This window comes from Aplidium turbinatum, chromosome 1 (assembly GCF_918807975.1).
Source record: "Aplidium turbinatum chromosome 1, kaAplTurb1.1, whole genome shotgun sequence".
Lineage (NCBI taxonomy): Eukaryota > Metazoa > Chordata > Ascidiacea > Aplousobranchia > Polyclinidae > Aplidium > Aplidium turbinatum.
Genome location: NC_137472.1, coordinates 46,386,224 through 46,447,171, shown reverse-complemented (window position 1 = coordinate 46,447,171; position 60,948 = coordinate 46,386,224). Strand labels below are relative to the sequence as shown.

At 38.7% G+C, this 60,948-nt stretch overlaps 2 protein-coding genes across 5 annotated transcripts; one reads left to right on the top strand and one right to left on the bottom strand.

Annotated features, from left to right (window-relative positions):
* Positions 1-4,392: 4,392 nt before the first annotated feature.
* LOC145781142 (glycerol kinase 5-like) lies at positions 4,393-14,137 on the top strand. 3 transcript variants are annotated; one of them, XM_082592916.1, is made up of 6 exons: positions 4,393-4,551; positions 6,761-6,875; positions 9,498-9,591; positions 10,111-10,239; positions 10,358-10,501; positions 11,128-14,137. In XM_082592916.1, exons 2-6 carry the CDS (start codon positions 6,769-6,771, stop codon positions 12,217-12,219), a joined length of 1,566 nt encoding a protein of 521 aa, XP_082449042.1. In that variant the 5' UTR covers positions 4,393-4,551; positions 6,761-6,768; the 3' UTR covers positions 12,220-14,137. The 3 variants fall into 3 exon arrangements, with proteins under 3 accessions (XP_082449042.1, XP_082449034.1, XP_082449050.1); XM_082592908.1 differs by lacking the exon at positions 4,393-4,551 and adding an exon at positions 4,620-6,470; XM_082592924.1 differs by lacking the exons at positions 4,393-4,551; positions 10,111-10,239 and adding an exon at positions 4,620-6,470.
* A 4,749-nt stretch (positions 14,138-18,886) lies between these two features.
* LOC145772616 (VWFA and cache domain-containing protein 1-like) lies at positions 18,887-54,073 on the bottom strand. Of its 2 annotated transcripts, none has more exons than XM_082584484.1 (25): positions 53,540-54,073; positions 52,106-52,168; positions 49,221-49,382; positions 48,687-48,898; positions 47,922-48,081; positions 43,485-43,629; positions 42,989-43,057; positions 41,634-41,804; positions 40,290-40,360; positions 36,825-36,963; positions 35,819-35,968; positions 35,021-35,138; positions 33,890-34,001; positions 33,512-33,674; positions 32,959-33,095; positions 32,221-32,402; positions 30,923-31,036; positions 30,048-30,176; positions 28,662-28,875; positions 28,234-28,401; positions 27,816-27,913; positions 25,543-25,652; positions 23,853-24,007; positions 20,363-20,450; positions 18,887-20,043 (listed from the first exon to the last, which is right to left on the bottom strand). In XM_082584484.1, exons 1-25 carry the CDS (start codon positions 53,684-53,686, stop codon positions 18,932-18,934), a joined length of 4,389 nt encoding a protein of 1,462 aa, XP_082440610.1. In that variant the 5' UTR covers positions 53,687-54,073; the 3' UTR covers positions 18,887-18,931. The 2 variants fall into 2 exon arrangements, with proteins under 2 accessions (XP_082440610.1, XP_082440618.1); XM_082584492.1 differs by having other exon boundaries at positions 40,290-40,339.
* Between the last annotated feature and the right edge of the window lie 6,875 nt (positions 54,074-60,948).

Below are 60,948 nucleotides of genomic sequence, written 5' to 3'. Positions count from 1 at the left end.
ACACATACTCATCAAGTGGGTGGTTTGATGAGCTGGCTTTTGAGGACTGGTTCTTCAGTATCTGCTTTCCCTTTCTTCGTAGGAAGAGTGGGCAGAAAAGCATAATTGGGGACAATTTGTCATCACATCTCAGTGAGAGAGTTATCAAAGCGTGCAACGAGAACAATATCCGCTTCATTTGCTTGCCCCCCAACTCAACCCACCTTACATAACCTTTAGATGTGGCATTCTTCGGGCCACTGAAAAAGAAATGGAGAGCCATTACTTCTGCGTGGAAGCAGACAAATGCTGGTAAAAAGTTCAACACTTTACCAAAAGACTATTTTCCATCAAAGCTAAAAGCTTTGGTGGAAGATTTGAATCTCGACAATTTGGTTGCAGGCTTCAGAGCTTGTGGCCTTGTACCTCTAAACAGGGAAGAGGTATTGAAAAAAAAAGCTTCCAAAAAAGCCAGTTTCAGCAGACGATTCGAACACTGCGATTGACAGTGTCATAATTGAGCATCTGGAGGTCCTCAGAGGGTCCAAAGATTCTGCTGGACCTTCAAGACAGCGGCGCAAAAAACTTAACGTTGTACCTGGGAGATCAGTAGGGGGGAGTGATGATGTAGAGTATGGACCTCCACCTGAGAAGGTGAGAAAAAATGAAGTCATGGGAGAATCTTCCAGAACCTCTGAATCAGATCAAGAGAGCGAACACTTACCCAGTGACTCAGATGGAGAGACAGACAGACACAAAGACAGCAACACAAAACCATCTCATGACTGTTCAAACTTTACACAAAGAGACTTCACCCTTGAGGAAATGGTTATTGTACGCTATGAAGGCTCTAATTTTCCTGGAAGAGTTATGGAAATTAAAGATGGTGGCATAGTTGTCAATGCTATGCAAAAGTGTAAATCAACTGGCTGGAAATGGCCGACATCGCCAGATAGTCTTTTGTATCCTTATGATGATGTTATGGAGAAGGTCTCAAGCGAATGTGTCATACCGTACAATGATAGGGGAGTGTTTGAAATTAAGTCTGAAATGCTGTCGATGTGGTGATTAGGTCTTCCTTAAGTACAGAGGTGGGCAGTAGCGCGCTACTGTTGTAGCGGCGCTACTAGCGGCGCTACTTTTTTGGTGAAAGTAGCGGTAGCGGCGCTACTTTTTAGTTGGAGTAGCGGCTGCAGTAGCGGCGCTATTTTTATTCCAAAGTAGCGGGAGAGGCGCTACTTTTTTTCAGTCGCACTCCCGCTACCGCTACTTTTTAATTTAAATTAAAAAAAAAAAATGCTTGTTTTTTTTGCAATACTAGCGTGGTTAAGCAGCTATATAGCCTAATCGGCTTGGTTGCAAAGTTTCGGTGTTTTCTAGCTGACGTCAACTTCTTCGGCGAATATCTCCGCGTGATGAAGCCTATCTGCCAGGCTTTAGACATTCTACAGGGCGAGTCCAAGGCATATTAGGCTACGGAGTCTTGCTTCCAACCATCACAATTTGCGGGAAGAAGTTGACCGAGATCATTGATCTTTGTGACCTGTGAGGAGTTGAAAGTGAAACTCCTTGAAGGGGTGAAGAAACGATTCAAAAAGTGCTTCAACAACATGAAATGCGTTATGGCATCATGTCTTCATCTCTCCTTCAAGACGTCGTGGCTACAATTTCTGCACTACGTTTCCACGGATGATGCTGACGCACTGCGAGAAAAAGTCAAGACAGATGTAATTCGACTGTTGCGGGAGACATCAAGCCTGGTTGATACCGAGAAGAATGACACCAACACCAGTCATGACTCCGAGGATGTAGGCTATTTTTTGGAGTGTTTGCGCCATCCCGTGAAACGTCGGTGCAGAAGGAAGCAACAATTGTGGACGCCTTTTTTTCGGACAAGAGCAAGTCCTTGAGCTTTTCGAATACCGAGTTAAAACATCTGTTCATTAAATACAACACCCCATTCCTTCCAGTGCTGCGATAGAGAGACTTTTCTCTGTTGGAAGAGATGTGCTTAAGCGAAAGCGGGCAGGACTTAGTGACTCTCATTTTAAAATGCTCGTGTTTTTGAAAGATGCGTAACAATAAATTTCCCTTAGAATGTTTTTCTATAACGATGTCAACATGACAGCGTAAACGAACATTCGTTTTCAAGGTCATTTTTGCGTCCATATAGGGACTTGAGTGTTTCCTAGTGTCATTTTAGACAAAAGTAGCGGAAAAAGTAGCGGTAGCGCGCGCTACTTTGGCCCGAGTAGCGGTAGCGGGTAGCGCGCTACTTTTGTAAATTGGTAGCGGGTAGCGGTAGCGCGCGCTACTTTGGCCCAAGTAGCGGCAGCGGGTAGCGCGCTACTTTAAAAGTAGCGGGTGCCCACCTCTGCTTAAGTACTTACACAAACTGTTGATTGATTTTCTGTCTGTTGTTCGTTGGTTTTCAGTACATTCACAAACTGTGATTCATTTTCTGTGTTTCTGCTGTTTTCTTTCTGCGATTTTTATCGATTTTTTTCTCAACTTTTTACCCCTTTGCATACGTTAAGTGTTTTTGTAGTTTTTACATAAATTCTCATGCACAAACTGTTGACTGATTTTCTGTCTGTTGTTCGTTGGTTTTCAGTGTATTCACAAACCGTGATTGATTTTATGTGTTTCTGCTGTAAACTTTGATTAAAAAGTGTTTTTTACCCCCCCCCCTCCCGCCCCCCTTGCTTATATGCAAAAAAAACAGCTAAAGTGTCAGTAGCAATCGTGTTTCATGTTTTTTAAAACTTTCCTGGTGGCTAAAGTTAAAGATAGTAGCCATAAATGGCTAGTTCAAGCAGCTTAATTTATGCGGCTAAAGTTAGAATTTCGTTCCTAACTTTAGCCACACAAGGTTTTTTAAAAAAAAAGTGACCTAGAAAACTATGATCAGTCTTAAAATAGCAAAATTGTGAAGAATAAACCAGTCTCATGTTTTTATCACATATTTTATGTTTATTCAAATACTATTGTTGAAATAATTGATAAAGCAGTTAAAAAAACGGCTAAAGTTAGGGCGTTTTACGGTAGTGGCTCTGATAATGTCTTCAAAATCAAGTTTTTGAACGTAGTCTCTTTCTATAGAAAGAATTGATAGAGCTGATCATCATTTATGGTAGAACGTAAATGAGGCATTCCATTATAATTCAACAAATCCAAATAACCACTAAGTCTTCAATTTTGATGACTAAAGCATATGTCATAGTATGTGAAAAATGCATCTCGGCAAAAAAAAATTTGAAAATCGGACAAGCGGTTTTCGAGATATCGCGTTCTGAAGTTTTGTGGCGCTGTTGATGTTCCCAATGTTTTTTGATTTTAGGGTTATATTTGAGGTAGAAAGTCGGTTGAAGTGTCTATTTAACCATTTTTCATGATGCAGAATTCAAAAATGATGTCAATTTTAGTCTACAAAAATTAGCTAAGGAGTTGTGTGGCATTTAAAAAAAATTGGGGGACCAAATGCCAACCCCCAAATTTCCATGTGGGTAACAAGATATCCCAAAATTTTTTTTTGTTCTTTAAAGTTTTTTGCGTATACTTCATGATAATATACTGTTTATTTATGAGACTTTTCTCCTTTTTGCACAATGCAACCTTTTATCAAAGACTTGCATGAGAAGTTATATGATCTATTAATGCAATATTTGAATGATGCGTGCTTATGATGTCACAATAACAAATTACAGATTTTCCCAAAAAACTTTTTTCATTGTGAAAATTGCTCAGGAAAACCAGCCCTTGTTTCAAAATTGCAGTCAAATTTTGTTTTCCCGGGCAATTTTCACAATGAAAAATAGTTTTTTGGGGAAATCTGTAAATTTGTTATTGTGACCTCATAAGCAAGCATCATTCAAATACTGCATTAATAGATCTTTGATATAAGGTTGCATTAAGCAAAAAGGACAAAAGTCTCATAAAAAAATATTATACTATCATGAAGTATATGTATGCAAGAAACTTTCAAGAACAGAATTTTTTTTTCGGGATATCTCGTTACCCACATGACAATTTGAGGGTTGGCATTTGGTCCCCCAAATTTTTTAAAACTCCCCATAACTCCTTAGCTAATGCTTTTAGACTAAAATTGAGACCATTTTTGCATTCTGCATTATGAAAAATGGTGGAATAGATACTTCAACCAACTTTCTACCCCAAATATAACCCTAAAATCAAAAAACATTAAGAACATCAACAGCGCTACCTAGTGACAGCAACAAAATTTCAAAACGCAATATCTCAAAAACCACTTGTCCGATTTTCAAATTTTTTTTTTGCCCAAGTTCAAATTTTGAAAACAACAAAATATATCAAAACCAACACCTTTTGAAACCTATTGGTTACATTTCTTTCTAAAATTTGTTGAATTATAATGGAATGCCTCAAATACGACTTTATCATTTTGAGCTTTGAGAAACTCGTCTAGATTTATGATGTAGGCTAATAAATGTTACTAAGAATTGAACAACAGACGGAGTAGGCTACAGCTATCCAACATCACGCAAGAAGCAACTCGAGCTTTTTAGATTTTGTTCTATCCTTAAATTTTTTAAGGTGTGCTAGCTGTCTCTTTTTAAATCATTTTCTTGTTTTACTTTTTATTTATTTTTGCATTACTTCATTTCACGTGCTGTGTGCACTGTGTAGCCTCGTTTTGCCGCCCCCTTGCAGTCTGCCGCCCCTGGCGCAGAGCCAGAACCGCCAGGTGGCTGCTACGCCACTGGTTCGGTGGTGAGTTGTTGTTAAAAATCGCATTACCGCCTTTTTCCTGTTTAACTAAATTCCTTTCAATTTTCGAAATTTACTCCAATAACTGTGGAATTAAAACAGTCAAAGTATTTAATGACCCTACAATTGCTTCTAAACAATATCTTTCAATGATATTTCAACATAAAAGTAGGTTCGGTTGTGAGTTGTTGTTAAAAATCGCATTTCCGCGTTTTTCCATGTTGCAACATTTGATTCTTTCATGATAAAGTTATCGCTATGTTAAACAATTTGGACGCCAAGATCGTATTTCCGCGTTTTCTACATTGGCATTAATTCTGCGGACAATACGCCATTTCACCATTCACGCCCAGCTTATTTCCACGTTCCGCATTTCCACGTTCCGCATTTCCGCCTTTTAGTGTTGCCCTAAAATATTTTGGTTCTGTGATTTTCATAGCTCCAGTAATTAGCGATCAATTAGCACCGGGCTAAGATAGCCAGTGACGTACTTTCCGCGTACGAAAACAGCTCGTACTAAGATAGGGTTAAGTCGCATATGTATGTCTGCATGCCTTATTTTAAATATTTATACAGTTCTTTTCCATAATTCCAAAAAGATTTGCGGCACACTCGAGAATCTGTGGCGGTACACTAGTGTTCCGCAGTACACAGTTGGGGAATCACTGCTTTCAAGTTTCATCTTTGCTCAAGTGCTGAGCTGGGTTCTGCAATCAGTTGTCACTTGTTAAAGTTTGTGCTGCTAGATCGCCAGCCAAGTCAGCAGAAGGCCACATAAACTTGTATTTCTTCTGGTACTAACATTCAGGCTTCAGCTATAATGTGTTGTGTTTTAGGGTCATTTTTCCGTTTTCTTTGTAGTGTTTTGCGCAGGGCTGGGGAGCCGGAGCGTTGGAGCCAAGCATTTTCGCCGGAGCTGAAGCCTTTTTAAACATTTCTTGTGGAGCCGGAGCTGGAGCTACAAAATATTTATCAGCTCCAGTATTGAATACAGACGAAATCGGTTAATAGTATACTGCTTAAACGTATCGATCGTTTATTTGAATCAAAACCTGAAATCCCAAACCAAATCCAATCCAAGCTGATGTTAAGTAAAAACATCGGTTAAGCGCATACCGCTTAAAAGAATAAGTCGGATAAAGTATGGTGCCTGAGCCGCTGTTTAAAAGTTTATAGCGCTGGAGCTAGTGGATGAATGCTTGATAGCTCCGGAGCTGGAGCCGGAGCCTATGCAATTTTGCAGTGGCTCCCCAGCCCTGGTTTTGCGACTAAAGTGTGATCTGTAGTAATTTGTAATGTTGTTAAAAAAAATTACCTTAATGGAGTTTAATTGGCATTTTGTATCAGACTAACAATGGTCCACATCACAATTAGACAAACGTAAGAAATAGAAACAAACCAGCTGCTTAACTTCACATATTAAATAGGCTACAAAGATTGTAAGTGGAGGTAAAGGGATGTAATTTGACAATTTTAAGTCATGCTCTAATCTTCCTTCAGAAGTAGATTGCTGCTAATTTGCATTCACCGAATGCTGGAATTTGCACAGCAGTCTAATTGTTTGTTTTAATATTTTTAAATTGATTTTGTTATGAGAATAGCCAGTACATGATCTAATGCTGCCATCTGAATGTTTTGAAGTTGAATCACGCAAGACCATAACGTTGCAAGATATGCATGATACAACACCTGAATGCTGTGAGACACAAATAATGCAAAACGTTTTTGCAACCTGTTTCACTGGGGTAATAGGACGTTTCTTAAAATTGAGGTCAATGTTTAAAAATGACTGCAGGAACAGATTCTATATATATATAGAAAATTTTTATCACAATGGTAACTTACGTACCTACCTCATATGTTGATTTTGGGCAAAAGGTTACTGAAATGGGCTATTTACGTATTAAATTGCATATTAACACCTTAAGGATTAACACATACAGTAAAAAGGAGACTGTCAGTAAAATTTGAAATATCACCCTGGAACCATCTCTTACTTTATTGTGAATAACAGTTAGCTGCTTCATTTCCTCAGATCTAAAGATGTCTTCAGATGCTGAATCACTGGAAAAGTATATCCTTTCACTGGATGTAGGAACAACTGTGGCCAGGAGTTTCGTATATGGAAAATCAGCTAATATCATCGGAAAGTATGTAGTCTAGGTTAATTCATTAAAGTTTAATTGAAGCTCATTATGCTTGATTGTAGTTTTACATTCCACGCTCCTCTTATGTTATTAATTTTAAATGGAAAAACACAATAAGGACACGCCATAGACTGTAACCTGTAAGTAGGGGTGTTCAATTTCGATTTTCGATTCGATTTCGATTATGGTGATATTCGAAATTCGTTATTCGTGTCGGACATATTCGAAATTATAGCCGCCCTTTCGGCTGAACGCGGTTGAAAGTAACGCGAGTGGCGCGAAATCTGTCTTGTCTCATTTTGCAAGCGAAAAAAGACTTCGACGCATGCGCATCGTCGATCACGTGACTATCACACGCTCTCGCGGGTCCAACGGCCAGTCCTGCACCAGGGATGCCAGGTTGGCATTTTTATTGCCAAATTTCTCAAGAATAAAGATAGCTAGGTTGTGCAATAGCAGAAAGTGTAGGCTGAGCTTTGTCGCAGTTTTATCCATTTTTTACCGAATCCATAGGCGCCTAAGCCGTGGGGGCAGAGCCGTAGCCAGACCGCAGAGCAAGGGGTAGCCAGACCGCAGAGCAGGGGGGACAACTTTTTTAGTGGGGGGCCGAACAAATTTAAATATGCAAAATCATTATAATTGTAGCTTTTGCTCGAGAATATTGAGATTATGCCAAGGGAGGAGAAATTTTTTTCAGGGGGGGCGAGGCCCCCTGAAAAAAAGTTGCCCCCCTGCTCTGCGGTCTGGCTACCCCGGCTGGCTACGGGCCTGCGCATATTTCTGTGTGTGGGCAACTTTTTATGCTGTATTGATACATAAAACAATAGATGAACTAGCGATCGGCAGCAGGAAAACATTTTTTGAATGCAAACCGCAACAGCTTCGCTATAAATAATCACTAGAACGAGTTGCGATGCTACAATTCAACACCAGACAACAAAATCTGTTATTTTTACATTGATTTAATGTCTGCAGACGTTGAATCAATGTAAAAATGACTAATTTTGCTTCCTGGGACATAGCAAAAATCTACCATTTTGCGTCGATTCAATGTCATCAGATGTCGAATGCACCCCAAAACAACATAATTTGCTTACGTAGACGGAGCGTGCGTTTAGCTTTATGCGCTTGCAAACATACTCGATGTCGCTTTCGAGTCGAAACCTCTGCATTCTGCAGTGAAATGTCGCGGCAGTGAATCGCTTGCTGTGAAAATGAACTTGAAGTGTTTGGGATCCCAGCAACCTCGGCTCCAGCGGAGCGATCGTTTTCAAAAGCTGGCCTGATCGTCACGAAGTTGAGATCCCGACTGACGGGTGACCATGTCGATCAGCTTGTGTTCATAAACACCAACATGGGCCTGGAGCTGTAGACGTTATTTTGTGTTCTTTTTTTGCAAATTTTCATGGCTTTTTTTAGCGTTTTCTAGCGAATTTTCATGTCGTTTCTTTCAATAAAATCACATTTTGCAGTTTGGTGAATAGTTGTGATATTCGAAATCAAAATTCGGAAATCGAAAATAAATTGAATTTCGAATTTCGAATATTCAAATAATCGAAATTGAACACCCCTACCTGTAAGTTTTGCGGTTCTATTGATTTTCTACGTTTAGGCTACTTTTGTTCTGCGTGTTGATACCTATCCATGCCTGTACTGATCTTATTGTATGACTGTTGGAGTGTATGTTGCTAAATGTTTTTTTTCATATGACTTCTATCATAGGCCACTCTAGCAGTAGCACCAATTCAAATTTTATAACTCTTTAAGTAAGGGATGGTAAGTAAGGTTGTGCAAAACAATAATATATATATATATATATATATATATAATTATGTGTATCCTGTATTAGTTTCTTAACAAAATCATTATTTTTAGTGAAAAATTTTGTTGCATTTCAAGATTCTAGCAACTTTGTGTACATGATGCATGTATAATATATATTGAAAATGAAAGGCATAAAAATCTCTGTACCGGTACTAAAAGCTTTGTGAATTGTTACTTCACAATGATTTTGCATTTTGTTTTTCAAAGATTTAATAATTTGGCTAATCATGGCAAAATTAGAAACTATGATACATAATATGAATGTTATACACTGGTACCTATCCAGTTGTTCTTCTCTACATTAGGCCTAGCCCTATATAGTCATTAAGATTTTATTTCCATTGACAAAGATAGCAAATGGAATACTATTTAGGCTATGTCTGCTCTCTGGAGTTGAATTTGGTTTAAAGCTAACTGTTGTCCGATGTCTGTCCAATGTTTGCAGACTAATATATAAAATGTAGCACAGGTTTTGTACCCTTGCTTGCAATTTACACTACGAGTTTGGCTGCTGCCCACAGATAAAATTGTCATTCTTATTCGTATAACATTAAATTCTTCACAGGTGTCTGACCTGCTTTATCTAGCTGGTAGAGTAACAATTTAAGCTACTCGTTGACTATTTTACACAACTTGTCGTCTCAATTGATTGCCTAGCTTTCCCATTTTTGTGCGCCACATATTCAAATATATTTCAAAAGATTTTGTAATCTTTTTTATTTATTTTTCTAAAGGATTGTATTTATAGCAGCTTAATGGTGATGTTTTTACTTGTTTTAACTGGCCACAAAACTTTGACAGATCTCGCTCTCCTACACAGTTATTGTATCCTGATCAACATGGTGTTGAAATTAATCCAGACAGTTTGTGGATACAGGTGTTGAAAGTTGTAAAGGTGGGGTTGTTGTTAAATTAGGGTTTTAAGCTAACTCTTCCAGTGTCTGCTTTGTATGGTGTTTGGCTGTGCAGTTTAAATTTCTTGATTGATGATTAATTTTGAACAAATCAACAGACCAACTTATCTGGAAAAAAATGAAAAAGAGACAATTGCAGTCACTGGGTTTTTTTTTTCGCTGAGACTTTTTGGTCATTTGTCCGAAATGACTTGAAAAAATTCGGTCAATTTTATTTATTTCGGTCATTTTTAATCATTTTTGGTCATATATAGTCAATTGACTATATATTTTTTTGGACATTTTGACTGAATTGACTATTATATATTTTTTTCGGACATTTTGCTAAAAAATCGGTCAATGACCGAAAAAAAAAACCCAGATTGCAGATAATCTTATTCCTTGTGTTGCCGATAGAGCAGGAGACAGTTTTGCAATGTTTGCTTCAACCTTCATCATCATTCTTCTGATTGAATAATTTAGCAAATCACTTCATAAAAAACTGATTGTGTGATTAACAGGAGGCCATACGAGATGCTTCAATCAAACCAACTGCAATTGCATCTATTGGTATTTCAACCCAGCGTGGCACTTTTTTGCTTTGGGATAAAGATACTGGAAAACCATTCCACAATTTTATAGTTTGGCAGGTGCAAAATTTAACATGCTTTAAAGTGTATATGCTATTTACTGTGTAACTTATATTACTTTTTTTTTTTTTGATAGCATTACAATAGGTTTGTATTTGAACAATTGGTTGCTTTACAGGATACACGTTCTGAAAGCATATCTGCTGAATGGAATGCTTCCTACTGGATGAAAACTATTCAAACAGTTTCAAAAGCGCTTCATATTTTCACTCAAAGAAATCGTTTTTTAGCAGCAGCTGTATTGCGTTTTAGACCTCAACATGTAAGCATTTTCAATATTTTGACATTTATTTAATTCTAGTAGAGGAGCAACTGAAGTAACACTCTCCAGTTGCTCTAGCCACTGCAAAGTCCCAACGCTCTAATTTTTAGGTTTCACATCTTATGCAACTCAATTTATTCAATATACTGTTGCGGCAGATGTGTGGGTACAAATGTATTTAATTTATATCATATTGATATTTTATACTCGTGTTTATTATCCTTGCAAATTTCATCGAAGGAATTACACCTTTCCGAAAAATGCCAAAGTAAAATTCACAGCTCTTATAAATTGCTCATTAATTAAAAGTTCATCACCATACTTTGCTTCATGCATTTGACATTGACAATGTATGATTTATATGCTTTGCTTTTTTGCTTAGCATTGAGCACTTTTTGTAGTATTAATAGTTTTTATTGTTTTTATATATATATATTATTTTTATTGAATCTAAGGCTGTTGTTAGACCTAGTACTGTATACTCTATTGAACATTGTTATGTACATTGTTCAATAATTTTTATGTAAAGCAGTGTTTCAATGCAGCCAATTCCAGCATTTTTTCAATATGAATAAAGAATTTTTTTATTCTGTTATACGTTTTTTGTTCATAATTTGTTTCTTCAGGTATCTATGAGATTGCTTTGGATTTTTCAAAAGTTTCCGGCATTAAAGTCTTTATGCGAACAAGGAAAAGTTTGTTTTGGCACCATTGATACTTGGCTAGTATGGAAACTGACTAACGGAAAACAATTTGTATCGGAATATTCGTGTGCCAGCTCGACGGGTTTGTATGATCCTTATACGTTTGGTTGGAGCAATTTCGCATGTGGTGTTCTTGGAATACCAATTCAAATTTTTCCTCCTGTCATGGATACTAGTGCTCATTTTGGAAAGTGCGATACCAAGTTTTTCGGGGCACCCATTCCCATTTGTGCTTTGGTTGGCGACCAGCAAGCCGCCATGTATGGACAGCGTTGTTTTTCACCTGGTGATTTAAAATTGACGATTGGTACCGGGGCTTTCTTAGACCTCAATGTTGGAACTAATGCTCACGCGTCAGTTGCCGGATTTTACCCTCTGATTGGTTGGAAGATTGGCTACCAGGTTGTTCATTTAGCAGAAGGGTGCTCTAGTACTGCTGGTAATGCGGTAGATTGGTTGAAAAACATGAAGTTTATTACAGAACCGAAAGAAAGTGAAGCCATCGCAAAGCAGGCCAAGTGTTCTGAAGGAGCTTACTTTGTTCCCAGTTTTAACGGCATCCAAGCTCCCGTGAACGATTCTCAAGCGTGTGGTAGCATTATGGGAATAACACAGATTACTCGGCCATGTCACATTGTCCGGGCAGTTTTGGAATCTTTGGCATTTCGCAACAAACAATTATTTGAGTCTCTGGAAGCAGAAACCAACTTGCCAATTCGACGTTTTGTCTGCGATGGCGGAGTTTCCAACAACAGCTTAGTGGTCCAGTTGTCAGCTGACCTGATTGGACGCGACATCACTGCTACTGTTCACTCGGATATGTCCGCTCTTGGAGCTGCATTCCTGGCCGGTTTGGCAGTTGGGTATTGGAAAAATGAAGATGAGCTGAATGAAATTGTTCTGTCGACGCGCACGTTCACCGCGAATAAAGCTGAAGCATCAAAGTACAAACCTATGTTGCAACTTTGGCGAAAAGCAACTGAGCGTTCTCTGTATTGGTATGAAAAAGTCTGAAATGCGTAGCTGCTGCTACATTTTGTAAACGATGAAGCGACACATCTACACTACCTGGGAATTGTCGTACTCTGTAGCCTAGTCTTTTGTAGTTTAAATGTGAAGGTAGTGTGATTTCCGTACTTGAATGGAAATCACCACGCCAACACAATTTGTTACACTCTGGGTGGAAGTGAGCAGTGTATTTCAACAACCACCTTAAGTCGGGAGTCGAACCAGATTCACCGCTGTACCATCCCATCACCAACTTTTTGTGTGCACAGTGCAAAATTACCAAGCCGATAAATGTGGTTTTCTAGCACTAAGTAACAAGGCCTTTCTGGAATTGGCATTTCCGGGATCTCACCATAATGTGATGTATTTTGTACTAAGTGTAAACAGGGAAAAGGTTATCCATAAATATTTTCTGCACTTTTTTTAACATTAACCTAGCTTACACATCATTTGCAATGGTAAATTATTCATTTGAAGCTATTTGTTCATAGCGGTAAGCCAATGTTTGCTTGTGTTTAAACTGTGTAATATTTTCGCATTTTAACGTGACAAACGACCGAAAAATTTCGAAAATTATTGTTGGTTGTTGGTTGCCACTGGCAAAGTTTCCAAAAAGGCAGGCAAACTGTTGATCATTTGATTTTAGACTGTCCATGGACTGCACTACCAGGTGGTTTTAATACAGTTTAACAATGCGGAAATATATTTAAAAACTGGTTAAAAGACAACGAGCTTCAAGTGTGAAAGCGCCAAACGAAACTGCTAGTTTCCGCTAAATGCTGAAAAGTTTCCACATTGCTATGCACAGTCAGAGCGTTGGGTTATGACCGGTATTTATCTTTTTGATATTCTACAAACTACAGTACCTTGCAAAGTGATTTTTGTCACCACCATTTGGCCAAGTGATCATGGTCGTGTGGGAAATTGCAGCTAAACGTTTTTTTGAGGTTAGATTTAAAATGACTGGAAATGTTTTAGTGTTATTGTCTTGGAAGAACAAGCATCAATGTTGGTTCTTGAATAGTATTTCCTTATTCTAATTTTATAGGTTTGTGTCGTCAAAAACATTGTTCTTCCACTTTACGTTCAAATTTTTACTGTGCAGATTTTGTGGCTGCATGACAATGGAATTATTATGACAGACTCAAGTGGAACTGTTTGTTACCATAGCGCAATATAATCCGCATTGATATATTCTACTGAAGTTCTTTGTTCACGAAAAGCATTGTTTCAGTCGTATTTAGTGCCAATAGCTGTAGAATCCCATCTAGGAAGAAGGAACGCCTCGTTAGCTAAGTGGTAACACGCACGGCTCAAGATCACGCGGCGCAAGTTCGACTCTCGTGGTGTGCGCTTGAGCAACGCATTTCAGGACTGCTCTCCATTCAGCGGCATCCAATGAATGGAATAATTCCCCGGCAACAACACTTCAACAATCGGAAAACTTCACTCTACAAATCCTGATAACCGGCCCTTCGTCAAGAGCCTCTGCAAGTATGCGAAACTACCTGGAATAACCTATCAAGGCTTTGTCAGTCCGAGGATAAAGATTCAAAACCAACCAAGGAAATTGTGCTGTCATGCTGATCGTGTAAAAATGTGTCTGTTCGGTGCCTGTGTTTCGCTAAATCTTTTTTCTACCGTTACATTTTAACCTTTTCATCTACTTTTATATATTGGTAAGGCTGTGAAAAGTCGTGTGTTTTATGCAATTCTGTATAAACCTATGTTTCGTAGAACTTGTGTTTTGCATTATTTTATCCTATTCCTTGTAGGCTACACACAACAGTTGTGCTTGATGTAACAAAATCATTGCTTTTTGTAATTGCAAAAACCTACATACATAACTGCCTTGTATTGTCAGTTGACTACTGATGTAACCTACAATCCCTACATTGTTGAAATTACACTACTAACAGCTGTGGCTATTGTTTTCATGTAAGCTAGTACTTTAGTTCCAAGCGAATATAAATGAATTGAAGAGCCAATGTGAGGTGGCGCACTGACGCACAAACTCCCCAAATTGCAGGAAAAGTCAGTAAAACTTTAAAATTGGCAAATTTTCGCTCTTGGTGAACGAAGAGAAAAAGAAAGTTAGGGAGCGTTCAAATATTTCGTTCCGAATTTTGTCCCCCCTCCCCCAGGTGACGCCATTCGCCAACGTAACGTTTTTGTCACACCCCCCTTCCCCACGTGACGCTTTTCCATTACTAAGCCCGTTTTGCCAGTTTATATCAAAACTATGACGTGGAAACACGTGTTGATAAAATATCTTGGTTAGGTACGCACCTAAAGCTTACGTTTGAGACATGAAATTTTAGCTATATTATTTTTTTGGAATTAAAACGTTATGTAGCCTACCTACTGAAAACGTTTAGTAGTCCACCCGGTTCAACTCAATAAAACCACCCTGTCCACAGCTAACACATTCTCTACTCTCTATGTCTCTACTTAGTAATTAAAACGGATATAGTTCAGGCTTTAAGTCAGTGTTTTCAACCAGGGTTCCGCGGGACCGTAAGGTTCCGCCAGTAAGTCTAGGGTTCCGCAAGTTTACATTCAAATCCGAGAGTCTATTATATTATTATATGCATATTGTTTAAACATAATCAAATATTGATTAGGTTTGCCACATAATAAATTTTCTACACTTTAACACGTTCGCTGCGATCCCGAATTTTCGTTGTTTTCTTGTGCGATAACCTTTAACTTTCTGCTTTCCCGCCAAATTTTGTCGACATGTTTTCTTCGCTTCAAGGAGTTCTTTTAGACAGTTCGTTTGTACACCGGTGGGTCAAATTGCCGTGAACGTGTTTGAGATCATTTTGTTTTGCCAGTAGGCTATTAGGTTTTTTACAGTTTGTATTTCTATTGTACATAAATAAATCTGAACATGAGTATTTTAATTTAATTAATCGTATGATGTTTTTTGCATAAGGTAACTAAATTATTGAACAGGGGTTCCTCGAGCTTTTGGAATGTTTTATTGGGTTCCGTTCCACCAAAAACGTTAAAAACCACTGCTTTAAGTGATGATAAGTGATACTTTTATTTGCAATTTACTTAAAATAATACTTTCTAAACCGGTCAAAATTTGCAGCCATAAAAAGGACCAAATAAGATCAGATTTTCTGGCCTGATATGCATCAATTTTTTTTAAGCCAACTGCAATTTAAAAAGGCCAGATTTTTGGAATTTGGCCTAAAAAAGGCCATCTGGCAACCCTAATGTTGTTCAGTTGTTCACTCACATCAAAGCAAGCTTTGTGATGTAAGAATGCTGCCTTGCAATTTTGCAATGTGTTTTGAGCACTTAGAACCTGTAGGCCTATGGAATTACGGGAATTACAGTACCGTAGTTGATACTTGATAGAGATCTTGTTGGTGCTGTTGGATATGATTTCAGCTTAATTTAGTATCCAAACGACGATAGCAGCCAGCACAAATAAACTACCGTACTCGTAAGCGTTACGTAACGTTTTGCTTGAACCCCCTCCCCCCCGATGTGACGCTAACGTAACGCTTTTCATAACCCCCCTCTCCCCCTCGATAGCGTTACGTAATATTTGAACGGTCCCTTAGTCAACCGTAAACAATATATTCACGAAGGTTTTAAATGCGTAAGCAAAGCTACCATAAAATTGGTTCGAAAGATCATAAGATAATTATCGAGTTTTTTTTCCATTGTTGGTGATTATCTGGAATAGGCTACAAGGCACTGCGTCCACTCTTTCTCACATGTTTTCATCAGTTGCACAGACGTAATGTGAATGAAAAGAGATTTTGGTGTCATGAATTTGAAACGATTTTCTAAATTCATTCTAGCATACGAGTATTGAGCACAACAACACTTTGAAATATTTCTAGACGTAACCTACACTACTTTGGGCCTTAGGCGAGCTAGATGATGCAAACAATTAGTTGCAATATGCTGTATGGGCCAGAAGCGCAATCAATGTGGGTTTTTATGCGGCGACGCTAATTACAAGGATCTTGTTTGGTAACAACTAGAACATCACACAACTAAGGCGAAAGAGAAAATTGAAAAAAAAAACTAATCGGAAAATAGTTAAAACATCGCACTCTCGAGTTTTTTGGCGCTAAAAGTAACTACTTTCAATTCTCTCATTTTCGCAAACCATCCATAGACATCTTATTATAACTAGACCGCGCATCGTCACTTCTCTCGTTTACGGTTTTTGAAGAAAGCAGGTTCAGACGTCAGCCATTATTAGTGTACCTATTCCGCGCGTTTGCCAATGCTTTTGTAGGGACCCGTAATGAATTTTCATTGTTTTTAATTCAATTCAATTTATTTTTCCTTGTCAGAATGCAAAATAAATGATATTGTGAAAAAGAAATACAGGAACAAAACCAACAAAAGGAAAAGGTGGCAAAACTATAATGGTTTAAGACGTGCATGAAAGGATCTAATATTGCGGTATATGAATCGATAAATATACAGTATAGTTAAGCACGGCCACCAAACCTGATACTTTAAAACAAGTAGAAGTAGATGAATTAATTAGTTAAGAATCAGTCGCCTCCTCGTTCCTGAAACAACTGGAGCGCCAATTCAGCAATGAGAACACGACTGAACACAACTTAACTTTTTACAAAATGTAATTCTCCTATAATATTTGCGTTTCTTAAAAAACTCAGTTGTTGTGAACAAATAATTGACAAAACAAATAGTTTTCTATGCAACAACACAACCGCAGCTTTTTACCAGGATTCTGTTCAATAGAGATTGATGGCTTTCGATTTTCTCCGTTGTAGCAAAACGTTGCATTATGACGTAAATTCGTGTGATTTCATCAACAATAACTTTTAAAGAAATAGCTTCAGTTTCAAGTTGCTGTGAGATAACAACTAATAAATATCTCCGCAATTCACCTAGTATGACGAAATCTTTATATGATTTCACCTTTGCTGTTCTACAATCGCAAACATATTGTTGGAATTTGTTAATTTTAAATTACCGTACGTAATTGCTTGCTTTTTCTTTTATTTTGAAAGTGCTTTATATACCTCCGCACAAACAAGTTTTACATATAATATAGTAGGCTAGGCCTATAGTATAGTATGACAATTGCGAAGAGAACATTTCCGCGTTCATTTCACAGGTATGGAAATATTGTGATACTTTTAGCGAGCTATGAGAAAATAGAAAATACTACTATTGTGACGATAACACTGGTTGGTTGGTTTTGAATTTTTATCCTCGGACTGACACTGACTAATTTCTTTTCCTTCTAGGCGGATATTTTTGTAATTTTTTTTGTTATATTTTGGACAAAAATTGTGGCGCTTTTCTTATAAAAAAACAAAACAAATGTGAAATCGGGCTTTCAATATATAGCCTAGCTACTACATTAGCCTATAACGTATCATGCTATTTTACGTTGCTTAGATTTCCAACCAATGAAGAACGAAGAAAATTATGGATTGCGAACGTCAAGCGTGCCAATTGGACACCTTCTAAACACACATTTATTTGTTCTGATCATTTCAAGGAAGAGTTCATGTATCGCTGTGGTGAGCGAGTGACTTTACGAGACAACGCTGTCCCCACTCGTTTTAAGGCATTTCCAAAGCATTTGAACAAGGTAATCATTTGAAAAACATACGAAAAGTTAACTGCCGCATGGGCTTAAATAAAAACACGACTAGCCTATTATTATTATGATTATGCGCACTGTTGGCCAATGATAGGCTATTTTTGAATTTAGTTCCAGTTTTCAAACAGCCTATAGCCTACCTTGTAGCCTATTTTGTATCTGCTTAATGAAGACAGACGCTTAGGCCTATGTGCATTGCGACTTGTAGGCTATGCAAGACGCATAAACATAACTCCAAATAAATAAAATTATTTGTAGAGTGACATATTGTGAATTTTAATTGGGTATATACTATAGGCTACTATGAGATCGCATAAGCTCTGTCGAGTAGAGGGGTTCAAGCAGACATAATCCTAATCTGCCACCATTGAAACATGGAACATTGGTGGGCCGAGTAGTTAAAATATCAGACTTGTCTGGCTGTAGACACCAGGAGGTCTAGGTTCGAAACCTGAGTCTGTCTGATGTGCTCTAAGAAGAGCGAAACCGGTCACGGAATCCTTGTTCACTTGAAATAATGTGATTTGAAAACTGGGATGCTTAGACATGATAATATTTTCATAAAAAATTACGATTGGTATGCTTGTAAATTTTATGCTTATAAAATTAAAACGATGTAACTTCAAAACTTTTTTTGAAAAATGAGACTTGGTTTTAATAAACGTTATGCTTATACAACTTTAAAATCAATGCAAGCTACTGTGCAATTTAATACATGCTTTTATTCATTTCATAGATGACTAAAACCTCTATTACACCAAAGTTCTAAATTATAGTTAACAAGTTAGTTTTCTGCAGAAGCGCAACCAGCTCAGAAATGTTATCGTTAACAGCGCAGCTTTCACGCGAGTTTGAGACACTAACAATGGCCGCCGCCTTTTTTCAATTTCTTCAATCGAAATACGAGAAGCGCAGTCTAGTTATAATAAGATGTCTGTGAAACCATCATTTTTCCCGATTAGTTTTCTTTTTTCAATTTTCTCTTTCGCCTGAGTTATGTGATGTTCTAGTCGTTACCATCTTGTTTAGCCATCAGGGTTGCCATACTTGCAATGTTTTATTTGGCGACAAACACAACACTCCATTTTGAAAACTAGATTAGGCTTTTTTCTTGTTGTTGACCAACTTGCTTTTCTCATCAGAGGAGACCGATGGTTTATTAAACGGTAAACTTTGCTTTGCACTATACTGTGACACTTCTGCTTGCAAGCTAGTCTGTTTTTCCCTTTTTCCACTATTTACCCCATGCGTGTAAGAAGTGGCAGGACTGTGGGTTTTCCTTCTGCTGTTGGGTAGGGGGTTATCTTGACTTGATCGTAAGTGATGTCGATTGATAGCTGGATTAATGTTCGTTTTAAGCATTTGCTTTTTCGGACCAAGAGTGGTTCGAACAGTTCTCTCAGGTATTGGCCAATCTGGAACAATGTCGTACAGATCTTCATAGCCAGAACCACTCTGATGTAAAAAATCGTTTGCCTTTGCACCCAATTTATCCATAACTTGGCGGGTGGGTGTTGACTGTGGTTGACGCAGAATAAGCTTCTTTTTTTCACTCTTTTGAGAAGAAGGTTGAAAATTATTTAGTCTGTTAGGCGAAAGTGTTTTTGTCACTCTTTTTAAACTACCTGACCCTTCAACTGATGTGCGTTTTACTTCCAAATTTTTAGGTTTGTTTGTAGGTCCTTGCGGTGTGCTTGCATTTTGACCAGTCAAGTCTGCTGCGCGGAAAGGGATACGAGAAAAGCGGCCCGGTAAACTCATGTTTCGCGTTTTGAGTTCTTTAATTATCATTTCAGGCTGTACGCTATTGGCTCGTGGCACCACTGGAGGGGGAAAATCGGAAAGAGAAGAATAACTGCTTTCAGTAGACATGTTAGTATTACTTTTGATATTCAAACCAGACAACGAGCTGCCATCACTGAAGTTTGGCGCTCCTGAATTGTTAGTAGAGCCGTGGACGTATGGCATCTCTTCGTCTGAGCTACCGGGTGTCGGTTGTTTTTGCTGTTCTTTAGCACTTGGACCACCAGCAACATTAGCCTCGTCCGCTAGGTTCATAATGCTGCGATTGGAGAGAAAGCTCATTGCATTTCCTGGAAGGTACAAACTGCTTTTGTCTGGGTTTGATTTATGAGTGCCGGTTGTCAATGATGATTCGGAAGCATCAGGATCGCTCTTTATGGGCGAAAGATGAATTTCTTCGCGTGAATCTAGATTTGAAATTGCAGAAAGTAATTTTTCATGGATTGGTCTGTTGTTAAAATCACTGTAAGCAGGCTCAATAAAATTACACAAAACAAGAAATAAGAAAATGAATACGAAGAAAAAATTTCATTAAGACTGCTTGCAACAGTCTGTAAAATCTGCTGTGGTCCAGGCTTTTAAAACGTGACTAGCTTATGGCCTGGTCTAACCTCTAGTTAGGCTAACTGTAGGCTATTTGTAGGCTGTAAAGCTGTAAAAAAAAGAGGCTATTTTACCACCTACAAACGTTAGGGTTTTGTACTAAAGTAGAATAGTGTCACTGACCCGCTTTTCCCCTTAACCTTTCAGCGTCTTTGATGTGCAGGTCAAATGAATCCGTGCTCGGGGTGTCTTGGGATGTAACCAGAGGCCGCTGAAATAATACTAATTGTAGGTGCACTGTTTGCTTTCTATAAATGATCAACAATGACACTGCCGAAGCTACAGGTTAAATAGTAGGTTCATCGTAAGTTATATTTGGATACTGCTATAAAAAATCATGGGGTAGATCTGCTATAGCTAAGCTAATGATCTGATCCATGGCCGATTGGCCGTGGCCTGTGAATCAGAGATAGAAATTTGGCGTGTTCTGAAATAATTCGCAAAGAAGGAGTTCGAAGAATTTTGTCACTTTCGAACCAGAGTATTGTAGCCTAATTGATTCATTAAAAAGCCACAAAATTGCAGTCGAGCAGTTTGATTCTATTTCTACTAACCTGTTCGTAACTGATGTAGCTTAGGACTTGTTAGTCTGTTTAAAGGCCTACTCATTTTTGTCTGTTTAATATTTTAGCTGTTTAAATAAGAAAAAAGCTGCTACAGATGTTCGATATTCAATAGCTTAAAATCATACAAGGCCGTATTTAGGCTACTTCTTCTCTGTTATACCACGAATATTTAGTTCGTGTTTGTTTATCGTATTCAGTTCGTTTTTTGGCTTGTAATTTTACATACGGGCCAACATTTAATAAGTCATTTTTTTGTTCAATTTGACAAAATTTTCTTGCTCACTCAACCACATTTTTTTCACCTCACCAGCGATGTTGGGCGTGCAAACAAGATTAGGTTTAAGATTAGATTAGATTTGTCAAAATTTTCCGGGAGACCAGTCCCCCTACAACCCATATCCGACTTCATTTTTTTTGGACATTAAGTTTTGTAGGCTATTATCCCTTATCTTATAAATTTTGCTTTGTTAAAGCTCTGGTGCTTTCCCAACTTTTTTTTCAGATTCGCAACACGATAACCTAACACTTTCTCGTTCTAGCCTATTGTTAATAATAAGAGCCATCCCTAAAATTATAAAATAGGCTTAGGGGAAGGTTTGGTTAGTTGAGCCGGGTAACGGTTGATCCATCCGGTTTTATCGCAACGTCGTGCATGATTAGTCAACCGTTTAATAACGAAAATATGGAAAAACGTGAAGTCCATCAGCACATGTAGTTTTAGGGATTTTCTACAAGCAGAAAAATTGTGAAGCAGTTAAATGTAAAATGGTAGGTAAAAGTAGTTTTAAAAGAAATAAGAAATGTGTTATTTTTTCCTAAGATGTTACATCGTTGTCTTAATCGAAATTCTGGGATAGGTAAAGGTAACTTAGCCTACTCTTTGTTTTAGTAGTTCTCGTTGCTTGATTAGCCAGTTGGTTATTGGCAATTTTTCATGAATTTTGAAAATGGCGGCGATGTTAACAGTTGAGCCACTTGCGATGTTCACGGTTGAGCCATGTCTTTGTCATAAGGAATGTAGTTTATGAACCGATGGTCCTTACGTACTGCCGTAATTTTGTTTTACCGTAATGCAGTGGCGTACCGTGACCACTTAGACAGGTTTTCAGTGACGGCAAAGCAACAGCGGGGGGTCTGGGGGGCCTCCCCCAGAAAATTTTTAAATTAACATTGAATTTGGTGCGTTCAGAGAGCATTTTCAGCACAAATTCTGAACATGAACAGAACTGACAAAAATAATGTTGTCGGAATGGAGAAGAATACAAAATAGATATTTATTTGACAGCGCATTGAATGAAAGACTTAATAATATCAAACATTAAGTTGCATTTCTAAAGTCACATACTTCAGTTCACTTTTTATTTCCGACCATCAAAACGAACAATATAACACAGCAGGAGTCTGAAAAAACGCGAAAGTTAAAGCGTGCTCGAGATGGAAATGATTTACTTCATGCAAGGATTAGGCACGGTCGCAACACCTTGAGAAATGTACAAGCGAATTAAAAACAAACAGGTGAAAGTTAAAACAAAAAACAATAGCAAAGCAACTCGATAATAAACAAGAAAAGAAAGTCGATTGCTATGTTGGTCGGCTGTACTTTTATCCGCCGTACTACTTAGTAAAAACGAAAATGTTTAACACCTCGACTACAGAAAGAAAATTCATCTATAGCATAATTCGATTCTTCTTGTTTGTGCAATAAATTTTTGAATTACATCGTCGTGGAAAGCTTGCTTTTGCTTCAGTTCTAGCAAAAGTTGTTTCCAACGCTGATCACCTCAAACTCTAATCCAACAAGCTAAAACTTGCTATTGCTTGGGATTCCCCCAATGACGCGCCAAGGTGTGCAGATCAGCGAGTGCACAGCCTGGCTGACCTAAAACCATTGCTGTTTTCGCTGCCTTGTGACGTAATTTTTCTTAATTGTTTATTTTAAATAGCACTCGCCAAGCTGTCAGTGCACACCCAGCTTAAAGGTAATGACCGAAAAAAATTAAAGGCAATGACCTCAAACGTTGGAGTATTAAAATTAGAAGGGGACGAGTTTTGCAATTGAAAAGAAAGCAATCAGCATGCAGCAAGATGTTAGAATATCATGAAACTAAAGAACATCGACAACCGATGGAAATTTTCTTTTTTTCTGGATTTCTTGGGGTGTGCAGTGCACACCTTGAACACCCTGAATATACGCCACTGCCGTAATGTAATTAATGCATAGAACTGGTGGCGTAACCGGGGGCGGTGCACTGCCCCCTTAAACTTCCATAAGAGTAATTCTTTCTGTAATGCGCCAGTTTGAGGGTAATTTTTTTAGCACTCCCTCCCCTTATATTTTTCGATAGCAACGCCACTGGTTGCTAATGTTCGTTTTCTTCACAAACCTTGCGAAATCGTTTCAGAAAGGTAAAAGCACCTTCGTCAAAATTTCCTATTCAATGATTCTCAGTGTTTTCAGTAATATAAATTTCTGTTCGTTCAGTTTTCACTGTTATTTTATTTTAAGACACTAGACACAATACACAGTTTAAACATTTTTTGATTGTTTATTTGCAAGATGTTCAAAAAAAGAGTTTATTGTGTTTGATGCAGATTGAGCTCTCTTTTGGGTTATCTTTTGGAAGTGACATCATAGTGGATCAACCATGAACAATTGGTGGCTCAACCGTAAAATTTAGGGTATCATTTGAGCCGGCTGAATTTCAATTTCAAAATGCCGATAAATGATATAAATTGGGGTCAGTCGCAAACACGAACATGCTCACAAGAACCGCAAAAGACTGAAATTTATCATGATGGATTCGGATTTTTGGTAAAGTTTGTCGTTAAATTTTCATTGCAGAAACATTGATTTCTGGCTCAACTAACTATAGACCTTCCCCTATAGCCTAAGGGGCAAATAGGGAATTTCGGGAGGGGGAGATGGTCCTCACACGGCCCTGGATTTAGCCTAGGCCCACACTTTGAATTATTAGTGAATTGCTGTGATTCTCAAACTAATGTTTTTTGTTAGCCCATCACATTTTTTTCAGTAGGCTACTGTTTACTTGTTTTCTCTTGTAAGTATTTCCAATTTCGTCGTCCTGCAATGCTGCAGTTAGCGAGGGAAACGCATAAATCAGCAATGCAAATGCAAAAAGTAACAATACTCCTGTAATAGTTCCTGGGATAATGACCGCTAAGTTATCGCTCGCAGGTTCATCTGCAAGTTTGAATTGTAGCAAAATTAAAATATACAAGAAAATAAAGAAATTGACTGATCATATAAGTTAGTTTACGCTTTAGTTAATCCTTTGAGTAAAATAGGCAGTTTAACTTTTTAGCTTAAACCTATAAGCTGTCTTTCTGGCTGCGTGGCCGAGTGTTAAGAGCGCCTCTTCGACGCTTGAAAAAAGTTGGTTTTGAATCTTTATCCTCGAGCTGACAAAATCCCTGAGTGATAAGTTATTCCAGGCAGAGGCTTTGAACCACTGACGCAGTGGCGTAGCCAGGAAAAAAATTTGGGGGGGGCCAAATATTTGATGAATTGAAGAGAACGACAAAGTGTTTGATTTATGTGCAGTGGCGTATGCACGTATGTGCACCTGATGTGCAGTAGCGTATCCTGGTGGCTTGAGCAAGGGGAAGCAATGAAACTGGTGGGGGTTAAAGCGTGCCGAAGGCACGCGTTTTCTAGGGGGGTCCGGGGGCATGCCCCCCCCGGAAAATTTTTGCAAAATTACACTTGAATATTGGATTATAGCGCTTTCTGGAAACACTTTTAGGGTAATATTTGTATGAAATTTATTAGCAGATAAACAGCTATTAACTTATTAAAGGTAGCTCTTACACACAAACGGGCAACATCTGCGGCTAAAATTAGAGAACACCAAAAACTCAGCTACAGAAAAACCTAACAGAGTAAGCCATTCTGAAATTGCTTCCACAAATTAGTTAAAAGAAACGTAAATCCAGTAAATTTTGCGCGATTTACGATTTGCAAAATTTATTGGTGTCTTTCTGTGTGTCTAAAACAAGTCCTTGGGGTGTTAATAGCCAGATGTCTTGGAAAACGTTATAAATTTCTACAAATTTGATTATATTTTCAACAAAGGGCTCAACTTCGGAATCCAAACTTCGAAAATTTGGGGGGGGCCATGGCCCCTTTCGCCCCCCCCCCTGGCTACGCCTATGAGTCTGACGTAGGCCTTGTTATGAAGATTGGCAGAGTGAAGTTTCCGATTGTTGGTGGGGAATTATTCCATCTACTTTGGTGCTGCTCAAAAGAGAACAGTCTTGAAATGTGTTCCTCAAGCGCACACCCCGAGAGCCGAACCAGCGATGCTTGATCTTGAAGCTTCTTCGTTTCAGAAGTCACGCGCTAACCAACTGAGCTATCGGCCGACAGCAACGGCATAAATATTGGCGCGACATAAAGCATGATTAATAAATATTTCTTACTTTCTAAACCCAACTTATAAAATATGAAAAGGAACTCACTGCACGTGAAAGATGATTAGTTAGGCTATTCTATTGACATTAAGACTATGAAGCAAGTAGGCTAATAAAATTGCCTTTCGGATGAAGAAGTGTCCACTTGATTTTTTTGTTTTATTTATTTCGTTAAAACGTAGGCTGGTTTGATATCGTAATGTAGGCTAATACCAAAAGTTACATAGCCTACTCAGGCCTATTCTCAGGGTATTTTTAATCACGATAATTTTCTTGTCCGAGTTAAATTAAATTAAGATCCACAACCTTCACGTGTAAAAGCCGTCTGGTAGCATTGAGGATATGCAGTTTTGTCAATTGTTTTTACGCTGTAATCATTTGCTTGCGAATGTCCTGGTGTGCATGGCGACGCGGCGCTGCAATATAAAGAAACTAGGGTTGCTATTTGTTACAACTGCATAAATTTTAAGACCAAAGCCCAAGCAGGGGCGGATCCAGCAAGTAGCCTAGCCTTAGGGGGGGGGGGGGGGGCGATTTTAACGAAATACGATAATGTGTAGGTCCACAGTACATTAATCCGTCCTTGCAAAAACAACGTGTAGCCTATAACGTGAATAAAGTCACTTTTTGTGTTTTAGGTGGGCGATCGCCCTATTTGCCCACCTAGATTCGCAAAAGCCAGAGTCCTGCAAAGCCAGTGGCGTAGCCAGAAAAAAAATTTGGAGGGGGCCAAATATTTGATGAATTAAAGAGAACAATAAAGTGTTTGATTTAAGCCATCTCCATTTGATGTGCAGTGGCGTATCCTGGTGGGTTGAGCAAGGGAAGCAATAAAACTGGCGGGGGGTTAGAGCGTGCCGAAGGCACGCGTATTCTAGGGGGGTCCGGGGGCATGCTCCCCCGGAAAATTTTTGAAAAATTACACTCAATTAATTGATTATAGCGCTTTCTGGAAACACTTTTAGGGTAATATTTGTATGAAATTTATTAGCAGATAGACAGCTATTAACTTATTAAAGGTAGCTCTTACACACAAACGCGCAAAAACTGCGGCTAAAATTAGAGAACACCAAAAACGCAGCTACATAAAAACTCAACAACTACACAAAAACCCAACAGAGTAAGCCATTCTGAAATTGCTTCCACAAATTAGCTCAAAGAAACGTAAATCGCGTAAATTTTGCACGATTTACGATTTGCAAAGTTTATTGGTGTCTTTATGTGTGTCTAAAACAAGTTCTTGGGGGTGTTAATAGCCAGATGTCTTGGAAAACGATATAAATTTCTACAAATTTTATTACATTTTCAACAAAGGGCTCAACTTCAGAATCTAAACTTGGAAAATTTGGGGAGACATGGCCCCTTTCGCCCCCCTCCCCCCTGGCTACGCCTATGTGCAAAGCCCAGACTTTAGAAAGTTTCCAACTTTAATTTCACATTGCGTTGCTGTCAATTAGCAAGCATTTGATATTTGTTAAGGCGAATTGGATTCGTTGGCAGGCTAATTAGGCTACAATAGGTTACTGATCGAATCATTACCAACACAACTAACCAGCTCAGTGGCCGACTGGTTATCGCCTTAGAATCAATACTAACTTGGTGCTGATAGATTATGTGAAGTGAATCAGAAAGAATGTTCAAAACTGCACTATAGAGTGTAGGCTAATAGCATAGTCTTTCAGGAAAGTCACTGTCTTTCGGGAAAATTCATTAAATTATGTTTTCACTGCTTTTTTTACCCTGAATTATCGCTAGCTGGCAATAGTTTTTTTTCCAAAAAGTTTTAATTTTACCTGGAAGGGGAGGGGGAGGTGTATTAACTGACCTTCCATATCAAATCACACGCCCTTCCCATAGTTTCGCATACTTGTAGAATGTAGACAGAGGTTTTTGACACAGAGCCGGTTACCGAGATTGACAGAATGAAGTTTTCCGATTGTTGAAGTGTTGTTGCCGGTAAATTATACTCCATCCATTAGATGCCGCTGAATGGAGAGCAGTCCTGAAATGTTTTGCTCAAGCGCACACCCCGAGAGTCGAATCAACGCCGATTGATCTTGACGCTTCTGCGTTGATGAAGTCACGCGCCAGCCAACTGAGCTATCGTGGTTGACTTTTTAAGTGTTGGGAGTAGGCTATTATGTTTTTTGTCGGGGAGAGAGATAAAATTTTTGGGTAGAAGGTGGCGATTGCTTCCTCTTATAAGCTCCCCCTTAGCAGGTGGCTAACAGTCTGACTAAAATTTTCTGGTTTAAATTGAATTCGTTTTTCAACCCTTGTGATATTGAAACTCAGTGCCACCTGGTAAATAAAGCAAAAAAGATGTCGGTGCATGATTTTTGAAAATTTAAAAAATACTTGGCAGAACCACCATAGTTACAAAGCAAAAATTTAAAAAGAGGCTTGGGAGAAAATTCTAAAGTTGGAGAAAAATTGCATGATTTTTTTTATTTAAGGAAGGTATATGCTTTCTCAGTCCGAGGATAAAGGTTCAAACCACTTCAAGGTTCAACTTACGAGTAGGCCTACGACACACAGCGTAGCCTATTAAAAGAAGCCACTACCGAGACATCACTCACTCTTCGGTGTATTTGTTTGCGCATGAGAAGTAATGAGGGTTACCGGTTGCACAAGGACATTCACAATTGCCTTCTTCTGTTCCATTTGTGATGCAACCCTAAAATATTATGACATGAAACCTTAGAACATCTTTGTAAGCGAAAAACCCAGGTAAGGCTGCATGAGGTAATAGGTTATACCTAGCCTATACTCATCCTGTAGGCTAATAATCGGGCTTTTTTTTTTAAATGTAGGTTACTGCATTTGCTATTTTCATGATGCCTTTCCGTCAGCACATACTTTTATATTAAAAGAAAAACAATGTAGGGTTTGTAGACTGTGACCTGGCTGGCTTTATATTCCTACTTTAATTTCAAGCATAGCCTACTTACAAAAGTAACGAAAGTAAAGAGAGTTATAAACTGCTTAGACACCTACGCTGCTTGAACAAGGACATGTGAAAAGGTCCATTCCGCAAGTACTCTCCGTCAAAAACTTCACCAAGATAAATACGTTGGTATTGGCGACAGGACTAAGTTGAAAGACAAAAGCGTTGAAAAAGCTTGTCTTGAAAACCCCGCGATACCCTTCTTGGTCCAACGAAATCTAAATTTCAAAACAAATTTAGAAAAAGGAATCCCAGAATAAAACAATGACGCATGATTTTACCTTATCGGTACTTTGATCTAAACGCAAAAGAATTAGCCTACCCTATTTTTTAGTGATGTAATAATTTTCGAAGAACTATCACTCAGCTAACGTTTCATCAGGTCCTGAAGTTTTAAGGAAAGAAATTTTAAAGAAAATTCTAAAATATTTAATGTCACTATTTTAAAGAAAGGATTGAAAAGCCCTAAAAAAGCTACCCTGTACATTCGTTGAAACAATCCTGCTTCATTCTTGGAGCAATTGATTTTATGCAAAACGTTGTCGCCAATAAGCACACTCGACATTTCCGGTTCCAGTTTTGTCAGATGGGTTTCCCCGTCATGCCTTGCATATAATTCCTTTATAAGAGTGTAGTCTGTGCCTATTTCGTTAGTAACAAGTACCGTGCCAGCAACATCAATCAGCAAACACCTGTGTACAAAAAATAGCGTAAATAAAAATTGAAACATTAAATTAAACTATTAAAGATTATTATTGGTCAGTGGAGTAGAAGAAAACAGTTCGCAATAATTAACACAATTGTTAACTTAGCCTACCAATCGGTTAAGGTTGGATATGTTTTCTTGTCTACTAATTTCCTTGATCAATTTGCAATAGAAAATAAATTGAATTACGATGTTTTAACTATTTTGCCTGATGGCCTATATTTTTATTTTTCCTGATGTTATCCAATCAAAACGTGAATTCAAACTATTTCACTGTAGAGAAGTGGTGTGTTTCACTGAAGGGCCTAATGGTGTTTGTGCAGTGCCCATATTATATTCTAAGCCTTTGTAGTAAACATCCAAAAGCCACTATGGAGGAACAGCAATCATTAGTAATTTCCAAATTTAGCTTTCATCAAGTAAAGTCAAATTCAAGAGGTTACCTTCCAGAAATTTAAGCCACTTTACTTGATCCTACATATTTGCTTTGAATGTTATTGGCATCTGGCAGTTATCTCCAGTACAGTTGACAGGGAGATTCATAGGTGTAGGGTAGTTCTGGACAGTAATTGTTCCGGAAACTTAGCAAAACCATACCCAGTATTGTTAGGATATAGCCTAGAACGTTTTGCTCAGAAGTGTATAATAATAATAATAATCGTGTTTTTATTTGCGCCCATTGCGATAACATACAGTACACTGCGATCACAGATGCGATAAACAGACGACAGGAAGTAGCGAAGTGACATATTGTCTTCGAGTCAGCTGCTCCCTTTATTTTGGCTTGCCATTAAGTGCCTTTGCCGAGACACGTGGTCTGGAGCGGTGTCGAACGCACGTCCTTTCGAACGTCGCGCAGACGTCCTCACCACTCGGCTACGCGGCCGACAAAAGTGACGCAGTGTCTTGGTTTGGTGCCCAGGGATCTCATTGGTTCCGGTGTAATTTATGCTCGGCCTGGTTATCACAAGCGTTGGGCTTGGATTGTTCCAACACATTTAATTGGTAGCTATTTAATTATATTTCCGCTTGTATCCAGGCATAATAAAAATGATAATGTTTTTCACAGATAAAAATTAAAGAGTCTATAATCAGTGACTCTGCATCATCGTCAGTAGTTGATGAATAAAATTTAGGATAAATATATTAAAAACTTACCTGAACTGTGTTGCATCTTTACAAAGGGGATACATATTGAAGAACAAAGCATTAAAATGGGAGGCTAGAATATCCGCAGCCATTACTCCGAACACTTCATTTGTGTTGTGGTCATGCTCACCCGATGAGCTGAACATAGTTCTAGCTTAGCCTACATGCTAAAATTTTAACTGACGCAAATGAGTAATGCTTCAACAGTCTGTTACCAAAGTTTGCCTGCACTAAGCGTCCTAAATTTCCGCAACCTTGCACGCCAACCGTATTAAAGCTTGCTTCAAATTCGTAAGCCTTTCTCAAAAAGAAGAACCGAATACCGTAATCAAGATTTTACTTTAAAAATCAATGACTACAGTAGGCTACAATTTTAAGACACTGTTACAGTTTTTATAAAAGTTGTAGCCTACTTGTGGGCGTTTAAATGCTGAGAAACAGTTGACAAAATTGAAGAGATTATTACCGTTTACTGTGCACATTAAATATAACTGGCTTTTCTGCAAGGTAGGCCTAGGTTATACGCAATCTAGATCACGGAGGTCACGCTCTAGTCCTAGGGTTTTCTGTTGATGATATATTCTGCGATATGGATTATATTTTATTATCCCATTGAGTAGATTTACTGAAGCAGTAAAAACATAGCCGTAGCCTATAGACTGCTGTATCATAAGTAGCCTAAGTGTTTTGATCAAAAATTAAGCAAATTAGTAGGAATAATCTTATTGCATCTTTAAAAGCAAGTAGATAAAAGAAAGTAAAATATTGAAAATCACTGCTTTAAAGGAAAAAGTTTTATTTTAATTTATAGCATCTGCAAATAAAGTGAAAATAATATCGAAAAAGCAACAGTAGGGTAGTTGCAATTGAAGACTGCAACTTACTTTCCATAAAACAATGCTTTGCTTAAAGTGACCACAGCAAGTCCAGTGCCTGCATCCAGATGTGGATAAGTGACGCTGATCGTTCTGTCTCGATGAGCTAATGCCTGTTCATACCTAACCATAAAAATAGCAATTTCTTCTCAGTAGGCAAGTTAGTCAAATTTTACATTGATTCAGCGTCTGCACACAGACAGCTTTGCTGGTTGAGTTGCTTTTGTTTTACAACCCCTCTGATTGTAGCAACGCGCTTTTGCAGCAGTTTTACTCATGACTAAATATAGCTATGACTTCTCTTTAACAAAAACGTTAAAGTAGGTAAATATTTAGTGGGACCCTTTCTGCAATCAAAAGAAATCTTACTTAACACAGAAAAGAAGAGAACAAACCAAACCACTGCTTCACTAAAATTTAAATTGAAAAAGTGCTTCACTGATTTTCCATCTGTATGAAAAGCTAAGCAGGAAGCCAAAAGATAGCTTAGTTTCACTTATTTCATATTACAATTCTCACACAAGCACAGAAAAATGAGCACTACAACAGTGATTGATCATTATGAAAGTCTACCTTCGGACTAAGAAGGCTTCTTAGAAATAATTATTTGTCCTGGTGGTTTTTGCATACTTGACGAGTTAACAAAATGGGCTTCAGAGGCGGACACTCTTTTATTTACACAATGTTTTAAAACCGATCTAGGCTAAATCTAATTTGTTTTTTCTCTACAGCAGGGCTACTCAACCGTCGGACCGCGATGCGAATCGATTTCTACTGGGAGGAAGCAATTTTTACTGTGACTATTCTAGTTGCTGGGGGGCTTCGACTCCCAGACTACCCAACACTTTCTCAGAAATCCAATTTGAGTTACATTTTACCTAAATCAGTGGTTTAGTACAGATGGTTTAACTTTCGTGGTTGCGTGTGAAACACCTTATTCTCCGGACCGCAAAAAATATTCAACTTGTCAAACCGGACCTTTGTTAAGATTAGTTGAGTAACCCTGCTCTACAGAATAGTTCACGCTTATGCATCAAAATTATTATTTCAATTGTATGTAGAGTTGCAAGACTGCACAATTGCAATTGTAATTGGTCCAACTCTGCTACAGTGTAATTGGCTATTTCATCTTGTGTTTGTGCGGTCTAGGTCTAATAAGCAAAAGCGTTTTTGAAAAGAAGAGTGTTGCGGTGTAGCAAAATTTCCTCTTCACTAAGGAAGGAAATTAAACCTACTTTTGCAATTAGGCTAATTTTAATAGTATCCAAGTAATAATTCTCAAAAAAAGCGAGAATTAGGCTACTCACCATGGTCTTTTTGTGGCATCAAAGTTTATCGGATACAAGCGCCCTGGAAATACGTGAAAGACTCCATCACGAGTAGCAACATATCTCCAAGCAATGTCTTTCTGAATATCACTATTTTCATCTGGTTGTAACCAAAAGTCTTGTGCATGATGAACAACAGCTATTTGGTCTTTGATTCCTCCCTATTTGATATTCATTTGCCATAATGCCAGCTAACGCTTTTTTGTTTTTTTTGCGAAAACGTCGTAACAACTTCTCAACTTTAGTGAAGCAACCATCCAAAAATGAAACTCAATAAATAGTTACTAGTATTATTGTTTTTGATTGTTTTTACCAAGATCTTTGTGGCACAACACAGTTAATAGCATAACAAAACCTGAACTAAAAATCCCATTTTAGATATACTTGTTCCCTCTATTTACTGTATGCCACAAAGATTGACTTTCTTATAGCTCTCCAGTGCTCTACAGTCTACACTCCACACTCTACAGTATTCAAAATTTTTACTCACCAGGTATAAGTCTAGACATAACAAAAGCGGTCATTGTTTTACACTCAAATAAATTGTGCAAAAATCAACCTACCTGCAAGATTAGTTTGCTTAGAAAAGTGAATTATATAAAAGCATAGGGTTTAAAACAGTTGTGGCTTACTGTAAATGATGATTAAACGCATATTGCACCAAAAGGTCTATCTGTTGCAGTTTTACTGTTTAATGCTTAGTAAAGAAAAACTTACTTTGATATGTAACGTGTTTTTTCCTTTTCCTTCAATATATTCATTGATTTCTTCCACCTCGGTCTTTGTCATCACATGGTTCATAACATAATTAGGATCACTGAAAGCCCGTGGGGCTAACACAAGCGCAGAGTTGTCTGTTAAAATGGTGAAGAATATACAACGTTAAAAAGTGTTAAGATGGTGCCACAGCCAATAACAGAGCTATTATATCGAGTAGTAGAAAGTTGTAGGCTAAGCAGAAAGTGATGTAAGTCTGCATTGGGCAGTTTTTTTTTAAAAAGGTACATATGCGTTTACCCATATTTTTCGAAAAAAGTTTCACCTGGATTAATTAACAATACCTTAAAATTTGATGTGATATTTAAACGTTATAGGCTACCCAATTAGGCTACAATCGTGATGTTTGGTTGCTCACGAAAACAAGCAGTAGGCCTAAAGCTGAAAACGCATCAAACTATTTTGCACGAGTTTGTAGTCTTGAATATTTTGTTGTCATGACCTCGTAGGTCTATAGAGTATACGTACATACTTTACAGGCTGGGTAACTTACCCATTGACGAAAGAATGGACAGATGTTCGCATGGTTTTTCAGGTGGAACGAGGTCGAATCGATGATAAAACAGAGTGCCACCTTGAATCTCTTCTTGAGATGGAAGAACTTCAATAGAATCTCCAACTGTTACGACACAGATTGCGAATGTTGTAGAATTAATCTGAAACATTTTGTACGATGAAAAGTCCGACATTGTTCAAAACAAAAAAAGGGGAAAAATTTGTAACATTCGGTCTCATACTGCCACGAAGTTTACACTAGCAGTTTCAAAGCTCCAGTTCTGGTTGCAACATCCAATCTTCATTCAAATGTAAAAAAAAATAAAATCAAATCTATTAGATTTTATTAGTTTTGTCTTTGAAAGTTACGGTATACCTTGTTCCAGAAGTATCTGGCAAAGACTCGCTTCAGTTCGACGAGATAAGCCTTGCTATCTCCGTGCGTTGTAATTTTAGTTGAATAAAAACTTGCATTCCCATCAAGCCCTCTGTAATAACAAAAAAACACATCGCCTACACTGAGGCTTCCAACGCATTTACGGCAAAGCATTTTAAGTTGTACGTAGCCTAACTCAGCTTGTACACTCAGGGTCGTTGACAGGATTTCTCAGGCCCGGTACCAATTTATTTTCGGGCCCCCTTCATCGACAATGTTATGAATATAAAGGTTGTGTACAAACTTTAGTTGATGTGCAGTGAAATGAGGATGACACATGCCGTTCAAAGTAGAAAATTTAGAGGAATATCATTCTCAAAGATTTGTTGTATCCACGAATTTCCCCAACTGCGCAATTACGCATTAGGGATTTCTCCGTAAACCGCAAAATCCCTGCTCTCAATCACGATCTTCGTCAGTAGGCCTATGTTTAAAGTTGTTGGAGTTTTCGGCTGAAATTAATTCTTTGTAAAGTAGACGCAAGTAGCTAGAAGAGATTACCACCAAAAAATATATATATATTCAGAATGAAAGAGTGGGTAAAGAAAAATATTTTGTGATTTTGAAAAAAAAAATTCGTCGTTAGGGAAATCACTATACCCGGATGGGGGCCCAGTACTTTACCATCTGACGGCTGAAGTGGCTATTTTAACCTCTGATGGCAATTCCTTTAGATCTGATTGTATTAAGATCTTGATAATGTTGGAAGTCGCGGAGAATCTTTTAAATCCGAGCCCCCTAAATATTCCGGGCCCGGGTCCAAAAGTACCACCTAGACCCCTTTGTCAACGCCCCTGTGTACACTGTACAGTATGCCATTGGAGACAATTTTTAGTACATGAAGCAAATTGGGGCTTCTGATAAATCATGCCTGATCAGGCCACACCTTTCTACAAAAGGGTAAAATGACAGAAGAAGTTTTCATATTTGCAAAAAATACAAAGAAAAAAAACATGTTTTTACTGTTTTTGTGACCATATGAATACTCGAATATTCTGACCCAGTTGAAAACATGTGTTTTCCAAATCGTTTTTCAACTGTCAAACTCATATCGTTGGTAACTTTCCTTACGCTTGCATATCATGAAATACGCCACCGAAACCCTTGTCTCTTTCAAAAGCACTTGCATAAACATAAAGAGAATCTCTGTCGTCATGGTGTGGAAGGAGTGGATGATTGAGAAGTAATCCTGGAAAATGCCCAAAACGTTCCTGCAGTCGACTTTTTTAAAGTTACATACATTCGACTTTTTTAAAGTTACATACATTCGACTTGAAAAAACGATAATAAAACAAGTAGCCTATTTAAAAAGATAAGTGGCTAAAAATTTAAAAATTGCGAGTGGAAGGTTGCACAATGCATACAGCTCAGACCTGCATGTTTGTTTTATTCTGATGTTAGCTCATGACGATAGCCAGACAAAGACCTGCAGCTTCGAGCGACAGTAAGCTATGAGCAGCCTTCTACTAGCAATTTTCAATTCAACTTATTGTTTTGTAAAGAGTGCATCAAAAATAAAATATCGTATAGTAATTTATTGTATATCCTTTGCTTCTACCGAGGCCCACAATCTAATGTTACAAACATGCTTATTGATTAGGAAAGAAACAAAATCTGCCTCGCAGGCATCATGGTAAGCAACATGATGATTTTAAAATCTACAGTCACGTGAAAAATTGAAAAGTAAAAAGTACGCTTGAGAGAAAAATGTAAAATAAGTATTTACCAATCAAAACAAAGCTATAACAATAAAGTAAACTACACTTTGAATGCACGTTAAATTCGTTCCATGTAGCCTACCCCCTTGTATAACCAACGCGATAAAACTAACAATGTGAAAGCACTAAAGATTATTTTGCGCTGACTCACCGGTGTTATCAGTGATAAAGGAATATGTAAATTCGTTTGGAGAAAAATAGGTTGATTTAGCAAACAAATCCTCCAACGCTACTTCTATCGCAACAACTCCGATCAGACTCCCATTTATGTAAACAGGAAGACTTGCTGTGGTAACTTGACCTGACCACAAATAGTTTTTTTTTTTTAACACAACACGCGTTCCTCTGGTGAATGCAAACTATAAGTCTACCACAAGATAGAGAGAATGATAATAATTCGCTTTATTTTCAACATTACGTCAGTCAGCACGAGTGACTTTATCAAAGAAGGTTGAAACAGGTCAGGTTGGCTAAAAGTTGTGCCGTTTTGCTGCTGCACACTGCACAGGTAGTTTTTACTTTAACCTTAAGTTTTACCATAAGAAAGATTGCAAACTTATTAATTTCAGAAAAACAACTATTGCAATTTAAGCTACCTTTCTTGTATTTTAAAGCAACTTTTCGGCATTGGCTTAACAAAATTTTAAGTAATTCTGATTCTAGATAGGCTAAAGGTTACGGCTACAGGAAAAAAAGTATTATCACATTCTAAAACAAAAGGATATTATATTATAGCGAAAAGAAACATGCCCACATATAGGCTTCGCTTACGCTTTGGTAAGTTCAGAGTAACACATGAATGGGTTTTGATATTACCGGTACATCCAGTGACGCACGCAGGAAGGAAGGGGTATTGGGCTTTGTCTCCCGTTTAAAAGCAAATTCAGTAATTTAACGATGTAGAGTACGGCATTTAATATGCTTGGGTTAGTATTGTCAAAATTATAACAACCATGGTGCTATAGACTAAGCAACTTTTAAATCCATGGCTCAATGACCCCCTGCGTACACCACCTCGTACCTAAGTTCCTTGGTCTGCCATTTCTCATATCGTGACGTTACAGTTGTTTGAAGATGAGTTGGAGTTTCAAGATTTTTTTAGCCACGTTATTGAAATTTATAGGCCTGCTATAGATATTAATTGACTGCTGTCTCACCAATTCCAAAGTCATCTAAATAAGGCACACTCCATATTGGTTCAGTCAAGTAGACGCCCTTTTCAAAGTACAGCTTGTAGTTGTCTCCCATGCGATTCCGCAACTCCTTTGTGCTTGTTATGTGAACAAATTCACCTTTCTTCAAAAAAGTATTTTGCTACAATCAATCAGCTTCGAAGATGAAGGCGGTCAGGGTTCCAATTACAAACTCAAAAACAAGTAGCCTATTTTTTTATGCAGAGCTCGAAATGTAAATGTCCCTCACTAAATAATTTCGTGAAATTTAGCTGAGATGTACGTTGACAAATATAATATTTTAACCCCAGCTCAACATGGTTTTCGTGAAAATGATTAAACAAGCTTAGAATTGACAAAAATTTATGATGATTTACTTTCTAACTTGAATGATCACAAATACACATGCTCGGTTTTTGTTGATTTAAGTAAAGCTTTCGATACAGTTGATCATGGCATACTTTTAAAAAAAATTCACCATTATGGCTTTTGCGGCAAGTTTTTAAACGTTTTAACATCTTATCTAACAAATAGAATGCAAAGTACAAAAATTAACGGTAATAATTCTAATTTCAATGTTGTTAAATGTGGTGTCCTACAGGGGTCAATCCTTGGTCCTTTGCTTTTTCTTCTTTATGTGAATGATCTTCCAAATGCATCTTCTTTTTCAACTACACTTTTTGCTGATGACTCAAACTTTCATATGTCAGATAAATGCCTGTCATTCTCCAAAAAAATGTCAATGGAGAAATAGGAAAAATTGATGTGTGGATGAAATCCAATAAACTTTCATTAAATTATAGTAAAACTAGCTACTTATATCTTCTTCTTCTTCTCTCGTATTGTCGCTATATGTCAGGGCATCCGTTGGTTAGCCACTGCCTGGTGTCGTCATCGATGGAAATTAGGCCTTCCATACCATGGGGTGGTCTATACAGCCGGCAATCCTTGATAGTGTTGGCTGCCGTCTGCATTTTGCCACACTCACAAGCAGCACTCTCTGCCAAGCCCCAACGCAACATGTCTGCACCATAGCGTCCAACACCAGTGAGCAAACGGTTACGCCTTGATGAGGCAAGTCTAGAGAGGCCATGTCCCAGCTGGTTTTCGGACGGGGATCTGAATACTTGGCGAAGTGGGGAAGTGCTGCTTGACCATTGTTCACACCACGCCGCGTGGCACCACTGTGTGCTAGGGCTTCCACCAGAGGCTGCCAGAAGGTCTTGTGCAGCGCGTACAAGTGGCTTTCTTGATTTTAACCGCTGCTTTGGTGGATATCTCAGCGTGGTTGCGTGTAGCAGATAGCCGGGGTTTAGGGCTTTACGGCTCAGGAAAAGAACAGCACGTTGGCGCGGTAGTGCAGCTGGCTCAATGTTTGCAAGGACAGGCAAACAGTCAGTTGGAGTTGGGCGGAGGCAACCTGTGACAGTTCGCAGCCAGTTGTTGATTGGCACATCGACAAGGTCAGTATGGGCACTTCTGCACCAAGTAGCAGCACAGTATTCAGCAGGGGCGTAGACTAAGACTAAACCACTTGTTCTCAGCACTGAGGGGCTAGCACCCCACCTTGTACCAGCAAGACGTTTCATGAGAGCAGTACGAGCTGTCACTTTTCCGCGTAAGTGTTTTAGGTGTTTGCGATATGTAAGGGACCGATCAAGTCGAACTCCAAGGTATGTGGGTGTGGCTTCGAAAGGAAGTGTTCGGCCGTTGTTTTGGATGTTAATTTTCCTACTTGAGTCTCTATTACATAGGTGGAAGACAGAAGTCATCGTCTTCGCTTCACTCAACTTGAGGCGCCATTGGTGCAGATAGGAAGATAGAATGTCCATATCCTTAGTCAAGGTGTTCTGCACTGTTTCCCATTTGTGGTGGGAATAAAGAATAGCCAGGTCATCTGCGTATGCGTATTTATTAGAGGAAGTATTTGGAAGGTCATAAATGTAGATGTTGAATGTTGAAGCTACTTATATGATCCTCTGCAACAAAAAAAGTGCAGCAGAAAATTTTAGTCTGTCCATCAGTGGCCGATCCATCTAAAGGAAGAAATGTATAAACTATCTAGGTGAAACTTTGTATGAGCGATTGACATGGGATAGTCATATTATTAATCTTAGAAAGCAGCTTGCTAATGTCTGCGGCATAGCATTTAAGCTGAGATACATTGCCCCTTTAACAATATTACAAACTTTATATTATGCTTTGTTTCGATCCATGATCCAATACTCGATTATAAATTGGGGAAAAGCAAACTTTACATTGCTTGCTCCACTACAAGTGTTACAAAACAAGTTCATTCGATCCTGCCTATTTTTGCCGAGGTCAACAAATACAACTGTTCTTTATCACCAATTTAATGTGCTCAGAATTGACGATACAGTATTATTAAATTAGTGACTGCAAAATTTATGTACAAATATGTGCACAAAATGCTGCCCCGGGCCTTTGCTGGCTGCTTTATTTTTGTAAACGAAATTCGCCATCATAAAACCCGTCAGAACCAAAAGAATGATTTAGGTTGTATTTGCCTTCTACAACGTCAAACTCTGGTAAGAAGATGCTATGTTTTAATGGAGCGAAACTATGGAATCAAGTACCAAAGGAAATAAAAGAAAAGTCTTATAATGTTTTTAACTTTAAATACAAACGTTTATTAAAGAATTTGTACATCACTGCTGAAACGTATCATCCGCTTATTTCTCCACACAGTTTTTTTTTATGTTGCCCTGTGTTATTCCATTGTTAATGTATTATGTAAAGTGCTGGTATTGTGCTATATATTATATATGTGTTAATGTTCTTAATTTTGGGTCTTTCGTTTAAATGTTTGGGTGGCAGCTGACTTTGGTGACCTTTTGGTCTTTCGTTGTCATCCTTGTTGTGCGAATTATTTGTGTTTATTGTGTTTTTGTATTTTTGCTTTTTGTGTCTTTCTTTTTCGCCAACAAAACAAAAATAAACTGAACTGAACTGAAAGATTTCCGTTTGCAATTTCCAGAAATATCAAAGATATGTCTAAAAATTCTTACAGTTTGTCGAGCTGAATTTGATCACTAACCAACCCTTCATGGCTGTACTTATAAAAAGTTAACAGCAAAAAAAAATCAGATTTGCAAACACTTTGTTGTAAACTTTCGAATTCAACAATCGATTTTGCTTTCTTGATTGTAAAATGCACATCACTCAGCATTATTAAGCTCGTTTTAACGGAAGAGTTCCTGATCACGATAAATGCAACTGATATTCAAATACTGCCGTCTAAATATTCCAAAAAATTTCCAAAGTGAAAAGGAGTGACTACTTTTGTTAATTCTAACGAGTTTTAACGATTTTATTTGAACTGATTAATTCATTTGGACTTTGGTTTTAATCCGAACAGCTAGTTTTTATCGTATTCTTGATCATTGTTTTCTTTTAATTAGACTACACTATATTAACAACCTATCTTACCTTGCGAACGTCAGGGTTCACCAATACCAGGTCATTTAGCAGTTTAAAATCTGTAAAAAAGACTCGGAAGCCTGTTTCACAAATCAAATATGAACATATCAAATAGGACTCAAATATCAATGTGACATAACCTATCAAATATGATGTCAAATATGACCAGTGATGTACGCGCATACAAAAAATATTGACGCCGTCAGCGCAAACGTTCGAAAAACCACATGCCGTATGCGTCAACGTAACTTGTAAAAAAAGTTGGCGGCGTCAGCGTCAGCGCACGCACTAGCGTAAACTAATTTTGTTTGCTAGGTGACAAACATTCACACGGTATAAACCACTCGAAACAAACAAGTTTTATTTTGAATTTCCACGAAGAAACACAAGCATCTGAAAGTGTTCATCTGACATTTTGCTGTGTTTTGGTTTCAATATGTCTTTGCCCATTGCAAACATTCTTTCAACTGCAGCGCTGGAAGGTATTGGCGTGTTGTAGCGAAAAAAAATACATTAAAAAGTAGCCTATGCGTTGACGGTGTGCGCTAAAAAACTGCGAAAACTTTACGGCGTAGCCTCAAGCGCAAATTATCCAAAAAAAATGTGGCCGCAAGCGTTAGCGTAAACAAAAAGTCTACGCCGCAAGTATGCGGCGTAGAATTTGCGGCGTATACGTACATCTCTGAATATGACAAACACAAAAATATCAAATATGACAAGTCAGATCGCACCTTTATTTGATTTAAAGAGACTTTAGTAACACAGCATTAATTTTTACAGTAGCCTATAGGTAGGGGAAACGTGGGACTTTTGAACCAAACATTGGTTTTTCCTGTCTAGATCTGCCTCGAGAGTCGATCGAGACATTGTCAGTGCACGTTACACAAGATGTGGTGTGTGATGGACTTCAACTGTTTAGATTTTGGTCTTAAAGTGCTTGTGATTTTTCAACGAGATAAAATACTGCAAAGCATTTCTTCATCTTGATTGACATTCGTCGATCACTGGTTTATGGATCCCATATGGCGCCATGCATGCTTTTCAATCTAGCCGTTCTTACTGACATAATCATAAGTTTAATAATTTCTGATAAGTTGCAGTACTTATTTGTTTGAAATAATAACCATTTCAGATAATCAAAAAAGCACTCAGGAAGCGTTAAAAACAAAAACCAAATGCGCTAAAAATTACTCTTGGCTGTTTAAAATAGAACACTGTAAAAAAGCCACGTTTTTTAAATCATAGATTGAAATAAATTTTGACCCAAAAACATTTATTGGTCCCACTGGTTCAAAGATCTCACATCTCCCCTTGCCCAAGCTAGCCTGGAATATCCTCACCAAATGTCCTCACCTCCTGAGCCCACTCCATAAGTTATCATTAAAACTCTGTGCTTGCTAGTGTTATGCAAAGTTTCAAATTTTAATAAAATTTCTTTAGGACTATCATTGGGCGAACCATCAGAGATGAAATGCAGCGACTTATCTGCGTCGTGGTCTCCATATCTGCGATTATGGCTGGGACCTTGTAAATAAAGCATATGCTTGAGTTGCTTGACTGGTTACAGGTGCCACGGAATGATTTCGCATGAAATGAAATTGATTGTAACAATGTTTTTTGTGCAAAAACAGAAACAATTTCGTTTAGTTGCAAGTTCAAAACTAAAACAAAACCAATGCAAAAAAAGGTGGGAACAAAGAAAATTAAAAATTAACATATTCAAAAAAGCCTTCATTGACCAACAAAATATTACAACAAAGTCAAGATTTTAGTTTTGACCCTCAAAACCCCACCCTTGCGCAAGTCACTGCCTTAAGTTTTATTCTCTTAGGCTAACATTATTTCAAGTCTATTAATTAGGTAGGCTAAGCACAAAGCAATGTATTTCAAAACCCTTTGCAAAATTGCTTCTAAAATTTATTTCTATTGTAATGATTTCTTTATGCATCAGGTCGTTTTGTCAAAAAAATCTGCTTAGAATGCCGGTACCGATAGTCTTGCATGGAGTCCCATCTAATACCAACAATCGCTAAGGAGTCACAGAAAGCAATAAGGTTTTGAAACCAAGAAAAGAAAAATTCATTTTGTTGTTGGAAGCTTGAAACGAATGAGAATATTAAAACACAAAGAGCGTGATAAAAGTTGAGGTTCATCTTTGCATCAGGCCTTCAAAGATTTTGTAATGATTTTGTAAGGCTTTAGGCTCACAAAGTAAAACTCTTTTGAAACTGATCAAAAATACTTTTTCACTGAATAATTATTTCTTTTTTTTTTACTCAAGTACTATTAGTTTCTAACGCTTAATAATATGGAATACCTGTTTAATGGAATTTTGATTATTGCCAAAATTTAATTCTATAATAATCTATGCTAGCTTTAAAAATAAATACCGATGCATGCAAAATTGAAAGCAATTACATAAAATTTAGTTCTTCCGGCCATAGCCTTAAAAAGAAAGGCGGTAGGTATTTCTCTCTAGAGCAGCGTACTGTTCATAATCATGAGAGAACTCAAAGGGGCGCCACTGTAATCGTCGGCATACGTTTAAGTGTCTTGCCAAAGACACAGTCACATGTTCTTGAGCTGTGTCAAACCGGTGGTCAAAGTTAAAAAATGAATCAACCATTACAATTTTAAAACGTTAGTTCTTTTATCTCTAAAGCTCATAAACAAACAAACACATATTTCATTAAATATATTTGTCAAACCTGCTGCATCTCCCATCTCCTTAAAAAAGGTGAAGGCTCTCTCGAGTGCTGCCACGTAGTATGTTCCACCTGAATGTCATTTCATCAGTTGATGCAAATCGGAATGATGAAAAAAAGTATTGTAGAAAATTGCAAGTATGGTAACTTTAGCATGGTTTTGATTTTCTGTACCATGCTCATGAACAAAATTTAAAAAATGACTTGCTAATTTAGACGCTAGTATCAACTTTGATAAATCTAGTGTGATCCTGTTCTCTCAAAGAAAATGGAAGATAGCTCATAAATTGCACTAGCTTGCAGTTTTCACATCTAACATTTATTGTTATCTCAATCATAAAATTTCAGAAAATTTGAAAGCTTTGATTGTTATTATTTCTGATCTTTGCTTCTCCAGTGTCAAATCAGGTTCCCGGGGAAATACACGTGATGCGCTGTTATTTTTGTTAATTATTTCAGGACGAAGTTAGACCATTCTGTTGCATCCTAGCCCACTTACCTTTGGGGACAATGCGGTCTATAAACGAATTGACTTCTTTCTTGTTGCTAGGTGTCGCATGAGCCAAATCGTGGCTAAAGCATTTTCCATATTCGCTGAAGTCACTCAAAGTTTTTTGTCTATCTGATGCAGCAACAACGGCAAACTAAGATAGAAATGATAATTCAAAATAAAAGTAAATGTTAATCCGCTTGTTCATCTTGAGGAGTGCAAAACTGACTTCGAAGAAAGGTATAGCCTACTACAAATTTCCAGGATTTCATGATTGAAAGCCCGACGTGATGTCCAGGGACTCTATAAAGTCTAGGTCAACGGGAAGCAGTTAACTTAGTAGCACGCATTCATAGGCGTAGCCAGGGGAGGGGGGGGGGCGAAAGGGTTCATGCCCCCCCCCCCCCAATTTTCCAGGTTTGGATTCCGAAGTTGAGCCCTTTGTTGAAAATGTAATAAAATTTGTAGAAATTTATAACGTTTTCTAAGACATCTGGCTATTAACACCCCCCAGGACTTGTTTTAGACACACAGAAAGACACCAATAAATTTTGCAAATCGTAAATCGCGCAAAGTTTACGCGATTTAGGTTTCTTTGAACTAATTTGTGGAAGCAATTTCAGAATGGCTTACTGTGTAGGATTTTTGTGTAGTTATTGAGTTTTTGTGTAGTTGAGTTGTTGGTGCTCTCTAATTTTAGCCGCAGTTTTTGCCCGTTCATATGTAAGAGCTACCTTTAATAAGTTAATAGCTGTTTATCTGCTAATAAACTTCATACAAATATTACCCTAAAAGTGTTTCCAGAAAGCGCTATAATCCATTATTTGAGTGTAATTTTTCAAAAAATTTCCGGGAGAGCATGCCCCCGGACCCCCTACAATACGCGTGCCTTCGGCCAGGGATGGATCCAAGGGGGGGTGCGCACCCCTCCCCCCCCCCCCCCCAATTTCAAACTGCTATTATTTTAATAAACTAATGGTATTAAGATCTACTAGTATTACTTTATATTTTGATAGATCATAGCATTTTATATCAGCATGTAACGAATTGATGCTGTCACTGTAGATTATGGAATGTGTACCAATGGAAATAATCATGTGTTTTGTACTGCTCATGTTTTTAAACTTAAACATTTTAAAATTTTCCGTTTGAAAAGATCGAGAGAAAAAATTGAAAAAAGCCGAAGTCGCTGGTCGCAGTTTCCATAAACAAACAAAAACTCAGGATCATTACCGGAAATTTTAAAATGTTTGCGGAAACTCCGATCTCAACCCTAAACCCTAACCCTTTTAAAAATTTGCGGAAACTGCGATCAGTGACTTCGGTTCGGCAAACTCTTAGGATCATTACCAGAAATTTTCAAATGTTTGTGGAAACTGCGGAAAAACGGAAACTGCGATCAGCGACTTAGGCTTTGTTCTATTTTTTCTCTAGATCTTTTCAGTTTGCTGAAACTCCGATCAGCGACTTCGGCTTTTTTCAATTTTTTCTCTCGGTCTTTTCCTAACCCTAAACCCTAACCCTTTTAAAATGTTTGCGGAAACTGCGATCAGCGACTTCGGCAAACCCTTAGTATCACAACCGGAAATTTTAAAATGTTTGCGGAAGCTGCGGAAAAACGGAAACTGCGATCAGCGACTTCAGCTTTGTTCTATTTTTTTCAATCGATCTTTTCAGTTTGTTTGTTTGTTTGAGGAAACTCCGAACAGCGACTTCGGCTTTTTTTAATTTTTTCTCAATCTTTTCAGGGTACAAACTGAGGATATGAACTGTTCAGGGTACGAACTAGGTTGCACCCAACAAAAACATCTGTATTAACAACATAAATGCTTATCAGTATGCCAAATACAGCAGAGATACATTTTGACAGTACTACACTGATGGACCTCCTTGAATGAAAATAGATTTCAGCTGCACCCCCCCAAAATATAGAGGCTGGATCCATCCCTGCCTTCGGCACGTTCTAACCCCCACCACTTTCATTGCTTCCCTTGCTCAATCCACCAGGATACGCCACTGCACATCAAATGGCGATAGCATCCAACACTTTGTTGTTCTCTTCAATTCATCAAATATTTGGCCCTCCCCAAATTTTTTTTCTGGCTACGCCACTGCACGCATTTGCATGTTTTCTTACGTAGGCTACTGTTATATAGAAACAAAGTGATTTACCACTTATTAAATTGCTAAACATTCAAAAAAATTTGTGTAGATCTGAAGCATTTGTGTTATTAGTTTTTCAATCGAAAAAAAGCTTGATTTATGCTCAGGTCTTATTTTATCTATTGATCAAAACAATTTTATTTTCGGCCTTCAAGTTCTATTTTAAATCGTTTAGATAAGCTTAGCCTATATCAAATGTTGCTATTTATTTGCTTCATTCTAATATGCACATTCCTGATGCAATGTGATGCATACATGTGTCACGGTTGTTTCTATCTCTTACGCGTAAAGAGACTTTGGAAAGATTGATGACGTAGCTTATTGGAATATCAAAGGTTAAACAGTCAGATAAATGGTCGCATAGTTGTGAGATAATAGATGAAATCTTTAAACTGACGAATGGTTCACCACTTCTAGCACGTATAAAAATCAAATTCTGAACAGCAAACGTCCCCGTTGATTTCAACATAGATATATGCTGAAAATTGAATGAGGCTGTTCACCAGGCATTAAATTAATAAAAGCAGATTGTCACTGTATGCATCTTGTGATAGTTTAGCTTAATTTGCACCAATAGAACATCTCATATCATTTAATAGATATATGCTACTGCTTGCAATAGCAACTTTACAATTGGAAATAAGTTCCACTTTTACAATCTAATTAACATCGTCTAGTTCTCTACAATTACTTCTCGTTACAACTTCTAATCTTCATAATACACAATTCTAAATACAACTCTACTAATCATATACTCAAATCACGCGGCTATTTACAACAGCTTTGCTTTGACCAGAAGGATCAAGAGACTATATGGAAATATTACATCACAAGAACTCATTCTTCTGGTCAACAAGTCAAAGACGTGTCGAGAATCGCCCGTAATGCAGAATCTTCTAGTGGTAAGTTTCGCAATAAAAGATTGCCTAATTAAAGGTTCCTTCAGGACAAAATTTGGTAATAACAACTCAATAAGAAATACACAATTAAAATAACTCACTTGTTCAAGAACATTATAATGTAGCCTGCAGTGGGGCTACGCATATTGATTGTGACAACAAGTTACACATCTATATCACAATATTGTTTTAAAACCTATATATCGGTAATAGCCTTGCAAATTCACCACTACTTTTAGATGCAGAGTAGAATATAGTAAATACGGTAGTTGAAAGTTGACTAAAATATGAATCGCGTACTGACAATTCCACCCAACTGCATATCATATGCCAAGTGTTAAAAAACGCTGTTTATGGTAGCCTACGCTCAGAGGTGGGCACTCGCTACTTTTAAAGTAGTGCGCTACTCGCTACCGCTATGTAGACCAAAATAGCGCGCGCTACCCGCTACCCGCTACCAATTTACAAAAGTAGCGCGCTACCCGCTACCGCTACTCGGACCAAAGTAGCGCGCGCCACAGCTACTTCTTCCGCTACTTTTGTCTAAAATGACACTAGCAAACACTCTTCAAGTCCCTAGTGAATGTTATCATTCGTTTACGCAGTCATTTTAACGTCGTTATAGAAAACACATTCTAAGGGAAATTTATTGTTACGCATCTTTCAAAAACACGAGCATTTCAAAATGAGAGTCACTAAGTCCTGCCCGCTTTGGCTTAAGCACATCTTTTCCAACAGAGAGAAGTCTCTCCACCGCAGCACTGGAAGGAATGGGGGTGTTGTATTTAATGAACAGATGTTTTAACTCGGTATTCGAAAAGCTCAAAGAATTGCTCCTGTCCGAAAAAAAGGCGTTCACAATATTGCTGTTTCCTTCTGCACCAATGTTTCACGGAATGGCGCCAACACACCAAAAAATTCATCCTGGGAGTCGTGACTGGTGCTGGTGTCACCTTGATCGCAGGATCGCAACTCCAAACTAGAAAACGAGATTCCCAAAAGACCGAAACTTTGCAACCAAGCTGATTATATAGTTGCTTGACCACGCCAGTGTTGCTAAACACACGAGCATTTTTTTCACTTTAAATTAAAAAGTAGCGAGTAGCGTGAGTGCGACTGAAAAAAAGTAGCGCCTCTCTCGCTACAGCTACTTTGGAAAGAAAATAGCGCCGCTCCTGCAGCCGCTACTCCAACTAAAAAGTAGCGCCGCTACGAAAGTAGCGCGCTACTTCCCACCTCTGCCTACGCTACCTGACTGCATGGCCTATACGCACATATTTCAATCACAAAATACCAAACAATTGTGAGCTGTAATTAGCTTGAAGAACATTACTATCTTATAAGTAAGTGATTACACTAATCTTGTTTTGTTTAAGAACCATACCATGTCATAAGGATTTAAAGTTTCAATAATCGATTTGGCTGCTTCTGTCACCAAGTCAAACATTCGCACACCCTGGTGCAACTCCGCCATGGAACCACTGGAATCTATCACAATAACCACTTGCTGATGATGGAGCACGGCGGCTTGAGCATACCATGGTCTGTAAAAGACAACGAAGCTAGCTTTTCCAACCTGCTGACAACCACACCGTAATTAAGAGAAAAAAGTGTAAAGATAATGCAAATGAATAGCATGCATGACGTATGGTAAAAGCCGTAGAAGATCTGAAAAATTAAATTGAAAAAACCACCATTACCACCATGAATTTCCAAACAACCTTATCAAAAAGTCAAAAGAGGGCAAACAGTCATACTGAATTGAGCTTCGGGGTCGTTCGAATATTCTTTCACGAAATGTTGACAGATGTGCAGTTGTTTTGTTACACTGTTACTCAATTTGGAAGGGCAAGTGACAAAATACCAAACCCAGATCCTCCTAAATCTGCTATTTCAAGCAATCTTCAGTTGCTAAAAAAAGGTACTTCAACTTGCTGACAATCTCTTAAAGACCAGAAGAAAAAAGTAAATGTGTGCCTTTCTAGAGACAATCTCACCAAACATCCTATTATGGCCTATTATCATCTCATTGGAGGATTAATCACACGCAACCTAGACCTAAATTAACAATTGATTAAAGCCATAGCATAATTTTTGTGGTAGTTAAAAAACTATTTGAAAATCGAAAAATAAATTAAAATAAATAAACCTTAGTCTATTGTCGTATGTCGAACAGTCCAAAGGTACAGAAGTGGGAAAGATGGTAGTTACTCCTTCTTTACTACCAAAATACTGCCATTTCAAAGTAGGAGTTATGTTAACGTTTTCCAGTGCTGCATCTTGAAAAGCGGATGAAGATAATCTGGCAGAAGAGCTAGTTGCACTTGACGACACCCTGTCACAAGCTCCGCTTGTTGATACCTGTGTTGAAAGACAAATCTTATAAATAAAGCAGGAAGGCAGCCATGATCCAGATTGCCACTTCAACAGCATGTATCAATCTCCATTGTTTGAAACAAATATGCTGAAAATATCACAATAGTGCAGTATAAGTTTGAGTCCATTGTAACAACATACAGCTAATTATAAATCGAGTTATAGTTTGCCTGCTTATTCAGTGGATTAACTAGGCCAGATTTCAACGCAATACAAAGTTGAAAGCAACGAATAACATGTAGGCTATAGGCCCAGTCATGACGTCGCTGTTTCCATAATTAAGATATAGGCTACTCGTTAGACTTACGGAAGTTTTGAAAAGAGGATCGTACTCTACAATAAGGGGATCTATCTCGCAACATTGAGTATAGTGTGCAGTTGTTTCTGAATATGAATTTTGAGCGGCTTCCCGTAGCCGTTTGATGGCATCAATTCGCTTTCCCAACTCAATTTCGTAATGCTCTGTCATCTAAATTATAAAATTTAACGTTATGGAATAGGCTAGTGTAATTTTTTTTTAAATTTCATTAGTTTCATTTTCACCTGTTTGCAACGACAAGAAACAGTTTGAATGAGAGTTTGCAAGGGGGTGCTCTTTGTAATCTTTCACAACAAACTATTCTGATTCATCCACCAGTCTGTTTTATGTTTGATAACTCGACATTATCAGGTTTGTCCGAACCGGAGTGAAGCTGCTGACATTACCTTTGACCAGAGATGTACGTATAGGCTACGCCGCAGACTTGCGGACTTGCGGCGCAGCAAATTCTATTCAAATTCTAATTCAAATTCAAATTCTACAGCAAATTCTACGACTTGCGGCGTAGACTTTTTGTTTACGCTAACGCTTGCGGCCACATTTTTTTTGGATAGTTTGCGCTTGAGGCTACGCCGTAAAGTTTTCGCGGTTTATTAGCGCATAGCGTCAACGCATACTTTTTAATGTATTTTTTTCGCTACAACACGCCAATACCTTCCAGCGCTGCAGTTGAAAGAATGTTTGCAATGGGCAAAGACATATTGGAACCAAAACACAGCAAAATGTCAGATGAACACTTTCAGATGCTTGTGTTTCTTCGTGGAAATTCAAAATAAAACTTGTTTGTTTCGAGTGGTTTATACCGTGTGAATGTTTGTCACCTAGCAAACAAAATTAGTTTACGCTAGTGTATGCGCTGACGCCGCCAACTTTTTTTACAAGTTACGTTGACACATACGGCGTATGCTTTTTCGAACGTTTGCGTTTGCGCTGACGGCGTCAATGTTTTTTGTATGCGCGTACATCACTGTCTTTGACTGATATAGAATGTTAAAAAAATACAACAAACTAATTTGAACCGGGTTGAATCAAAGAACTATGAAAAACTCAAGTAGAAAAAATGAAAAGCAAGCATTTCAAACAAATGTCCTAACATCAAGAAAAGGTTGCCTACATTCTGCTATGCTGAACCAAGGTTTTGTTTCGAATTCTATTTGGCAGAGTATGGGATGGAATGGAAGACACTTTTTTCATCTTCTATTCTGAGATTTTCTTCCATTCCATTTCCATTTCATCATAGAAACCTTCCATTTCATCTTCCATTCTATAAGCAAAATTTCTTTCATCTTCTATTCCATCTGCCATCTGCAAATTTTTGACTTTTGCGCAATGCATAGCAAGGTGCTTCCAGTGAAGTGCTCAATTGGCGTAAACCAAGAGCGTCCATTTGATCCAACTCTGGTGTATACCGAGCGCAGCTAGGTGGAATGTGTTGGAATGGCTGTTTTCGTGTTCTGTTAATTCATGTGAAACATCAGGCGTATTTTACTTCTCATACTGTAACTGTTTGGATTTTTCAATGTGTCAGCCGTATTGTCAACAAGTTTTTGTGGGTTGGTGGAACGTACGAGAGGCTTCTTTTGTTTGCTTTATTTCGTGGTGACTAGTGGTGACTGTCTGGTGTGTGTTTGGAGTTTGTAGCGGAGCAAGCCGTTCCTACCGAGGTTACAATCTGTCTCGGTGTCGGTGATAATAGGCAGGCTTACTTATATTTTTCTGTTTGATTTAACATGTACTTTAAAAGGTCGTCGTTAATATTACAGTATTCACATTTTTCTCAAATTACTTATAAGAGCTTCTATCGATTAAGTTTTATTTAAAGTTGTAGAGGCGTCTTGACTCTTAAGTTAGATGACCGCTTGACTTTTTTCATGGCTTCCATATAGACAAAGTTATGTCTTTGATACACGAATTTTGTACAATGTATACCGCATCGGTATATGAAGCGAAACTGAAATGAAGTAGATTGGTTATACTACGTATTACCACACTTAAGGGTTGGGTTTTTTAAAGCGCTCTGCATGTTGCCACATAATTTTATTGTTTCTCAGGACTCATTCGAGAGCGATGTAGTGCGTATTTGGTGTTCGAACTGAAGAGTATGCTACTCACGAAGTGTGAGTGTTGTCGACTTCTGGTTCTCGAATAATAGTCAGCACAACACTCGGGTTTGAATCAATACGATCAAAAATCGAATTATTGCAGTTTAAGTAACGTAATCAAATAGAAACTTATTCAATTTATTTTACACTTTTTTATATGATACGGTGTTAAAAAGGATCATGATGGAATAGAAATGGAATGATGGAAGACTGTCTTTCATCCCTTCATCCAAATCTTCTATTCCTTTCCATTTTAAACATTTTCCATCCAAATATATCCTATTCCCTTTCATTTCATCTTGCAATCCATACCATCCCATTCTCTGCTATTTAGTTTGTTTGTTTCCATCAACATGACTGTGTGCTCCACCAAATGGTAAGCAGGTAGGCCAGTTAATATTAAATCTAACTTCTTAAAGATGTCAGCTTTCTGTGACTGTCGAGATATCCAAATAAGTGCATATTATTATCACATCTGGTGATTGCTAGTATAGAAAATTGATGAATCTCTCTTTTGTGTGGGTACACAAAACCCTTAGTTTAATTGGTCTACACCGGAAGAGAATATAGGCTACTGTACAATATTTTAATTAAATGTCAGTTAAACAGTTCATTCACAGCTTAACTGAAAAAATAAGAAGCGGTAGTCATTACGTATTCGGGAGAAAACGTTGCACTTTGTAGAGTTGTAGACGACAGAGTTACTTCAATAAAGCTATTTTCTTGTCTTTTAAAACTTTGCAACTTGTTGTTTTAAAATAGGCAACTTACCGATTCCAACAAATCCTCTCCTTTGAGTGGTATTTTATCAAAAGTGATATTGTCAATGTATGCCTGCAAAAACAAAATGATCATATTTATTAAAGTAAATAAGTCTGCAACGGTTAGCAACTTAAACTTAAAGAAAATAAAAATAAAGAAAAATTTCCTTTATAGCTTTAAGCACTCATCTGTAACATGCACAAAGTTTACGTGCTCTTAATATTAAGCTAGGCCGATATGGCTTGATTTAGTAGCGTTAATTAAAAAATAAAGCATCTCCGATCCTTTTTAGGTATGCAATACGTCACGATAATTGGGTCTTATGGAATATGAAAATATGACAGTGCAAAATTAAACTAGATTTAAGCTCCGATCAATGAGATTGCGTTGTTCAGTTCAGTTTGTTTATGTCTGACCATTACAACGAAAAACAATACATGCCAAACATAGCAGAAGTCTAGAAAAAGTTAGAAGCGACGAAACGCGGACGTTATAACGTGCATGATACCAAAGCAGCACAATCAGTTTAAAATATGGTACGGCCACAACACCTTATTAATTTTTTAAATTTTAGAAAAAAACAAAGAGAGAAAAAAAGGCAGGTGAAAACAAGACAAAATGACAGTTACTATGTTGATCGACTTTGGCGCGTTATCAAAAGTGCTGACAGTCTTGAGGGGAACACTCTTGATGCGTTATCTCATCATAAAGAGCAAGATAAGCGAAGAAAATTCCCGAAAGAAATCCTACCGCGGGGCAAGCCATATCAGAGCCCAACGCACCAGGCCTCGCAAAACTAACAATAACGATTCAGTGGATATTATCAAAACAGCATAAAAATATAAACAGTTCGTTGAAGGCATTTTTTTAAGTCGCATAAGTGAAGTATTTCACTTTGTATTTGAGTTTGTATTTGTCAAGATCCAAGAGTGTGTGAGCCTTTTAAAAGTGTGGTTCAATAAGGCTACCACTGGAACGGGCATAGCGTCCAGCGTCAGCTATTCTCAATAGGAGGTTCGGCGAAGAATAAAATTAGGTTTGAAGCATAAATTGATAACCGACCTGCAGTAATCAGTGACGCATCAATGAAGCTCAAGCGACGCCTAGTAGCCTAGATGGAATAGTTCGTTGACAACACAATTCGCCAATCGCAAACTTTGTTCTGTCAACCTCGCGACCGGGCCTTCTTCAGTGGTTCAACGGCTTTACAAGTGTGCAAAACTGCCAGGATTAAGTTATCAAAAAGCTTTCTCAGTCTGAGGCTAAAGATTCCTACAATCAATCAAGATATGGTCCTTCGTAAATAATCTTTACAACCAATACAATACAGCCTAAGCTGCAAAACTCATAATCTTAATTCAGAATGAAAGGTCAGTAAAGTATCATGACATGATGTTAAAAAACATAAAAAACAAAAATGTGCTAAACACAAGATCAACAGACCTGCATATCTTTATAACGCAATCCATACATTATAAAATCTTCTAGTTTGTCTTCCAAGACTTGAGGGTTTATTTCTAGCAAGTAACCAAATGATATTGATATCCAACAACTTGGCAAGAAAACACAAAAAAATGACCAAAATTCCATTGTATATAATCAACTTCACGATCTGAAACTAGCTGAAAAAAGTAACCGATATTTCTTGTTTAGCAATGCTTCTTCGTTTTCTTGGTACCATGATCTACTTTAAGACTTGTAAGCACTCTATTTTAAAATGTTTTCCGACTAAGTACAAAAAACATTACGCTATAGACTTGCTCTACTGATCATGTTTTCAAAAACAAAATTTTACAACAGTTTTAAGTCATTTCCTTTTTTATTTTGTATCGGTAAGTGTATTTAAAATCAGTATCGGCAATATGAGAACATACAGATCTCAGAACAAAAAAGTTTGCATAGAAATAAAATATCGTTTACTTTCCTTGTTGATCATCAAAACGCAGTGTAGCGATATACAAAGTTACAATTTTTCCAGTATTTTCAAACAAATTTTACAACTTTTTAAAACCATTTTCTGAAACATGTGGTTTCAGAAAATTATATTTTGTTACGTCACAAAGTAATGCGTCATCTTTCTTTGGTTAAATTCATTTTGCTGTTGGTCCGTTAACGAACGTTAATACTGTAAATTATTGTAGAATCAGCAGTGTTGTACGTTGACGCTGAGGCTAGTGCCGTAATTTTATTTTTTATTTGACGGAAGTGATAGCGCCGTCAATTATTTTGCCGATTTTAAGCGTCAAGCGCTATGCGTCATTTTTTGTTTTCATGGAAAATCTCGCTGCACAATGAGAGTTTTACAACGTATTCTGGCCAGCGCGACTTATCGTATTTACCCGATTTCGCGTTGGTTGGAATAGCTACTTGGAATACAAGCGGAAGAAGTTCGCCAAATGGTGATCACTCATATCGTGATCGGTGTACGGTCGATTGGTCGACAGACATTTGGTCGACAGGACGTTTGGTCGACAGGACGTTAGGTCGACAGAACGATTCATTTTAGGGTTAGGGTTAGAGTTAGGGTTAGGTTAGGGTTAAGGTTAGTTAACTAACCCTAACCCTAAAATAAATCGTTCTGTCGACCTAACGTCCTGTCGACCAAATGTCTTGTCGACCAATTGTCTTGTCGACCAACTGACCGGGTACCCTCGTGATCAGTACCGAGAACGAGGGATCAGAGCGAGAAAGCGAAAAATCAATGAATGTCATCATGGTGGTTGAAGGTACTTTATTTCAAGAGCTTTGTGTCCCTGCAAAGAGCGATGTTGGTTCAGTGGACCGCGTTAAAAGATTTATATATGCTAAGCCATCACAGCACGCTTGGAATAATGATACCTTTCCGAGTAAACGTTTTCAAGACTTGTTTTTGAAATACAACACAACACACCAATACCATTCAGCGCTGCTGTGAAACGCATGTTTTCACTTGAAAAGGACATTATGCGTCCCAAAAGCAGCACATTGTCAGACAAACGTTTTGAAATGCTCGTGTTTCTACAAGGAAATAACTAATAAGCTAAAGCAGCTAGTTACAATACAGTCTCAAAACATAAAACCTGCTCTTTATTTATAGCTATTGTTAGCCTAAACTTGGTTGAAGTACTTCCGTTTTGTGAGACCCTGGCTAAAATAGCGTTAGAAATTAGCACTGACGCCGTCAATTTCTTTACGAGCTTACGCAGTACTTTACGCCGTAAAGTTTTTAGGCAATTCGCGCTGACGCTGACGCCGTCAATTTATTTCATTGACGCGTACAACACTGAGAATCAGTAACTGCTCAGTAAACTTAATGTCGCTACGTAATCCTCTATCAGCAAATTGACTGTTTACAGACGACAGTAGGCTAATGGTAGTAAATAGCATTTATAAAACGCCACATTTACAATTTGAGTTTTAAAAATTAAGTGAGGCTTCTCGTGACAGCATCGAGTTTTGAACACGGCCGGTGGAGTGAGAAATCGCTTCGCTGACTGCTACGCCACTTTGTCCTGGGAAAGACGGTAACTACATCCAGTGCAAAGGCTTTAATTTGGGAATCTTAGAGTTTTGGAAAAATTGGAGCTGCTCCTTAATTTACATTACTTTCAGACCCACTCTGGCCTGGAGTGGTAGCACCTTTTAAGATTCCAACTGTGGGTAAATTAGACCGAAATGACTTCTCAATAAACAGTTACCTTCTAACCTGCAGTGAGGCAGCATGGCGGTTTATGCCCCATGCCCCAACACTACCCAAATGAACTTTGTCAATGAAGAGATTGCCTACAGTTCCCAGTAGATCAACAGATAGAGGTCCATCCTCAGTACCTGCAGTGCACAGAGGTGCAGTGTGCATGCAAGGACAGAGACTGTGCACAAATGCATAAACAAAAGCTCTTTATTGTAACGTATAACGTAAAAACTTTTTCCGAAGAGGTACGTCTTATCAACCCACTAGAGAAAATTATAATTATCAACTGGCATGTAAAATAACATGATGCGTTCTACTGGTGCAAATTAAGCTAAACTATCACACGATGTATAAAGTAACAATCTGCTTTTATTCCGACGTTTCGTCAATGAGACACGACTGACTTCTCCAGGGGGCTAGACCAGGTAGTGACTACCAGTCTAGCATGGCAAAACACAGGACCATGTTGTTGAAGTCAACTGAACATGTAAAATGAAAATTCAACTTGAAACTATTTGACGTTTTTAAAATTTAAAATTAAATTTTGATTTTAAATTTTTAAACAAGGTTATTATCTTGTTTATTAGCCTACAGTCATATAGTTATGTATAATATTTGATCTTTTCTATGATATTTTTTATACAGTATTACCTACTTTGAAATCTTTTAACACTTTCATTAAATTTTATAATCATCTCAATAGTATTGCATTCTTTATGATTTGTTACAGATTATACTGAAGAAGCCACACCTGTTTGGCGAAAGCTCTGTATATTTATAAATTGATTTTCTGATTTGGTGTGATATTGTTCACTTGATAAGCTTATTTGTTAAAAACAAAGAAAATATGTAAGCAAATACAAGTCTGAGGTGATTTAAAAAACAATTCGACAAGGTCGTGGATTTAAATCTGTTACCAGAAAGCTCAACTTGGGAAGAATACATTATGACCAGCATAAAAGAACAAGATGACACTATCACGAAATGCAGAGACAGGATTTTGTAAAGAGCAAGAAAACTTTATGAAAACCTCTATTCTAGCAGTCAACAGCAAAAGACAAACGGTAATTACGATGACAAACGGCAATTACGATGATGATGATGGCGTATGAGCGATCTTTCCAGGCTAGATTGGAGGGCAGGAAATCTTCAGCCACTCAGCAGTCTCGTCGTCCAGGATTCTCAGACCATGCGCACCGTGTGGAGGCCGGTGGATTAGGCAGTGGTGGATGACATGGTCTGCAGTCTGTTCCGTGGCACCACACTCGCATTCTGGTGAAGGAGCCAGGCCCCACTTGTGCATGTCCGAACGAAAGCGGCCGACGCCAGTTCGCAGGCGGTTAAGCCTGACCCACGCAAGCCTTGCGAGGGACATCCCTGGTGGACGGGGATCGGCGTCGGGTATGAAGTCACGAAGCGTGGAGGTGTGATTTTGCCACTCCGTGTTCCACATGTGGTTCGTCCAGTGTGCCGCACTTAAACCAAGTTCTTCTGCGTTCTTAAGGAGTTGTTGTGCGGCAGGCACAAAGGGGCGTCTTGATTTCCACCGCTGCTTTATAGGTGGTGGTCTCTTGAGTGTTGCATGGAGGAGATGGTCGGGGTCCAAAGCGCGGCGAGCGAGAGAAATCGTGGCTCCTTTACGGCGTAGCTCAGCGGGTTGGATGCCTGCTAGGATGGGTAGGCAGTCCGTTGGAGTGGGACGCAGGCATCCAGTCACAGTACGCAGTGCGTCGTTGATGGCGGTATCAATCTGGTGGGTGTGAGAACTACGACACCAGACCGGCGCGCAGTACTCAGCGGTGGAATGAACAAGGGCTAGGGTAGCTGTACGAAGAGTTTTAGCACCAGCCAATCGCCTCAAAAGTGCGACGCGTGTAGATAGTTTTTTGCGCAGTGACTTCAAGTGCCGGCGGTACGTGAGTGACCTATCCAGGGTTATGCCAAGGTATGTAGGTTCGGCACAGTAGGACAGGCGTTCCCCATCAATCTTGATGTTTATCTCACGCTGTGCCTCCCGGTTGTTAAGGTGGAAGGCCGCCGACACTGTCTTTGACTTGCTGAGCTGTAGCTTCCATTTCTGGAGGTATGCTGATAGTGTTTGCATGTCTTGGCTGAGGTTCCTCTCCACTGACTGCCAGTTTCCTGCTGAGTGCAGGAGTGCCAGGTCGTCTGCGTAAGCATATTTCCTGGAGATGGTGGGGGGCAAGTCGTAGGTGTATATGTTGAACAGGAGAGGAGCCAAGACTGAGCCCTGTGGGACGCCGTTTTTAAGTCGGCGTAGTCTGCTTCGACGACCGCTACCGGTTGTGAGGGTAAAACTGCGGTTTTGCACAAGTTCCATCATCATATGGACCATGTGTCTGTCAGGGAGCAGACGGAGTAACTTGCAGGTAAGGCCGCTATGCCATACGGTGTCATAGGCAGCCGTGAGATCAACAAACACGGCGCCAGCCTTCTTCTTAGCCGAGAAGCTGTCCTCAATGTCTTGGGTCATAAGTGTGACCTGATCTACGGTTGATCGTCCGTGTCGAAAACCAGCTTGTTCACGGGGGAGCTGCGGATCTATTATTGGTTCGACACGGGCGTAGATGAGTCTCTCGAGGATCTTGAAGGGGATGCAGAGCAGTGAGATTGGACGGTAACTCTTCGGGTCCCCTGGGGGCTTCTTCGGCTTAGGGACTGCAACCACAAGGGCTCTTCTCCAGATTCTGGGAATTCTCAGGTGGCGCAAACAGCAGGAAAGGAAGTCTTTTAACCAGGACTTTAAGGAGGCAGCAGCATGGAGTATCAACTCCGGGCATAGGTGGTCAGGGCCCGGGGCTTTACCTGTCTTTATGTGCTGGAGGGCGGCGGAAAATTCTTCCGGGGTGAACTCACCCGAGATGTTGTCCCCGTCTGGGGTTGTTACCCTCCAGAGGTCCGTCATTTCTTGCAAGACGGATCTATCTGATTCACGGTCTCTCGATTTGTATTTCCCGTTCTCCACAAGTTGTGAGGCGATGGAATTTGCTGAAACGGGACATTGTTGACGAGAGGCACGTGATCTGCCAGTTAGGTTGTTCAGTGTACTCCATGCTGTGCGGCTGGAGTGCGTGAAGTCGATTGATTCAACGGCTTCTGTCCAGCGCTCCTTCCTCTTTAAGTCCAGCCTTGCCAGCAGAGCTGTGGCTGAGCTGTTGGTGTCATTGCCCTGAGGGGCGTGGAGGAAGTCGGAGTAGAGGCTTTCGCACTCCTTATCCCAGCACGGTATGTAGGTCTTTCGTCGGCCGCGGGAGATGGATTGTTTTGCCGCTGATGTTATTGCATCACAAAAGTCCTGGTAGGCTTCTTCCACGTTGTTGGTGTGAGGGGATGGGAGATACTGTGTGGCTTCATTGGTGAGGAGGCTGTAGTACTCCCAGTTAGCCATTCTGAAGTTCCATCGATTAACAGGCTTGCTCGGGACAGGCATTATGAGCGTTGGGGCCGTGATAATCGAGGGTCGATGTTGGGACCTGGGGAACTTCTCTAGCACACGTCTGTCCGGTTGGCAATTATCGGGGTCATCACTTGCGAAAGCCAGATCGGGGTTTGTACCAGTGTTCCAGCGTCCGGAGAAGAAGCTCGCTGCACCCTTGGGATCGTGCAGTAGGATGAGGTTGTTATTGGCTGACCATGAGGCCAGGCTTTCTCCGTCGGTGTTGGTGGTGTTGTAGCCCCAGTCAACGTGGTGGCAATTAAAATCGCCAGCATAGAGGCTGGGTTGGGGGAACACTGGGATGGCTGTTGGTGTTAAGCGTGAGGGTGGTGGCTTATAGACATTGATGATGTGATAGCCTGATATGTCTATGCATAACCACTCTATTTCCGACTGGGCACTGGACTGGTCTATTGGCGTCCAGCTCAGTTGCTCATGGACAAACGTGGCGAGGCCGTGTTTCCTGCTGATGGTTGCGCCTGCGAGTGTGAAGTTAGGTAATACCAACTTATCCACAGATGTGCAGTGGGTCTCCTGGAGGAGAATAACGAGGGCCTGATGTTTTGTGGCCAGATACTCGATGATGCTGAGCTTGTTGGCCGTAATGCCCTCGGTGTTCAGCTGCAGTACGGTGGGTCGTCGGTACGTTTCGACAGAGGAGCTGTCGCGCCCTGAGAAGGGCGTTTTCCTATCCACCCTGGGCTGAACCTGGGCCTGGTTTGCTCGAGTGTGACAAGCTTCGTTTCGCATATCTTTTCTTAAAGATATGGTACTGACGGGAGGGACCACGAGAAGGTGCTTGTTCTTCCCCCCCAAACGGTAATTACGGTAATTATTATAATTACGGTAATTACGGTAATTATAAACGGTAATTACGATGACAAAGGGTAATTACGATGACAAACGGTAATCACGATGACAAACGGTAATTACGATGACAAATCGATGACAAACGGTAATTACGATGACAAACGGTCATTGCGATGACAAAAATGAAAGTGTTTCAAATATTTTAGGAGTGAATAGTCCAGAAATTAAATACGCAGTTAATCAGATGAAACGAAACAAAGCATCCGGCGAAGACAACATCACTACTGATATCATTATAGATGCAGAAAAATAATTTCACTACTTCTTGCCTCGTCTGTTCACTGAATGCAAACAAGCCAAATTCCATCCAGATGGCAAAATGCTATTACTGTATCTTACTTTTATATTAAAAAAGAAATAAAAAACTTAGAAAATTATCGTCCAATTAGCCAACTTCCGTTAGTTTAGAAGCTTATTATCAGAGTAATTAATAACAAAATTGCTAAAAATTTAAGCTATCAACAACCATGGGCGCCGATCGCTCTCTAAAATTGGTGGGAACATTTACTAGGAAAGGTAGAAAGGGGCGACGTGCGAAATGAGCTAGAAAGATCGGAAGTCTGTTCTGACAAACAAATAAATACAGTAGGTACAAGTCTAATGCGATGTATAGGCCTATATAGTTTAATTGTCAGTGTCAGCATTGGACAGCAGACGTCCAACCACTCGGCAACGAGTCTCCGGCGAATTAAAAACGAAGTCCTTGGAGAGGTTTGCCGAATTCAAAACTTTGTTGTGCACATGGCAGACCATTGCATGATTTAGCTGTTGCTGTGTTATGGTAGATCGTAACCAAGTTCTGACACGTCGCAAAGTTGAAAATGACCGTTCAGTTGAACACGAGCTGGCTGGTGG

What these genes read in the sequence shown, in the direction of transcription:
- LOC145781142 (XM_082592916.1), top strand. Translation starts at nt 6,769, where the DNA reads ATGTCTTCAGATGCTGAATCACTGGAAAAGTATATCCTTTCACTGGAT. An exon ending in TCAGCTAATATCATCGGAAA is followed by an intron (nt 6,876 to 9,497) that starts GTATGTAGTCTA and finishes AAACTTTGACAG; the next exon opens with ATCTCGCTCTCCTACACAGT. An exon ending in ACAATTTTATAGTTTGGCAG is followed by an intron (nt 10,240 to 10,357) that starts GTGCAAAATTTA and finishes GTTGCTTTACAG; the next exon opens with GATACACGTTCTGAAAGCAT.
- LOC145772616 (XM_082584484.1), bottom strand. Translation starts at nt 53,686, where the DNA reads ATGGAATTTTGGTCATTTTTTTGTGTTTTCTTGCCAAGTTGTTGGATA. An exon ending in CTTTATCACTGATAACACCG is followed by an intron (nt 35,139 to 35,818) that starts GTGAGTCAGCGC and finishes GGCATTTTCCAG; the next exon opens with GATTACTTCTCAATCATCCA. An exon ending in GTCCATTCTTTCGTCAATGG is followed by an intron (nt 33,096 to 33,511) that starts GTAAGTTACCCA and finishes CCATTTTAACAG; the next exon opens with ACAACTCTGCGCTTGTGTTA.